This window comes from Phoca vitulina, unplaced genomic scaffold, assembly GCF_004348235.1.
Source record: "Phoca vitulina isolate PV1807 unplaced genomic scaffold, GSC_HSeal_1.0 scaffold82, whole genome shotgun sequence".
NCBI classification, from domain to species: domain Eukaryota; kingdom Metazoa; phylum Chordata; class Mammalia; order Carnivora; family Phocidae; genus Phoca; species Phoca vitulina.
The window spans coordinates 1323299-1393637 of NW_022589785.1; the positions used below are offsets into that span (position 1 = coordinate 1323299).

At 50.7% G+C, this 70339-nt stretch overlaps 2 protein-coding genes and 1 long non-coding RNA gene across 7 annotated transcripts in view; 2 read left to right on the plus strand and 1 right to left on the minus strand.

The window, feature by feature from the left end:
• Positions 1–2069, minus strand: part of CRYBB1 (crystallin beta B1) — a 13431-nt gene extending 11362 nt beyond the window's left edge. The window contains exons 1-2 of the mRNA XM_032395104.1: positions 2009–2069; positions 463–649 (exon numbers count right to left, since the gene is read on the minus strand). Coding sequence (XP_032250995.1) covers positions 463–630 — 168 coding nt within the window. The 5' untranslated portion in view covers positions 631–649; positions 2009–2069. The remainder of the gene's footprint in view (positions 1–462; positions 650–2008) is intronic.
• A 4329-nt stretch (positions 2070–6398) lies between these two features.
• CRYBA4 (crystallin beta A4) lies at positions 6399–13444 on the plus strand. Its single transcript, XM_032395027.1, has 6 exons — positions 6399–6439; positions 7028–7078; positions 7739–7857; positions 9306–9447; positions 11105–11247; positions 13110–13444. The coding sequence occupies exons 2-6, from the start codon at positions 7040–7042 to the stop codon at positions 13255–13257; spliced, it is 591 nt and encodes a 196-aa protein (XP_032250918.1). The 5' UTR covers positions 6399–6439; positions 7028–7039; the 3' UTR covers positions 13258–13444.
• Positions 13445–32516: 19072 nt separating this feature from the next.
• LOC116625994 lies at positions 32517–49212 on the plus strand. 5 transcript variants are annotated; one of them, XR_004298150.1, is made up of 7 exons: positions 32518–32703; positions 37190–37368; positions 38164–38273; positions 38407–38542; positions 38757–40024; positions 40224–40371; positions 40770–49212. It is a non-coding gene; the product is annotated as an uncharacterized LOC116625994 (long non-coding RNA). The 5 variants fall into 5 exon arrangements; XR_004298151.1 differs by having other exon boundaries at positions 37190–37282; positions 38757–40034; XR_004298152.1 differs by having other exon boundaries at positions 37190–37282; positions 40224–40350.
• Positions 49213–70339: the final 21127 nt, after the last annotated feature.

Below are 70339 nucleotides of genomic sequence, written 5' to 3' on the forward strand. Positions count from 1 at the left end.
GGCAGGGGGTAACTTCAGAGTTAGAGGGTTTTTACCCGGTTCTGGCTTTCAATGGGGGGGGGGGTGTTTGCAGGCGTAGTTGTATTATTCAAAGCTAAATACAAATGAACGATTAACGAAGTAACGGAACGACAAAAGCCGGCCAGGCGTGGACCCCATGAGAGCTTGTCGTGAACCCAGCGTTGAGAAATGACCCCAGCTCTGCGCACCGGAGTTTGAAACCAGACCAACCCTAACCCCAGGGGACTGGGGAAGCACTTTCAGTCCTCACTGCTTCGAAGAATTTTCAGGAAGGTCTGAGGTCACCTGCTGCTCCTAGAGTACCTCTGGGGGGGCTGGTGGTTTCTGGCTTTTCAGAAACTCTGAACCCAGGCTGGTGCAGGCTGGCGGGACTGGTAAAGGGAGGAGAAGAGCCGGGGAGGGGAGAGGGGACGAGGGGAGAGGATGTGCAGGGGTGCGTACCTTGAAGCTGCCTGGAGGCAGTTCCCCCGCTTTGGTCGTTGGCACGGATGCTGGGGCCAGGGCGGGGCCAGGGCCAGGGGCCGGTCCTGTGGCCGGGGTCCCTTTCCCCTTCCCATCAGGCCCTGGGTTCACGGCAGCCGTAGAGGAGGCCTTCACAGCCTGAGACATGGTCCCCACCTACAAACCTCTGTAAAGAAGACTTTGGCCTAGGTCACTCAGGGATGGCACCCTCAAGCTGTCCCCCCAGCCTCACATCCCGCCACCAGACGTTTGAAGCCTTCTTTGAACTCATTTGCTCGCGCTCGCTCTCTCTCTCATTCTAAATTCCTTGTCTGAGGACCACGCGTCCCTGAAATGCGTTCCTCCGGGCCTTCTAACAGCCACACCCTCCCTTCCAGCCCCACTCCCCAACTATCTCCTTCCTTCGTGCCCCGTAGAGCTGTGCACTCCGCTCACCGCACTTCTCTGCTGGTGTGATATCCATTAGCCCCACCAGATTAACAACAACATGACCCCTTTGGGAGTATTTGGGGTACTCCAGGCTTGTTATGCCCATGAATGAACGCTGACCCCGTGCAGTGGGTGCTGTGTATCCCCGCTGAGCTCGGAGAGGGGAGGAGACCCGCCCAAGTGCACCCTGCCACTCAGAGGTAGGACTCCAGTTTCAATTCAAGCAGATGGACCCAGCAACAGGGTTATTAATCGCTCTGCTGTTTCCTTATTCGGATGAATCCACCCTTTGGTCCCCAGCACTTGGCCCAGCAGCGTCTCCCATAGGAGATTCTCCACTGACACCTGTTCAGGGAATGAAGGCATGCTGGTTCCTGACTCCGTTCCGTCTGGCATTGTCCAGGACTGGGTGTGTGGGTGCAGACACAGGTCTGGGACTGGGGCATAAAGGGGAGCCAAGAGGATGGATTCAGTGTGTGTGGGGGCGGGGGTTCTGAAATGGGGACTATGCGTGGGTGACTGGCTGGAGAGGGCTCTGGTCAATGCGTCTAGTTCCTCATTGCTTTGGGGTCACGGATGCCTTTGAGTATTTGAAGAACGCCTTGTCCCGGGCCCCCTTTAATTTTGGAGACAATTTCCAGGGATTTGAGGACCCCCTGATAGCACAGATTGAAACCCTCTGGTCCAGCTGATGCCTGAACACTTTGTGTAAGAAGGAGTTCGTTGGGGCAAGCAGATCCCTCCCCCACCTCCCCTGAGGCCTGTCCTTCCTCCACTGTGCTCTGCCCACTCTGGGTAGGCCAGACATCTGGGCCACATCTGTGACTTGCTTACCCCCCCACAACCCCCACGTCACTCTGTGAATCAACATTCCCCTGAGCTAGCAGTTGGGCTCCTTCCTTCCTGGGGATGTTGATGTTCTATCTCTCTCCCTCTCTCACTCTCTCTGTTTTTGTCTGCTTACTTTGATCTTCTCTCTCTCTCTCTCTGCCTTTCTGTCTCTTCTGTTATGGCTCTCTCGAGCTCCCCCTCTCTCTGCCTCCCCTCTCTCTGCCCTCCCCTCGGGCTCTCAGCAGCTGCTGGGTGGCCCTCTTACCTGGGGACCTGCTATTTCCCGCTGAAGGACAGGCAGGCGGGCAGGCGGGCGGGCTGGTGCAGTGGGTGACTGGGGGCCGACCCCCCATTTTATAGTCTGGCAGACACCAGGGCCCATGGTCTGTGGCACAAAGCGGGAGCTGGCTCAGCAGGCTCCAGGGAGGAAGCGGCCCCCGGGGGCCCTGACCTAGCCTGTTACTGTGGAGGGCAGCACTTTCCATTGTGAGCCCGGCTCGCGCAGCAGAAACCCTGGCCCGCTGCCGCTCCATCTCGCCCTGGGCCTGGCCCCAAGCCCTAGGCCTTTCTCCGAAACCCCAGCTGGGCTGGGCCCACGGGGTCCCCGCTGGCTGCCAATCCTGGGGCCGAGGCAAGGGGAGCCCCAGGGGGGCAGGCTACTTGGGTGACAAGGAGCACAGCAGATGGGAAGATGTTTCGTGAAGGCAGATGTGGGTGTGTGGTCAACAGCCCCACCTGCTGAGTGCTCACCGTGCGCCGCGGTAGACGCCCTACCCGCCGTCGTGGTCAAGCCCCAGGACGAGCCACCTTATTTGGGACTTTCAGTACCCATTTCACAGATGAGCCAAGCGAGCTCTCTGAAAGAGGTGTCAGAGCCAGGAACCGCCCCCAACAGGCTGGCTGGGGAGCCTGTCTGCTTCATTCTCACGCTATCTGACCTTGGCTCCGGCCTGACTTTCTGCTCTCCCCCCGCCATAGAGATCAGGATAGAGGCGGGGGGTGGGGGAGCTGTGCTCGGGTGAGTTGAATGTTCAAAGCCTGAGACTTGTTCCTCTGCCCACACTGGGCCTAGATTCTTCCCCTACTCCTCCCTGACCTGCCTGTACAACCTCGCCTCCATACTCTGACCCCAGGGACAGAGCTGGTGGCCCTGAACATGCCTGGCCATCTCGGAGCTTCCCTGGGGAAGCCCCAAGCCCCACCATTTCTTGTGCTCTGTTGGACCCCAGCACTGAGCACAAGGGTCTGGCACAGAGTGCACCCTCAATCAATTTGGGAGGACTAAGTGGTCCTGCCAATGGCTCATAATGGAAGCTGGGGTACAGAGGGAGATAGGGGAACCAGGATGGGGGGAGAGAAATAGGGTGACTGGCTGGGAGAAGTGGAGAGTCACAGAGAAAGAAAGAAAACGGAACTGCAGAGGAACAGAGGGGGAGACGGACAGCGAAGGGGAGGAGACAGAGAGACAGAAGTCAAATAGAGCAATAAAAACTCGGAACAATGGAATAGACGCCAGGAGTCTTCTCATCCAATTCCTTCCTTTCACAAATGGGGAAACTGAGGCCGAGCTGGAACAGGTGACTTCTCCAAGGTCCCACGGTGTGAACTCACAGTAGAGCTGGGGAACTGTTGGGCCAGATCAGCTTGAGGTCTGGCTCCCTGGCCCTAGGTGCTGGTGGTGGCCCCGGTTCCTGCCTCTTTCGTGGCAGGCGGGACCCAGCCCTCCACAGAGCCCAGCTCCGTCCTTGAGATCACCATGGCCTGGGGCCAGCTCTGCCGGCTCTTCCTCCACCCCCAGCCCACATCCCCTCGCTTCCCAGCCTCCCCCTTGGCCTTTCATCCTGCGCCAAGGCCTGGGAGGGGGGCAGGAACCACAGGATGGGGCAGCCGCTGGAACGGGGGCCAAGATGCCTGTGGTTGGTGGCGGGGGAACCCACAGGTCTGGGCTTCAAGGCCAGGCTGTCTGGGGCAGTTCCATGGGCCACCTGCCAAAGGGTGGGGGCAGAGGTAGGGGCTGGCCCCCCAGGCTGGGTGGCTACACCCTGAGCATTTTACTGACTTGGGTCCTGTAATCCTTACTATGGGCAAGTCCCTTCCTCTGCTCTCAGCCTGTTAGCTCATCGATGAAATGGAATCAGGAGTCACATTCTAACTCCTGAACCTAAGCTCTTTTTTTTTTTTTTTTTAAGATATTATTGATATATTTATTTGACAGAGAGAGACACAGCGAGACAGGGAACACAAGCACGGGGAGTGGGAGAGGGAGAAGCAGGCTCCCCGCTGAACAGGGAGCCCGATGCGGGGCTCGATCCTAGGACCCTGGGATCATGACCTGCGCCGAAGGCAGTCGCTTAACGACTGAGCCACCCACACGCCCCTGAACCTAAGTTCTTGAAAACGATGCACTCCTGCTTTTATATGAAGAATTATTTAGTAGTATTTTTTCAGCTTTATGGAGACACAGTTGACACATAACACTGTGTAAGTATAGGGTATATGATGCATTGATTTGATACATGCATAAATCGCAAAATGATTACCACCATCGTATTAGCTACCGCCTCCCATCAGATCACACAATTACTGTTTCGTCTTTGCGGTTGAGAACACTGAAGATCTCCTCTCTTAACAACATTCAAGTACGTGATGCAGTATTATTAGGGATAATCACCATGCTGTACACTACATCCCCAAACTTCCTAATTTTATAACTGGGAGTTTGTCCCCATTTCCTCCACGCCCCAACCCCTGAAACATCATTTTACTCTCTGTTTCTGAGTCTGTCTTTCGTAATCTCGTATATAAGCGATATGATACAGTATTTGTCTTTCTCTGTCTGACATAGTTCAATGAGCATAATGAAGTCCATCCATGTTACTGCAAACGGAAGAATTTTCTTCTTTCTCATGGCTAAGTAATATACATACATACATATATATATTTATATATGCACATATACATATCACATCTTCTTTATCCCTTCATCCATTGGTGGACACTTAGGTTCTCCCCATATCTTAGCTATTATGAATAACACTGCAATCAACACGGTGGCACAGATACCTTAACAGTAATCATTTTTTTATTAGCAACGATGATGACAATGAGGAGGCACATAATGCTTTCTGTGTTTCAGGAGCAGTTCCGAACAGAAAGTGCTTTTTGTGTGTAATTCACATTTACCCTCATAATACCCCGATCTCTTACGCTAAGCCCAATTTATTTATTTATTTTTATAGCCATTTTGTACACGAGGAAACTGAAGCTCAGAGAGATTAAGTCACACGCTCGAGGTGGGATGCAGACCCAGGCTGCCTGGCCCCTAGCCTTTTATCTTTCATGGTAGCCTTTCATCAGAGTCATGCATTTAATAAGGCTGCATGTAACCAGCCCAGGAGGGAGCTAATGTAGCCATTTTACAGGCCAGGAGCCGAGATCGGACATCCTCCAGGTCACCCAGATGTTAGGAGGCAGGGCTGGATTCCACCCACAAAAGTGGTCTTGTTTCCAGCCACGCTCTTTCCTACGCCATGAGAGGCCCCTCTTGGGTCAACCCAGAGGGTAGGAGCGGAGGGAGAGGGTATTCAAAGTGAGTTTTACAAACCCTGGATACCTGACAGGTGTGCTACTGTTTGCACAGCACGTTCACACCCACCAGCTCCTTTATTCTGCCTACAGAGCCATCTGGACTCCTTTTTGAACTCTGTGGGTTCTGGAGACCCTGGCTCAGCCTGCCTTTCTTGCCTGGATCCCTCTTGCAGGGTCCCTGAACTCCAGCCCAATTGGGCTACCTGCTCTTTCTCATACATATACCCCAACTTCCCACCTCCACACTTATGCTTAGAAGAAGCATTCCTTGCATCTCACTTTGTACAAATCCTCCTCGCCCTTTGGAGTCTAGGTTAAATGCCACTTCCAGGGGCACCTGGTGGTTCAGTCAGTTAGGCATCTGACTCTTGATTTTGGCTGGGGTCATGATCTCAGGGTCATGGGATGGAGCCCTGTGACTGGCATGGGATGGAGCCCTGTGACTGGCTCTGTGCTCAGTGCGGAGTCTGCTTGTTCCTCTCCTTCTGCTCCTCCCCCCACTCATGCTCATTTGCTCTCTCTCTCTCTTTCTCTCTCTCAAATAAATAAATAAAATCTTTAAAAAAAAAATAAATGCTACCTCCAACATGAAGCCTACCCCAATTGCCCCTGATGGAAGAGGAAGGGGTGTGGGAGGAGGAAACGTACAGGCATTTGTTGAATGTATTCTCTGTGCCAGGCATGTTACATAACCTCACAACAACCCCGTGATGTGGTTTATCCTTGTCCTGTTTTATAGGCAGAAATTGAGGAGAAAAGACCTGCCCTGGGTCATGCAGCTAGGAAGGGTGAAGTTTTTAGATTCCCTGGCCAGTGCTCATTCTCTTGCTCCAGTCAGGAGTCCCATGGAGCTGATTAAGATAGAACTTCCCCTTCTCTTCTTCATGGCTGATCCCTGAGGGGGGCCACCTGACCCTTTCCCTTCCAGCTGTAGCCAGCGCTGCTGACACCTCTCCACTGGGACTTCAGCCAGGACTGGCTTTTGTTTTGGCTGCTCGCATGCTGAGTCGGAGCTTTGTCTCCCAGGGGCCCTCTCTCCTCTCTGCCTATAAGAGCCTGACCTCGGCTCGTCCCAGCACGTTCTGGCATATTCTCTGGGTCCATCTTGGTAAGTCCCAGGCTGGGAGAAGGGGTGGGATCCACGCTCTGAGCAAGCATCTTGGGAGGCGGGGAGACCAGGTCTCCAGTCCTGGGGATGTCACTGTGCCACCCTGAATGTCATCCTCACCCTAACCAAGGTCAGGCCCCCAATGTCAAGACCAATACCCGTCACCCTCATTTAAAAACAAAATTATCCTAGAGTCCTGTTAGCCTCGATTGCCACCATTAGAGACTTCTTTGTGTCAGGTGCCGTCTTAGGGAGGCTCTCTTTAAACTTAGCACCGCGGCACTGGCTAGCATGATCCGTCCCACTGGGAGCCACAGAAATTGTCCCATAGTGAGCAGATAAATTAATACAGAGTGGGGCTCAGAGGCAAGGGGACCCAGAATGGATAAGTTTTGAGATGGTGTATAGGATGCAAGTAAGGGAGATGACATTCAACACGGATGGAAAGTCACACATTGGGAAGGAGAGGACTAGCCCAGTCATACCTGGATCCCATCTGGATCCTGACCTTGCCCAAACTAGACTTTATCATCCAGAAGGACAGCAGACGGTCAGAGCGACAGGTTATCACGTTCTTCTCTTGTGTAGGAAGCTGGCAACATGACCCTGCAGTGCACCAAGTCCGCAGGACACTGGAAGGTAGGAAGAGGCACGGGGCAGGGGGGGTGGTGTCTGAGGAGTGAGGAGGGTTCAGAAGTCAAACCCAGGTCCAGGGGACCCCCTCGATCCTCCTCCATTGAATCCCCACCTCATTCTGCGGGGCATGTTATGAGGCCCCATTTTGCAGAGGATGCAGTCAAAGCTCAAAGAGGGGAAGGGACTTGCCCAAGGTTGCACACAGGGTCTCGATTTGAACTGGGGTCTTCTGGTCCCCAGATTTAACCAGTGACACTCTGGCAGAGGTGACAAACTGGTGATTGTACACAGTCTTTGGAAATGGTTTCTTTGGTCCCCTCTGTGTTAAAAAAAATTTTTTTTTTGAATTTGTCATCAGCCTTTAAAAACCTGGAGGGTCCACAGAAAAGTCCAGATATAGCGATTGTCTTGAGAAATTGGAAAATCCGGCCAGCATTCCCAGGGGGCAAAAATCGGTAGTGCTGAGCAGAGATCACCCATTTATGGGTTCTGTGCTTTCCAGTTTGTGGCCCTCCCCCGTCAACTATCTGGCCCCTGGAGGCATCTGAGTTTGCAGTCCTTACTTTACCTGCCCTGCTCCACCCTTAATCCTGGGGTGAGGTCCTAATCCCTCATCCTCCACAGGACTCTGATGCTGGTCTCCACCTTTTCTCTCTGTCACAGATTGTGGTGTGGGATGAGGAGGGCTTCCAGGGCCGGAGGCATGAGTTTACCACCGAGTGCCCCAGTGTGCTGGAGCTTGGCTTTGAGACTGTGCGATCTTTGAAAGTGCTGAGTGGAGCGTGAGTCTGGGGGGGACCCGGTGCATCTAAAGAACTGACTTTTTAATTAAATTAAATTAAATTTTATATGTTTAAATTTAATTAGCTACATGTGGCCAGTGGCTACCGTATGACTTAGACCGATGACTAAGGTCATCTTGGGTGGGGGGGGGGACAGGAAAGGATCTAGAAAGGGGTGTTCTAGGCCCTACCTTCCCAGGCTCTAACTGTACCAGCATGCCTTCCTTGGGTCCGAAGTGCTGGGGAGTGTGCAAGACAGTAGTGTAAGGTTAAGCAGGTTGTGCACTGCCCAAATGTACAAATCATCATTCACACAGATCCTGCCTATTGGATGAGGCAGCCTTGTAGGGGCAGACTTTTAGAATCAAGTGTTGGGTGTGAAATGTCCCTCTTAAGCATAAATTGAAAGAAAAAAAATCACTTGCCAAAAATAGAAGGTAACTATAAAAATATATATAGTAAAAAATAATGCTATTAATCTTTAGTTGACATTGTTGCCGGAGGCTCTGAGCACAAGATATGTTGTGTTAAAAGCAAAAGAGAGAGATTAATGAAATGTGGAAGTATTAATGACATACTAATATCACACTGAGGCTTCTATCTATATCAGCACCTTTTTCTGTAGCACTTTCTGCAATGATGAAAATGTTCCACGTCTGCAGTATTTGAAACACTGCATTATTTGAAACACAAGACCACTGAGGACTTGAAATGTAGCTGGTGCATATAAAGAACTGAATTTTTAATTAAATTAAATTAAATTCTTTATGTTTAAATTTAATTAGCTACATGTGGCCAGTGGCTACCATACTGGATACAAGTTTCTAGAAGTTTGGGAAGTAGATGGAAAGGAGAGCCATGTTCTCTCTATGTGATTTGGAGTCACTTTATATTATGCCTGTGAGTGCCACTAAGGTAATCTTGGGTGGTATTTATGCACCTCACAGCTGGGGGAACAAACTCTTTTAGCTTCTGCTTTGTACAGGTGGGGAATTGGGGATCAGATGGGAGCAGCAACCTGTCCAGGGATATGTCCAGCAAACTGATAGATTTTGCCTGGAAGGAGAAAATAAGCTCAGGTTTATTACTTACATAAGACAGTCTGTTACTTAAGTAGACAGCAAATGCAAGGTCATCATGGTGGCAGCCTCCTGTGTGTGTCCCTCGTCCCACGGGATGACACCAAAAGGGACCAGATGACAGCAGGAGTGGTGGGCACCCTGCTGGTGAGGACCCAATCCATGCTTCAGCTGTGGCTTGAAGCTGTACCCTCCAGGGTAGGGGTACAGGGGTACAGGCTCCTCCCTCCTCCCAGTGTGACAACTAAAAAATGTCTCTAGGCTTTGGCTAAATGCCTCCCAAAGGGTAACTCCCAAATGATAACCATTGGTCTCGAACTCGGGATGAGGGGTCTCTTACCTCTTGCACTCTCTACCCTCTATCCACAGGTGGGTAGGCTTTGAGCATGCTGGCTTCCAAGGGCAGCAGTACGTGCTGGAGCGGGGCGAGTACCCGTGCTGGGACGCCTGGAGTGGTAACACCGCCTATCCCGCCGATAGGCTCACCTCCTTCCGACCGGTGGCCTGCGCTGTGAGTCCTGCCACCATGTTGTCCCAGTGGGGTTTAGGAACTGACCATCCCAGAGTTCAAATTCTCATGTCACTTCTTCAAGCTCTGTGATGGGGCACCCTTCCCTCCCCTCTCTGAGCCTTGGTCTCTTCATCTTGAAATGGGGCTATGTCAGGGAAGAATAGGTAGCATCTGGACCAGACCACCGCACACATTGTGACCCTCACGACTTTGGTTATGATATGAGCTCCTGCGTGTTTTATGTCCCTCTGTTCATGACTCAGGGGATACTGGAGAAGCTGAGTGCCAGAGGTGGCAGGACAAGATGGGGAGGAAGGTTCTATTTCTTCTTCCTGATTCATTATCAGTGTTCCCGATTTTATACTCTAGTTACTGTTTATGGAGTATGGGTGGAGGCGGGCATGATTATCTTTATCTTACAGATGAAAGAGCTGAGGCTCAAAAAGATGTATTTTTTTTCTTCAAAAGCAACTTTCATTAATTTAAAAATCATACAAGGCGCATAGATTTATCACCCAACGTTCGGAAAGAAACCTGATGCGGCAGAGTAAGAAAAGTCACTCATACCCACACATCTGAGACAGAAGCCCAGTCTTAACAGTGCTGGAGACTTCCTTTGGTCTTGTATGTTACTCACAGATCCTGCCTACACCAGCTGATACTGACATCTGTGTCTAAATCTGTCCACCTATATCACCTGTACCTATGTATCTAGGCACACTTGCAACTTTGTTACAAAAATGGAATTGAAATGGAACAAGCTTGGACACCAGCTTGTCTCAACGGGCAATAGATCACAATCATCCTCCCGGGTGATTAAATCTCATTGACAGCATCATTGTTCATAGCTCCCCAGTATTTCAAGTTGTGAGTAAGTTCATTTGCTCCTGTATTCCACAATGGTCCAGGCATTGCGCCGATACAGGGACCCACGGTGGACCGTGATAGATGCTATCCCTGATTTCACGCAGTTTACAGCTTCTGATTTCGTTTTGTCCTCCAAACCATCCTGACAAGTGGAGGCGGTTAGTTTCATTTTATGAGTACGGAAACAGCTGAGAAACGCTATGTGACATGTCTAGCTGGTACATGGAGAGTCAAGATTTGAACCCAGATCACAATAATCCTCTTCTTACCTCAGTTAACCACTTGATCCCCCAGTTGGGGACATTCAGGTTGAGTCCCTTCCTCCCTCCCTTCCTTATCTTTTTATTTATTTTTAAAGATTTTATTTATTTATTTGACAGAGAGAGACACAGCGAGAGAGGGAACACAAGCAGGGGGAGTGGGAGAGGGAGAAGCAAGCTTCCTACTGAGCAGGGAGCCCGACAACGTGGGGCTCGGGATCATGACCTGAGCCTAAGACAGACGCTTAATGACTGAACCACCCAGGCATGCCCTTCCTTATCTTTTTAATTGTTATCTCCAAGGCTGGGATAAACATCCTTGCAGCTTATTGGTTTCATAGTTGTTTTCTCTGTGTACATTTCTGGAAGGACAAATGGTATATACCTTTGGTAAGGTTTTGTTGCCTTATTACCCTCCCAAAGGGTTTGTAAGAAAGGCTGATTTGGGGGGACAGGAGCAGGGGTGTCAGCAGAGGCTCCTGGGTTCTCATCTGGGTGCTTGGTGGTCCGACCGTTTCCTCTGCCTACAGAACCACCGTGACTCGAGGCTGACCATCTTCGAGCAAGAGAACTTTCTGGGCAGGAAAGGCGAGCTGAGTGATGACTACTCTTCCCTCCAGGCCATGGGCTGGGATGGCAATGAAGTGGGCTCCTTCCATGTCCACTCGGGGGCGTAAGTGAATCCAAGGCTCTGCCTGGCAGGGAAAGAGAGGCTGTTGGGAGGGGTAGGGATAACTCCTGTGAAAACTCTGTGCTGGGGACTTTGGGGCCCTGATGCCCACATTCCAGAGGAGGACACTGAGGCACAGGGAGGGATCAGGCAGAATTTGTGGGACCATGAGTGGCAGAGTCCCATATCAAACTGATACCATGCCCAAAGGATATTTACTGACCCTTGTCACTAGCTTCAGGCACAGCTGGATCCAGGTGCTACGGCAGGGGTCTGTCTTTCTCCCTCTCTTGCTCTGTCTGCCTCACCGTGGCTATATTCTCAGGCAAGCTCTTGTCAAGCAAAGGCAATGGGGCAGCTTCATCCTTACTCCAGCCAGCCCCAGGGAAAGAGAGGGCCTCTTTCTTAGCGATTCCACCAAAGGTTCTAGGAAAGGCTCTCATTGGCCCAACTTGGGTCATGTGCTCAATTTTGACTCAATTGTCCTGTGCAGGAAGGGGGTGGTCTGATTGGCTAGGACTGGTCACATGCTCGTTGCCAATTTTCCCACATTGCCTGAGAGGTGGAGGGGTGGCGGGGTCTCTCCCCCGGAAGAGGAGAGAACCGATGCCCAGCCATGAAGAAATAGGTGTGGCTCAAGCAACCTGCTCCAAGTCCACCAGGAGCTAGGTGACTGAATCCAGCTTCAAGCCCAGAACTGACTGACCCTTCCCACCCTTTCCCCCAGGGGCTGGCAGGTGAATGCGAGATGTGAGGTCTTCACTTAGGGAGGACATTACAGTCACCTTCTAGGTGCCGTTTGGCTCCCGGCGGGGGTGAAGATGGGAGGTCGTTTTTGTTGTTGTTGTTGTTTTTTTTGTTTTGTTTTTTTTTTTTTAAGATTTTATTTATTTATATGACAGAGAGAGACACAGCGAGAGAGGGAACACAAGCAGGCGGAGCGGGAGAGGGAGAAGCAGGCTTCCCGCCGAGCAGGGAGCCCGATGCGGGGCTCGATCCCAGGACCCGGGATCATGACCTGAGCTGAAGGCAGACGCTTAACGACTGAGCCACCCAGGCGCCCCTGTTGTTGTTTTTTTTAACCGTCAGAGAATCTTGTTGTTCCAGAGTAGGATGGACCTCTTGTGATTCTTGAGTCCACTTCTTCCTTATAGAGGGGAAATGGAAGCTCAGAAAATGAGACACCAATTCTTGTCCAATCCTGAACAATGTAAGGGTCAATGAATGGAAAGAACAATAACCTTTTCCTTGGAAGGGCTTCTGGCTAAGGGAGGAGGGGAAGGAATAAGATTCCTCCTTCCTCCCTCCTTCCCTCCCTCCCTCCTTTCCTTCTTTCCTTCCTTCCTTCCTTCCTTCCTTCCTTCCTTCCTTCCTTCCCTCCCTTCCTCCCTCCCTTCCTTCTTTCAGTATTTATTAGCCCCTCCGCTGTGCCGGGCATTGCACTCTGCACCAGAGATCCCAATGAACCAGACACACACACACCCCTACACTCAGGAGCTCACCTGCTGTCAGAGGAGGCTGACATGTTACAAATAATCTGATAATTGTCTAATTATATGAGAGCTACAGAGGACCAGTAAGAGTGTGGCCTGACTTGGAGAACCAGTCCTCAGAACAAGCTGAGACCCGAAGGATAAATACAACTTGGCCAGTGGCTGGGCAAAGAATGGTGGAGTGGTGTTCTTGGCAGAGGGAACAGCATGATCACAGGCCCAGTGGTGGTGGGGGAGAAGCAGGGCACATTCCAGGCATCGAAGGAAGGCCAGGACGGCTGGAATGTGTATGCAGCACAGGTCCCTTGGTCCCCGTGTGCTCACCTTGCTGGTGCTTCTCTAGGGTAACGGTCTGCCTCTTCCCTTCCCCAGCTGGGTTTGCTCCCAGTTTCCCGGCTACCGAGGCTTTCAGTATGTGCTGGAGTGCGATCACCACTCAGGCGACTACAAGCATTTCCGAGAGTGGGGCTCTCACGCCCAGACCTTCCAGGTGCAGAGCGTCCGCAGGATCCAGCAGTGAGCAGGGGGACCGGCGCGGGGCTGAGGAACAAACGCGTGCCTGTCTGGATGGAGGAGCTGTGGAGGTTCTTCTGTGCCCCCTTCTCTGCCTTCCCCCGTGGCCCCTGTGAACCCAGCAGCCATGTGAGCCAGTTCATGCACCGTCAGCACGAAAAACAAAAAGTAATAAAAAAGAAGGTCTAGTGCTAGCTTGTGCTTTTCAATTTCATTGATCCTTCCAAGGAACCGATTTTTCCGCTTTGTTGATTTGTTCGACCATTTGTCTGTGTCCTGCTTCGCTGAGTCTTACTTTTCACTGTTTCTTTGCTTCTATTTACTTTGGGTTTACTTTATTCTTAATTTTTCTAGCTTGTAAGGGTAGACTCTTGGATCATTGATTGCAGGTGCTGCTTTTCTCCCCCCGTAGAGTCCTTTAGAGCTATCAATTTCCCTATGAACACAACTTTAGCTGCTTCCCCCAAATTTGAATCATTCAGTCTGATAGTTCCTAGTTTCCCTTGTGAGTTCTTCTTTGGCCCGTGGGTTCTTTCATGGTATCTTATCTTTTGGGATTTTCTAGATATTGTGTTGTTACCGATTTGTTCTCAAGTCCATTGTGGTCAGAGAACGCACTCTGAAGATTTCAACACTCGTACTTGCTTCGGCAGCACGTATACTAAAATTGGAATGATATATACGATTTCAACACTCTAAAATGAGCCCAGACTTATTTTAGGGCCAAGCAGATTTTTTATTTATTTATTTGACAGAGAGAGACACAGCGAGAGAGGGAACACAAGTAGGGGGAGCGGGAGAGGGAGAAGCAGGCTTCCCACTGAGCAGGGAGCCCGATGCGGGGCTCGATCCCAGGACCCTGGGATCATGACTTGAGCTGAAGGCAGATGCTCAACGACTGAGCCACCCAGGCGCCCCATCTATTCTTGATAGACTTGGATGTGCAGTTGAAAACTGATTAAATTTTGCAGTAATCGGGTATAGTGTTCTGTCAATGTCAATTAGGTCAAGTTGAGGTTGGTTAGTGTTTTTGGCAAGTGTGGGTTAGATTTTTCTACATTTTTTCCGATTGTTTTAAACTCAGATTTTTATCAATCACTGAAAGAGGGTTGTTAATATCTCCTATTACAACCTGGGTTTATCTGTTTCTCCCTTTAGTTTTATGCATTTTTGCTTCCTGATTTTTTTTTATTCCAGAATGTTGATACTTTGTTATTAGGTGCACTTACATATACATATATATACATTTATTTTTTAAAGATTTTATTATTTATTTATTTGAGAGAGAGCATGTGAGAGAGAGAGAGAGAGCATGAGCAGGGGGAGGGGCAGAGAGAGAGGGACAAGCAGGCTTCCCGCTGAGCGGGGAGCCCCATGTGGAGCTCAATCCCAGGACCCTGAGATCATGGCCTGAGCCAAAGGCAGCGGCTTAACCGACTGAGCCACCAGGCACTCCAATACATACATATTTTTTAAGTAATCTCTACACCCAACTTGGGCTTGAACTCATGACCCTGAGATCAAGAGTCTCACGCTCTACGGACTGAGCCAGCCAGGTGCTCCGAGGTGCACTTATATTGAGGATTGCTATCTTCCTGCAAAATTGTCCCTAGTTTGTGTTTGTTATTTTACTTTTTAATTAAATTCTTTTTTTAAAAAATACTTTATTTGTTTATTTGACAGGGACAGAGCACAAGCAGGGCGAGCAGCAGGCAGAGGGAGAGGGAGAAGCAGGCTTCCAGCTGAGCAGGGAGCCCGATGCAGAACTCGATCCCAGGACCCAGAGATCATGACCTGAGCTGAAGGCAGACACTTAACCGACTGAGCCCCCCAGGCACCCTAGTTGGTGTTTTTTAAAGCCACGTGCAAAGGGAGCCAGTTCTCTCCCCTCGCAAAATTTCTCGTATTCCTTTTGTCTTTACCCACCATTTGCTCTCACGCACTACCTTGGATTCTCTCAATTAACATCTTCTACCTTCTACAGGAGGTCTTTAAAACAAAGAAATAAACTCCCATGCCACTTGCAGCCTGAGTGGGGAGAGGGGGCCCTAGCTCGGGCTCTCTCCCCACCCCCTGGTTCTTTATCATGTTGACTGCCTTAACTTCATAAGCCTTCTGGCTCTTTTTCAAGACTGTCTTCCTCTGCCGTCTGTAAGTGGGATGGAGACCGGACAAGGTGGGGTCTGAGCAGGCTGCTGGAAATGATAACATTATCTGGCTCAGGAAGGGAGGGATGTGTTTGGGAACATTTGCTCTTGAGTAATTAACCCCTCATTGGTTATCGTCCCATCCATTCAGACGATCATTTGCCTGGGACCCTCTGTACGCCAGGCCCTGGAAAGTGGTACACAAGACACTTGAAGTCCTTTCTATGGGGAAGTAGGATGAATCTCCGGTGGGTCGCAATATCCTGTGATACCGGGGGAAGCATGCGGGCTGTCAGGCTGGGAGGGTAGGGGCAGAGGACAGGAGAGGAGTGGGGGAGAGACAGACTCTCCTTGGTGCTTATCTCTACCACCACGTCTTCTCTGAACTTGATCCCTGAACGTCTAGCAGCCTCCGGGACACCTCCATGTGGATGTCTAATGCATGTCTCAAACCGAACCCCTCAACACAGAAGCTACACTTTTCCAGCTATTCAGGCCAAAGCCAAGGAAGAACCCATAACATTTCTCTTTCTCTCTCACTCCGTAATCCCGATCCATCGGCAAAGCCCGCGGGGCTGTACTTTCAAAAGGTACCAGAATCCAGTCGCTTATCACCATCCGCATAGCTCTCACCTTTGCCCACAAGCAACCTGTTCTCTTCCCCGGGTAGCCAGAGTGGTTGGTCCTGTAAAAATGGAAGGCGGATCTTGTCACCCCCTCGCTCAAAACCCTCCCACGCTTACCCATCCCACTCCCAAGAAAAATACAATACAAAACACAGCAACACTTTTGTAGTTTTCTTCAAGGCTGGCCATCACCTGACTCTTCCGTGTCCTCTCTGACCTCAGGTCCCTCTGGTGAGTCTTCTCTGAACGTGCCAAGGACATTTGCCTGCTCTTTGCCGAAACAAAACACCACAGACTGGGGGGCTTAAGCAACAGATAGGGATGTCTTCTGGAGGCTGAAGTCCAAGATCAAGGTGCCATCAGAGTTGGTTTCTGGTGGGGCCTCTCTCCTTGGCTTGCAGATGGCTGCCTCCTCTCTGTCCTCACGTGACCAGTCCTCTGCACACCCGCGCACCCCTGGTGGCCCTTTCTTTTCCCGGAAGGACCCAGTCCTACTGGGTTAGGGCCCCACCACGATGGCCTAACCTAATCACCTCTGTAAAGACCTTTTCCCCCAATTTGGTTACTTCTGAGGTACTGGGGGTTGGGACTTCAACATGTGAATTTGGGGTGGGGGAAGCATGTCAGTCCACAATACCAGGTTTATTCCCCCCATGCTGAGGTTTTTGGTTCTTGCTGTTCCCTCAGACATTTTCCACCAAGCCCCCCTCACCTAGAGTCAAAGGTTCATAGGCTGTCAGACTTGGAAGGAACCTTCTAGATCAAATCTAGTGTTTCACAGCCTTTTCTTAATTATTGTCCTCCCTGCTCCAGAAGTCTTTTTAGACATTCTTTTCCTGATGGTCACCCCCCCATGAAATTTTAATACAATTTTATATTATGATTTAATACAAAATTATATTACAATTTTTAAAAAATATTTTATTTATTTATTTAACAGAGAGATAGTGAGAGCAGGAACACAAGCAGAAGGGAGTGGGAGAGGGAGAAGCAGGCTTCCTGTTGAGCAGGGAGCCCAATGTGGGGCTCCATCTCAGGACCCTGGGATCATGACCTGAGCCGAAGGCAGACGCTTAACGACTGAGCCACCCAGGCGCCCCTAAAATTATATTACAATTTTAATACAATGTGTATCTGTGTATGGCCTCTATGTGTATCTGTGCTTTACAGAAAAAGAATTAAGGTTTATTTTTTTCCTCCCCGAGAACCAATTTTCACCTCCTGGGGGCGCTGTTGCCCCCAGTAAGAATGTATAATGGAGTCTCATCCTTTCTTTAGCTTTGCAGGGAAATGGAAACCCCAGGAGGGATAAGGACTTGCCTAAGGACATCCAGTGTGTTAGGCAAAGCCTGGATTAGAACACAGACTTGCTGATATTCTCCAACTAAACCCAATTCATTCATTCATTCACTCAACAAACATGTACCAAATGTCTACAATATACCAAACTCTGTTATAAGTTTTGAGGATCTAACAGGGAATGAAACAGACAAAAATCCCTTCTTTTGAAGAATTTTAATTCTAGTTAGGGGACACAAATGTTACCGCCCATAGCTCCATGGTTCTTCAGTTAAGATTTATCAAAGACTGTTTTGCAGATGTTGTTACATTGTTCCTTGAAAAAAAAATTACGTCCAAAAGGTTTGGGCATTGTTGGTGTTGACTCTGCAGGTCTTCTAGAAACCTGCCATAGTTTATTGTGTATTGTGATTCCCTGGATGGGAGAATGGAGTATTCAGAGTTTCTCAAACTAATTTGACCACAGAACTCTTACTATTATTATTATTATTATTTTTTGTGGTGGACCCATCTTGCATGACAGGTGACCTGAGGAACACAGGTGGGACATGCTAAAGTTAGCCGTGATAGCCAATCACAACCTAGTATGAATTAGTTTCCATGTTTGGGTCCTGCTGTTCAGCAGGGCTTTAGGAAATGGACTATGGAAGAAGTGAGCGCTGTCTGACTCTGACCTCTGTCTGTCTGACCTCTGGGCAGGCACCACCCTCTGGGGAAGCAGCCATCACAGCCCCAGTATTTCATCCTGGGCTTACCAGGTTGTGATCTCAGTTTCCTCCTCTGCTAACTGGGGACACACAAGACCCGCTTCTTTCCTTTTGAAAAGTTAAATGGCGTATTATATATGCCTATCCCCAGAACACGTACGACGTAAGCTCTCAGTAACGGTTGGTGGAAATTGTTGGCATTATTCTACCTCTCTGTCCTTTTGCTTTGACACCCCCAGTCTCTATCTCCAGTCCCTTTACCTTGGGTATACCTTCCTTATGATAATGATGATAATATTGATGGTACATGTGATGTTGGTTCCTTTCTCATGTCATGTAATTTAAATGTCACAGTAACTCCTTGACATCATTCTTATTCCTTTAAAACTCATCAGAATCTTGAGAGTCCTAGGCTCAAAGAGGTCAAGCAACTTGCCTGAAGTCATCCAGCCTGTAAGAGGACTGAGCTCGCTGTGGACTGTGTAAGGTTTGGGGGAAGATTAAAGAGTTAATGGGCACTAATAGCTTTAGGTAAAGAGTAAGTTCCTAGGCTCCTGTCCTCTCTTAATAGAGTTGAGAAAGTAGCCCCTCACATTTTAGTATGAATAACTGGGGAGCTTCTAATCTAATCTATCTAATCTATCATAGTCTTGGATTCCTGGGGGACAGAGCAGGCAATATTTGCTGAATGAGTGAACGAATGGGGGAGGCTCATTAGAATTTGATGGCAGTCCTGTTAAGAACCAGAGTCAAAGCCAAGGGGGAGGCTGGTAACCATAAAAAATGGTACCCCAGATGTGCGATGGCAGCTGGAGTGACAGGCAATAATGAGACAATTTGTCAGGGGTGATCTTAGGAGGGGAGGAAAGAGAGCATGAAATTATTTTTCCTATCTTGCCAGGAGACCAATTTTCCCAGGTTATGAAGGCAAGGGAACTTGAATTATTGATGCGATTTGGCCAGAAGCAGCGGTAGGCACAGAACGCCCATCATCCAGAACACTGCACCCAGCCAGCAGGACTGACCCCAGGATCCAGAACTGCGGATCCCAAACCCATGTCCTGTGGGCCCCGAGAGGGGAGGGGACTGGTCCAGGACCACACAGCAAGCACTATCCACGTTACTGCTCCCGGGAGCGGGCGTGGCACCGAGGGCGACCACGCATTTGGAGTTGCAAACATTTGGGTCTGATTCCTGGATTCCAAGTTTGTCAGCCAAAGTGACCTTCCGGGGGGGGGGGGTGCTCTTGCAGGGGAGGCTCTTTTTATCCTTCACTCATGCCCTCTCTGTCTCCACGGCCCCATCTGTCTAGTTCCTTCTCTTGTCCACAGGCTCCTTTCCCTATGGTCTCACCGAGTCACTCCCCCGGGAGTGAAGACGCTGTGACCACACAACAGTGGAAACTGTCGACTGGAGAGGAAAGAAACGACCTAGAATGCAAGAGGGTGACAAGCTGAAGATTTCACTCATGTTGGGTGAGTTTGAGGGAGGAGGGCGTGAAGGAGGGAAGAAGGGAGAGGAGGGGGGAGAGATGGACATGCTTTTCCCTGCACACCTATTCATCCCCAACAAGGACCAGAGCAGTGCCATGACAGTGACCCAGCCCCTGCCCCAGCCCTTTGTGGAAAGGAAAAAGAAAAGCATCTACTGAGCTTGCTGGGCACAGAGCCAGGCCCTCACACATCTATCAGGGCAGAGCTCCAGCCACTGGTGCGGGCCGACCCCCCACCCGACCTCCCCCACCTGGCCTGGGGTGGAGTCCTGAGCCCGCTCCTGCTCCCTGGGATGGTGTACCCGCCTGTCCCTACTTCCTGGGGCCTCTGTTTACAGGGGCCTTAATTACAGGATTAATGGAGGGGAAATATCACGAGGTGGGGGGGGCCCTTCTTTTCCTTGGGAGGCCCTTCCTTTCCCTATTGCGAGCGCCTGAATCTTCTGACTACAGAGCTAAGGGAGGCCGGCCTGTGGGTCACGACAGCTTCCTCCCAGAGATGGCAGTCTGCCTTTTTCACCCTCTGGGGACTTTCAGCAGCTTCTAGGAGGAGCTTTGAGTTTAGAGAATCATTCTGTCTCCTTTCGGCACTGAATGGGGTTGGTCCCCTTGGATCCTGGAGGCCAGAACACGACCCTGGCCTGGCCAATAATAGTCACTGTGACTGGGGGAGGGGCACATGACCCAATTTGAGTCAATGAGAGCCAGCTCTGGAACTTTGGTGGGAACCGTCTGGAAAGAGAAGCTCCCTTGGTGCTGGGCTTGTTAAGTTCTGGGATGGAGACTTGGAACTTGCCGCCAAAGCCAGACTAAGAACAAAAGCAGCATAGAGGAAAGCAGGGCTCAGAAAGGGCGAGAATGAGTCTCACCATCCTATGACACAGACGTCCCCTGTGCCTTTTTTCACAGGGACTAAATTACACTCTCCCCCTGCCTTTTCTTTTTCTTTTTGGCTTAAGTCATTCTAGGGTGGCTTTCTGTCATTTACACTTACTTGGAAAGGTCCTGAACTCTTTTACTTCTCCAAACCCACCTGAGGAAACAGAGGACCTCACCACATCCCCTGCTCACCCCAGCCTTGGTGGGTTTTCTCTCCGGGAAGGTGGTTCCTTTTTTTTCTCCCTTGTTGTAGCTCACAAGTTCAGGGCCCCTCAACCCTCTGGCCCTATTGCAGGCTTTAGTGACCACCTTCTTTCTTGATCCCGGTCTCAAGCTCCTCTCCCCCTAGCATGATCCACCCCCTTGCTCAGATGAGAAGACGGAGGCCAGGAAAGGCAAGTTGATGTGCTCAAACTGGTGCAGAGAATCACAAGCAGAGCTGGGATTCCACCTCGGGACTCCTGACTCAATGTCCAGGGCCCTTCCTTATGTCCCCCTGTGGAGAAGCAGTGCAGCCTGGTTCTGTCTTGCATGACACTGATTTCTTCGTCGAGATTCAACCAAAAGCTCAGCCCCCACCGGCTGGGGTCTCAGGCCCCACCCGCGGGCCAGGCTGCTGGGGCGCACACCCGGTCTTCCATCTGGAGGACTCTCCTCCGGAGACCTGCGCCGCACTGCCACCTGGTGGTAGTGTGTGAGAAGCACACCCTCCCAGTCTCCGGCCGAAGACTGTTGCTAGGCGGGGGACAGTGGAAATAGAGGGAAATTAAGGATCTGATATTAGATTAGGGGTCCTGATATTCCTTTTCTGTTTTCAATATCAGCCACGGCCATGTCGCTATGCCTCTAGTTTCTTTTCTCCTTGTAGACCTTGGACACTCACAAAACTAATTGCATTCTCTTTTTGCCTAGGCTGCCAGGGTGCTCGGAACCAACCGACAGTCCACTGGATTATTAGCAACTAGATAGAACCGTGTGACAGGCATTTGGAAGAGGAACTTAACCCTCGATTTCCATATTCCTTTCTCTGGGTCTCATTTTTCTATCTTATTTTACATTTAGTTTTCTGGCTATGCTGAGTTTTTTTTTTTTTTTTTTAAAGATTTCATTTATTTATTTGACAGAAAGAGACACAGCGAGAGAGGGAACACAAGCAGGGGGAGTGGGAGAGGGAGAAGCAGGCTCCCCGCAGAGCAGGGAGCCCGATGCGGGACTCGATCCCAGGACCCTGGGATCATGACCTGAGCCGAAGGCAGTCGCTTAACTGACTGAACCACCCAGGCGCCCTGGCTATGCTGAGTTTTATAAACCACCTTAACTCCCTCTTTTTGGGAGGAAGGGGCACAAAGCAAAGTTATACTTTCAGAAAGAGCTTGCTTACTTTTTTCAAGCCTCAGTTTCGTCCCCTGTAAAGTGGACACAGGTATCCCTGTCTTGGAGGGTTTTGTGTGGGTTTGAGGAGATCAGTTAATATAAGAACCTACCTTATTCCCACCTCTCCATCCCGCAGGGCTCTCTGCTGCTTGCCTGTGGCAGACCAGGATGCATAAGGGATCCCAAGTACAGATCACTTTGTCCCCAGTCCCACTGTGCTCTGTAGGCCACCTGGGTTCCCTGGCTAGAGCCTGGTGCCTAGGGGTCCAGGTCCTGCCTGCCTTCTGGAGGACTTTTGGCCTCCAGAATCTCCCACCTCCTGTCTGCAGGCACCGCGACATTCCCAGTTGATTTGCAGAGAGCCCAGATGCATCTCATAAATAAAGAATGTACTGTTCTGCAGACTGGCTGCGGCATGGCCACGCGGGGGTGGGAGAGTCTGGAATAGACAGGAGCCACGGGAGGCAGGGAGGATCGTATTGGCGCTGCTGGTCAGAGGGGGGAGGGACCGTGAGAACCTGGGAAGGTGTAATGGGACCAGGGTGGGGAGGGGGCTTTATGAAGCCAGGATCTGGATGTCGATTGTTGGGACTGACTCTTGGTTCAGATACCCTCTAGCTGTGCTTCTTTAGCCTCAGTTTTCCTTTCTGTAAAATGGCAATGATATCAATATGTGGCACCATCGGGCTATTATAACTATTGCTTTTATTTTATTGTTAATTTTTTTCTTAAAAATTCTATCTATTTATATAAGAGAGAGGGAATGGGGGGAGGAGCAGAGGTAGAGGGAGGGAGAGAATCCTTAAGGAGACTCCCCGTTGAGTGAGGAGCCTGATGTGGGGCTCCATCCCAGGACCCCGAGATCACAACCTGAGTCAAAAACAAGAGTTGGACTCAGCCACCCAGGCGTCCCCTAACTTTTGCTTTTATAACATTAGGCCAGAACGGGCAACACAGTAAAGGCGCTGTAAGTGTTAGTATTTGCTCTGAACTTCCTTAGTGTCTTTCTTCCCCAATACTTTTGTGTGGCTTCTGTCACGGGAAGCAAGCAGGGTGGGGTTAGGACTGCATCCGTGTCTGGGGAGAGGACCACAAGTTACAGGAATGGGGAGGAAATATAGAGGCGCTCAAGGTGACAGGTGCAGGTGTTTGGAGCAAGAGGTAGACACCATTACTGCTCACAAAAGGTGGACGAGTCCCTGAAAGGGTGGGGGTGCATTTCTGCAAGCGCTTCAGGGTGTGCGCTCGAAGTGTTTGATTGGCTTATGAAGGAGAAGGTGACCTTTGGAAGGCAGAAGGAGCTGGGGACCGTGGGGACACCATGATTACACCATCAGCTTGGCCACACTGGAATAGAGCCCTCGGGTAAGTCACTTTTCCTGCCTGGGTCTCTGTTTGCCCATCTGTGAAATGGTTAGTCAGAACTGCAGGGTTTTGGGGCCCTTGGGCGGCTCAGTCGTTGGGCGTCCGCCTTCGGCTCAGGTCATGATCCCAGGGTCCCGGGATCGAGCCCCACATCGGGCTCCCTGCTCCACTGGAAGCCTGCTTCTCCCTCTCCCACTCCCCCTGCTTGCGTCCCTGCTCTTACTATCTCTCTCTGTCAAATAAATAAATAAAATCTTAAAAAAAAAAAAAAAAAGAACTGCAGGGTTTTAAGGTTTAGTTCTTTTTTTTTTTTTTTAAGATTTTATTTATTTATTTGACACAGAGAGAGAGACAGCGAGAGCAGGAACACAAGCAGGGGGAGTGGGAGAGGGAGAAGCAGGCTTCCCGCGGAGCAGGGAACCCGATGTGGGGCTCGATCCCGGGACCCTGGGATCATGACCTGAGCCGAAGGCGGACGCCCAACGACTGAGCCACCCCGGCGCCCCCATAAGGTTTAGTTCTTTTTCGGACACACATACACTGAGGGTGTCCCGTGGGTCAGACCCTATGCCAAGCCCCTGGTGATACCATGGTGACAACACGGAGCAATTTTCTCCCGAGAGGAATCGCACAGACCGGTTATGGAATGTGCGTGTGTACAACAGACAAGCAAACGAATCGATATAATCCCAAACTGAAATCAGCCCCGAAGGAGAGGGGCATGTGTCGGTTAGGGAGTGTGTGTAACTAATGGCCTTGACTTTCACCGGGAGGTCGGAGAAAGTTTCGCAGAGACGACGAGGCCAGGCAGGGCTGGGCTGGGAGGTGTGCCGGCAAGCAGGAGCTTGGTGAGGGGTGAACTCGGAGCGTCAGCGGGGGACCAGCCCAGGAAGGGCCTTGCAGGTAAAGGTAGAGATCTTGCTTTGCCTCCTGCGACCTGTGGGGTGTCACCGGCTGTGGACGGGGGAGTGATGAGGCCAGCTCTGCAGTTCAAGAGGCTGCTGGCTGGGGTGAGGGGAGTAGATGGGAGGGGGCTGCAGTGGAGGCTGGACATCCCAGGAGGGATGATGAAGGCAGAGACGGTCGTGGCATTGGGTGGAGGAGGATGACTTGGCGGAATGTTCAAGAGGACACACTGATGGGGCCGGGGGTGCCTCAGATCTGGGGGTCAGAGGGTATGGCTCCTCTCAGGTGTCGGGGGTCCGTGTAAAGTCTTCCGCAGGGCTTGTCTGGCTCTGCCGGGATCTGCCCATAAAGGGAAAGAAATGAGGTGGGAGGGTGGGGAGGGCGGGGAGGATGGGGGAGGTGGCCGTGGTGCTGGATGAGGTCTGTGCCTTTCTCTGGCAGCAGCCGGGAGGGGCTGGCTGGCTGCAGCACCTGCTGGGTGGAGGGAGGGGGAGCACCTGCTGGGTGGAGGGAGGGGGAGCACCTGCTGGCTGGGAGGGCTGGGGAGCAGGTGCGGGGCGTCTGGAGGGGGTCTGTTTGCAGATGGATAACGAGACGGGATGGATGACAGCAACACACACTCTGCCCCCCTTCTCTGTTGTCTGGACACAAAAGCCAAGACAAAGAAGCAGTGGGGACGCAGGACCAGGATGCAGCGCACACGGGGCATGCCCACAGGGCACACACTTGCTGGAGACAAAGGAGAGGCCCCCAGGCAGAGGCAGAGGCAGCCAGACACAGAACAAGGGGTGCAGAAGCAGGGAAGTCTCCCTTGACCTTGGGCAAGGCCTCCTTGTTTCCTTGCTCTGGGCACTGTGTATGAAGAGGTTGGGGGAGACCCATGGGCCCCAAACTTTGCCAGTCCCATCAGACTCCTTCTGAAAGGAAAATAGCTCGTGGACTCCACAAAGTCAAGGATACACTCAGGTCCTGAGGATGATAAAGGAAGCAACCATGAATGTGGGGTGGGATCGATGCTGGCCTGTGTTTAGTCAATTCAACAGCATGTTCGCACACGGGGAAAAGGCCAAGGACATCTGCGGACAGGACTTACTAGCTATCTGCTCTGCAGACAGTGTTGGGGTCTGTGGAGTTCTGAAGGCCCCCTTCGAATGACCTCCCAGGAGTTGGAAGCTCCAGGCGATGGAGAGTCTCTAGCAGCCCTTCCAACAGAGAGAGAAAGAGAGAGCCAGGATTTACTGAGCCATGTGTTTTCCACACTCAGGTCACTGAATTCTCCCAAAAGCCCTCCGAAAGAGGTGATGTGATTCCCATTTTACGGAATTTACTGAGGCCCAGAGGGGTGAAGTTCCTTGCTCAAAGTCACATGGTGAGTAAGAGGCGGAAGTGAGATTCAAACTCAGGTCTGCCGGATGGGTGTCCATGTCTTGGCTGACAGGAAGGCAGAGAAAGCAAACAAGGCAAAGAGTGAGTTGACAAGGGGGTCTGGCAGTCCCTGGTGGGCTCTTCGTTGCTTCTGTAGACAGCTGGGGAAAGACAGATGCCTGGTGGTATTGTTTGGACACCTGGATCCAGCTGTGCCTGAAACCAGTATAGCTGTGGACTCGATTCTGCTACTCGAAACTGAAAAGATCCTGAAAATAATAGTGATTGATAGAGTTATTCTTGTGATGCACTTACTCTGTGATTTTTCAGTTATCAGTACCTGGTACAGCGTCTGGCACTTGCTTAACCTTTTCTTGATCTCAAAGGGTAGGTGGGTCACTCCCATTTATTCCCATTAGCTCCTCAACCTTCTTTCATTATGGGATTGGTCGTACTGACTTCTACTTGCAAAGTGGCTTATCTCTGCCCCAGACTAGGCCAGGTTGGCACATAGTGGGTGGAAGCTTCTCAGACCGGGGAGGTTTGTTGGGCCCAGTGTGGGCTCTGCTAGGTGGGATTGTGCCGTGGGTTGGTGATGGGGGAATGGTGGATGTCCCCTCGATACCTACCATGCCCAGGCATGCTGGCGGCTTTGTACTTCAGGCCCTGGTGACTCCCTGATGATTTCTCTGGCCAAGGGCACATGGTTGGTCTACTTCGAGGGCAGCTTGGAGGTAGAGAGGGGTTGATGCACAAGGAGCGTCCTTTAACCATGACAGGTAAGAGTTGGTAGTTAGCTACCCCGGCGTCCTTAACCTCAAGTGGGATGGCTCAGGTGTGTCCCACTCAGTCTCCCAGAGGACCTCAGCAGGATGGAGTCCTAGTTGCCCACAACAGCTAGCTCATTGTTATGGACTGACTTGTGTCCCTCCCCCCACCCAAATTCATATATTGAAGCCCTAATCCCCAAGGTGACTGTATTTGGAGATGGGTCTTTTATGGGGGTTGTTAAGATTGAATGTGGTCACGGGCGCCTGGGTGGCTCAGTTGGTTAAGCGACTGCCTTCGGCTCAGGTCATGATCCTGGAGTCCCTGGATCGAGTCCCGCATCGGGCTTCCTGCTCGGCAGGGAGTCTGCTTCGTCCTCTGACCCTATCCCCTCTCAGGTGTTCTCTCTCTCTCATTCTCTCTCTCTCAAATAAATAAATAAAATCTTTAAAAAAAAAAAAAGATTGAATGTGGTCATAAGAGTGGGGTCTTAATCCGATAAGACTGAAGTCCTTATAAGAAGAGGAAGAGATGGGGTTCACGTGCACAGGGGAAAGACCATGTGAGGATGCAGCAGGAAGACAGCCATGGAGAGAGGCCAAAGAGAGAGGCCTCAGGAGAAAGCAACCCTGACTGCACCTTGACGTTGGACTTCCAGCCTCCAGAACAGTGAGAGGAGGAAATCTCGTTTGCAAACCACCTAATCTATGGTATTTCTTTATGGCAGTCACAACAGACTAAGACACTCTGTAATGCACCTATTCTGGCTTTCTTCTCTTCACTGTCCCTAACTAATGCTTCTTGGATCATCTCCCAGATAAGCTACTTGCACTTGAATCCCTGTCTCAGGGTCTGGGATAGTCCAGGCTAATACATATGTCTACGCCTTATCCATGGGGGATATATTAAGGCAGCCAATGGAGCTAGGACAGAGGTAAGACCCCGAAGAACACTGAACTCTAGTCTTCCATGGCAATGATCCTGAACCAGTGATGTCCCTCTGGGACTGAGCCAGAGATTAACCACTGCTGTGCATGCCAGGGCAGGTGAACGGACTCCAGAGGGACCCCAGCAAGGTGGCAGGGTCATTGTTCAGCTGGCTGTGGGGAAGGCACATCCTTCCCAGGGGAAAGATGGGGTGAGCGTGAATGCAGATGGGTTTTTAAAGATTCTGAGTGCAGATTTTGGAATCAGACTGTGCTGGGTGTCAATCTCAGCTTCACCACCTTCTAGCTGGCTGACCTTGGGTAAGTCACTTCCCCTCTCTGAGCCTCACTTTCTTTATCAGATGATATCAACACTCCTTCAGAGGGTGTTAGGCGGGAATGTGGATAAAGCACTTGGAACAGTGTCAAGAAAGTGGGCAAGGGGTCCAGTTCATTGCATCTGAAGGTGATTCCAGGGGGCAGGAGAATGTGGTGGCTGTGGGGAATTGTTGAAAGGCACATTCTTTCTGGGACCTACCAAATGCAACTCTCCTCTGCTGTGAAATGCCTCCCCCTGAATTCAGGGAGCCATACCCTCGCCCTGGGTGGGGATGGCTGCTTTGATGAGTCGAAATGGAATTTTCTATCTGGGTGGGACAGGGAGCTGCTTGCTCAGGGAACAACTGTCAGAGAGGAGCTCCCCTAATGTCGTGATGGATGCACACAGTCTTGGTCAATAACATGGTTTGAGGGCAGACTGAATCTTTTCCCACAGCCCTTCCTCAGCAGGCGTGACAGGTGTGGCCAAGCAGAGAGGTGACGCCAGTGTTGGTGCTGGTGGTGGTGGGGTCTGTGTGACTAGTTTAGGTAACAAGGTAAAGAAGCCCACCTTGTCACTAACTCTAGAATCCCCTGACCACATGCTTTGGGACAGTATAAAAAGGAATGAGGTACAGAGAGGTGTATTTCCCAAAAAATTGGCAAGAGAGTCTCCAACAAATCCTTGTACACTCATGGTCACAGCGGCACGATTCACAGCCCCCAAAAGATGGAAACCACGCAAATCCAGATGAATGGGTAAGCAAATTGTATTACAGTCATGTGATGGAATAGTATTCAGCCACAAAAAGGAATGGAATACACTAGCACATACTACAGCATGGATAAACAACAAAAGCATTATGCTGGGTGGAATAGCCTGGAACCCAAAGATAAATACTGTATGACTCCATTTATAGAAAGTTACCAGAATAGGTAAATCCATAAAGACAGAAAGCAGATTAGTGGTTGCCAGCAGCTGGGGGAAGGGGATGACGGGGAGTAACTGCTTAATGGGTGGGGGATATTTTAGGGTGATGAATGTGTTTTGGAACTAGACAGCGGTGGTGGGTGCACACTGTGAATGTTGTAAGCTTCTGCACAGTGAAGGAAACAATCAATACAACTAAAAGGCAACTTACTGAGTGGGAGAAGATACTTATAAATGATGTATGCAATAAAGGGTTAGTCTCCAAAATACATAAAGAACTGATACAGCTCAATACCCAAAAAACAAATAATCCAATTAAAATGGGCAGAAGGCATGAACAGACATTTCTCCAAAGAAGACATCCAGATAGCCAACAGACGCATGAAAACGTGCTCACCATCCCTCATGATCAGGGAAGCGCAAATCAAAACCACAATAAGATATATCACTTCACACCTGTCAGGATGGCTGAAACCAGAAACACAGGATACAACAGATGTTGGCCAGGATGTGGAGAAAAAGGAACACTGGTGCACTGTTGGTGGGAATGCAAACTGGGGCAGCGTCTATGGAAAACAACATGGAGGTTCCTCAAAAAATTAAAACTAGAACTACCCTATGATCCAGGAATCACACTACTGGGTATTTACCCCCCAAATACAAAAACTCTAATTCAAGGGGATACATGCACTCCTTTGTTACTACCAGCATTATTTACAATAGCCCAACTATGGAAAAAGCCCATGTCCATCTACTGATGAATGGATAAAGAAGATCTGGTATATAAATACAATGGAATATTATTCAGCCATCCAAAAGAATGAGATCTTGCCATTTGCAACAACAGGGATAGAGCTAGAGTATATAACGCTAAGTGAAATAAGTCAGAGAAAGACAAATACCATATGATCTCACTCATAAGTGGAATTTAAGAAACAAAACAAGCAAGGGAAAAAAGTGTGTGTGTGTGTGTGTGAGAGAGAGAGAGAGAGAGAAGCCAAGAAACAGACTCTTAGCTATAGAAGACAAACTGCTGGTTACCAGAGGGGTGGGGTGCAAGGATGAGGAAAATAGGGGGTGGGAACTAAAGCGTACACTTATCATGGTGAAAAAAAATGAAAAAAATATTTACAAGACAAGAAAATAAAGTGGTTAGTTTTTTTTTTTAAGATTTTATTTATTATTTATTTGACACAGAGAGAGATATCGAGAGCAGGAACACAAGCAGGGGGAGTGGGAGAGGGAGAAGCAGGCTTCCCGCAGAGCAGGGAGCCCGATGTAGGGTTCGATCCCAGGACCCTGGGATCATGACCTGAGCTGAAGGCAGACGCTCAACGACTGAGCCACCCACGCGCCTAAAGTGGTTAGTTTTATATTATGTGTGTTTCAACTAAAAAATCCAACAAGCATGGTAGGGTACATGAGTGCTCAGCAGTACCCAATGTACCGATCACAGAGTCACAACTGGAACCGTGACCTCTGGGGCCACCCCGGTTTCTCCAGGGGCTGCTTTAGGGATAAAGAGAAAACTGCGTCCCCCACCGTCCCCTTCTGGACATGTTACCAGTGACAGAATTCCGCTGGAACTCGGGCTGAGTGGCAGGCAGTGTCATGAGCCAAAGACAATCTTGTTTGCACATCCTGGTGGGAATGGGTGAGCTGCCTGGTCCAGTTTAAAAGAGCAAAGTTTATTCTCAAGTGGATCTTCTGAGATGTATGATGGCGCCTCCTCCTGTTGCCGTGGCAACCAACGCTCCATCGTAAGAGGCTCAGGCCATTTTCAAGAGAGGCAGAAGAGAGAACGTTGACACTTCTCTTTGGGGTTCCATCTGGTGTTCTTATCTGCTTGTGGGCTCTCGGGGCCCGAGTTAGCTCTGTAAATGTCACCTGGAAGACGAGTTCCTGGCAAGACAGGGTGAGGATGACATTTACCATCTTGGGGTGTGCTCTGCAATGTCCGGGGCCTCCCCACAGGATAAGGTGAGAGTCAGAGTTACTTTGATGGGGAGACAAGAAGGGTGTTACATGTAGCTATCAAACTAGCGGTACTAAGTGCCCTGAGCCTGCAGGATGAGGAAGGCATTGTGGGTTTCTAAACCTCCCCAGGAAAATGGAGGAGTTTTGCCCACCACAAAGGCACTCAACAGGTGGACCAAAAGAGGAGAGCTAGTTTGGGCTCCCCACGATCAAGAAATGTGCTGTGTTATAGGACTGGGGCAGAGGACAGCCAGGTGGGTTCAGGCTGGTTTTGGTGTCTGCTGGATATGGGGTCTGGCCCCTCCTTCTGGTACTCAGTTTATGGCTCACCCTGAGTCCACCTGAGTTAGACATGGTCCCCTCACAGTGAGCCCCCACTAGCTTCTCATGATCATTTCTTTTGCCTGCCCCCCTCACCCCCAACCCTTTCTCTCAATGCTCTCCTTGAAAGGTTATCCCTAGAACAAAAGATACTTGGAAATAGGACCATGGGCTCATTATTGTTCATCTTTAAGAAGCCCCAGGGAAAAGGAGAAGTGTTGAAAATCTGGGAGCAGACAAGTGTCTTGATTTTTTTATCCAAATGGATATTGGAAATGATAGGCTGATACTCAGGAGAATTTGAGGACAGATTACAAAACAGGGTGGCTTGGGAATACTTTAAATAAGTCTTCCTTTTTGTTTGTGGTCTGGTGATCCAGGGGAAAGTGGTAGAGCTGGTAATTGCAATATTTTGGCTGTGTCTTCTGGGCAATGCTGTGACCACACCCCATCTTGCCTTTTCTCTAGCTGTTTCACGTGAGTCCTACTTCCTGGGCAGGACTGCTAGCTCTGCTAGGGCGGGGGCAGTATCTGGGACCTCCCCTGGGATCTTTAGGGTTCCTGCAATGTCCTTGGGCTGGGCACATTGGAGAAGTGCTGTAGGTTTGTTGAATGGGATTTGGATTTCCTGAAGACCAAATCGGGGGTGAGGTGGTGTCCCAGGAAGAGATGGACAATATGGAAGACAACCAGTAAACTTGGAACCTGGAGTGGTCAGTTCAGATCCCGCCGGGGTCCCCTATTGTGGTTGTGGGCAGCTCTCAGAGCTTCTCTGAGTCTCAGTGTCCTTATCTGAGCAATGAAGATTATAAATGATATACACAGAAGTGTAAAAATTAAATGAATGTCATAGCATTATAATAATAAAAATTGTGTTTTGAGCCTTTGTTAAGTGCCGGGCACTGTGCTAAGCACGCCTCTCCCACGCATTTCCACATTTAATCCACATAACCCTATGAGGTGGATTCCATCATTACCTCTACTTTATGGGCTAGGAAACCGAGTCTCAGAAACTGTGTCCAAGGTCATCTGCTAAGGGACGTGGACAAAGCTGAAATTGAACCCCAGGACAGGCTGGTTAGAGAGGCCAGTGGAACGGTCTAGCACAATGGTGCGCAAGCTTGAATGTGCATCAGAATCCCCTAGAGGGTTTGCTCAAATACAGGTCTCCGGACCCCACCCCAAAGTTTTCCACCCAGTAGCGCTGGGGTGAGACCTGAGAATTTGCACTTCTCCCAAGTTCCCAAGTGATGTTGACGCTCCGGGTCTAGGACCGTTTTCTAGCATCGCTACTCTACGGAGGAGTAGGTACTAAGCAGAGGGCTGTTCAAAAAATAAAAGCCCAAACCTATAAAAGCGGTTAGGCCGAGGGGTGGTGGAGCACACACAAGGGCATGAAGCCATGGGCAGGGGTTGGAGTCTTGACTCTACCATAAGCGCGGACACATCTAGCAGGATTAACTGAGAAGCATACTCGGAGACCACGCGGGTGAAGCACCTGGTGCTCCAGGACCGGTGTCCTGGGTCCTCCCATCACGCGGGGCTCCGGGCTTGGGTTCCCGGGCCCGCGGTCGCGCGCACCTCTCCGTCCGCGCGCCCCGGGCGGAGTCCAGCCGCGCAAGCGTTGCCATGGCAGCGCCGCGGGCGGGGATGCGGAAGGCCCGGCTCGCCCCTTTGTGCCGCGGGGGTGGCGGCGCGCTCTCCCCCCTGCCCCGCTCGCGGGCCCGGACCCCCCGGGGGGGAGGGGGCGGGGGTGGCCGCGGGGTTTGCAGCCGGGGGGGGGGCGGCGGAGGCGCGAGGGGGGCCGACGAGCGGGCCGGGGGTGGGGCGCCTCCGCCCGCCAGCAGCTCCCGCATTAAAATTTCATGGGCGCTGCAGCAGCTTACAAAGACTACGCCGGCTGTGCTCGGGGGACCGGAGGGAGGGAGGCTGCGGACGAGTGCGGGGAGGAGTTTGCGAGGGGAGGCGCTTGCAGGGGCTCCCCCAGTTCTGCGCCGTGAGCCCGGGCACAAAGAGCCCTCTGCACTCGCGCCGCAGAACGGCGGACCCGAGGTAAGCCGCCGCCCCGTGCTCACAGCCCTCCCTCCCTAAGCGTCCTGGTCCTCGCGCCGCGAACAGCCTCGGTTCTCCGAGGTCGGGGTCGAGGGTGGGTCCCGGGGTCCCATGCAGTGTGTTCAGGGGATGGCAAAGGCTGCCCGGAGTGCCCCTCATTTGCTGGATGGAGAGCTTCTGCCGCCCGCACTTGTCGGGTGCGGCCAAGACTTGGGCCTGGGTGGGGCTTGGGGGACCGAGGGGAGGCTGCGCTGGGAGTCCAGTGCGGGTGGGGGTCTTCAGTCGTGATCCGAGGGCGAACAAAGACCCTCCACACACACCCCCCCTCCCCCCGCTGCCAGCCAGACGGGAGGGGACCCCGGACCTTCTCAGCCCACCGGGTTGGCAGCTCACTGGCCAAGCCTGGGACAGAGCCCGTATGGTCTCGAAACTGGGGGTGGGGGTGGGGTGCTTGAGCCCCTCTTCCCTCATCCCGAGCCCACCGCTCAGTACCTGCCCAGGTTCCATCGGTGGGATTCAGATTCTAGATGTGCGGCGTGCTGGGTGGGTCCAAAGGGATGGGGAAGACAGGAAAACCACCTTCCTTGAGAAGAGTAATGGCAATGATAACGATAAGAATAATACATCAGTTTATAGAGAGCTTACTTTATGCCAACATGTTTAGTGCTTCGCACGCATTACCACAACCGTCCCACGAGGCGGTAAGAACCCCATTTTAAAGATGAGGACACAGATCCGGAGACGGTTAGGTACACGTCCAAGGTCACACATCCAGTGATTTTTGTATCCAGATATGTACGAGTCTAAAGCCCAGTTTATATCCCCAGAAGCGTCTGGGGAGCCTTCAACCCACCAGCTCCCCTGCCACCTCTTCTCCGTCCTCTAGGAGAAGGATACTCTAGAGAGGCTGGAAATTGAAGAGGGAGATGCCAGATCTCCTGTCCCCTCCGCGGAGGGTCCTGGGCTAGAGAAATTGCTTCTGGGACTCTGTAGGGGGACGCCTGGGGGGCCTGGATTCCCTACCCTCACCCCAGGCCCCAGACCAGCGGCTGCCGCGCGCGCGGGGATTGCTGGCGCGCACACCCCACTGCAGTGCCGCGCTGGGGAAAACGCCCCCACCTGCTGCTGGGGGAAGGGGGTAGGGAGGGAGGCAGTAGTGCGGGGAGAGAAAGGCGACAAAACGTGCGGGAAGAGGCTTTGTTTTTCTCGGTGCCGACCCCAGACTGAGCGCCAACCCCGGGCAGAACGCTGGTTCTGGGCACAGGGCTTTACTTTCCAAAGCGCATTCCGCTTTGGGAGCACCTGGGAGCTTAGCGATCGCCTGGGTTTGGTGGGGGGTGGGGGGGTGGGGAGGCGGGGATGAGTAATTCCGCTTGACAGACAGGGAAACCTGAGGACAGCGGTTCTCAGACTTTAGGGGCGTTGCTTCAAATATGCAGATGTCCGTGTCACGTGGCCAGGGGATGAGTCAGCAGGACTGGGGTGGGGCTGGGCATCTGGATGTTTACTCAGACCCCTCCTCCCACTCCGCAAGCAGGTGGTCAGACCGTCGGTGGAGGGAACAGTACCCCGACCTCTACCCCCGCAGTGCCGTACCGTGTCGCAGTCCGGGCAGAATGGTTTCCTCCGGGACACTTTGCCAGTGCCTAGCTTTGGGTGGCATTGAACTCATCCCGCACTGACTCTTACTAATTTCACGTTGAGAGAATTTTCCAGATAACATGCCCCGCCACACCTGCATTTGATTATTTGATGACCCTTGCCGTTGAGAAGGGTTCTGAAATCTACCCTGCATCCTTCTTGTTGCTTTTTTGGGGCCTGTCTCTCCACTCCTCCCCGCGGGGGAGGGGGAGAGCTGGTCTTCAGAGCGCCCAAAAAGAACCGTAACTCCTTACGCGAGCTTTAGGAGACCCACTCTCTATGCCTGCATTAAAAATGAGAATTTTGTCATTTTGGGTGATTTTAAAAACGAATTTAATACGTTTAATAAAATGCATGATGATTGTTAAAGGTTGGAAAAGACGTACTCTACTCATTCCCTTTTGTTGGACCTGCCAGTTTTCCTTTTTTTTTTTTAAATCTTCACTTTTAAGGTCCCTTCTCTGGATCTGATCCATGCTTCCGCCCAGGTCACCTACTTTTTAGGTCAGCTTCCGTAAGGAAGTAATTTCCCTCCTCTGAGCCTCAGTCCGCTCATCTGCAGAGTGGGAATCATAATCCCTGCCTTAAAAGGCTGTGAAGCAGTATGTATAAAGTGCCTGCAGCCAGTAGGAGCCTAATAAAGATATTATTGCTTAGTATGCACACTGTGTCCTGGCTGAGTTCACTTGCATGGCCCCTGAGTCTTGTATTGATCCCTAGTTATTTGCTTTTATTTGTCTTAGGGCTGTTGGTTCCTCTCCTGGGTGACCCTCGGGCTGTTTGAGCAGAGGGCGGGGGGTGTTTCTGGGGCACTGGGTCCATTGTGTAAGTTCAGTGGGCTGGTGAATAACTTATAGGCTAGTCCTTTGTTCCTAGGGGATCCTTCCCCTAGTCTCTGAGGCCTGGCTTGTATGTCAGCTGGATCTCTGTAGAACAATAGCCAGAGATACACGGGGGCAGAGGCAAAGGCAGGCTGAGAGTGACATCTGTCTCTGGGTCCCTCTCCAGGCTGATCAGATCAGATGAGGCAGGTGTCCCCTTCTCCCACCCCCCGCCCTTGGGGTCCAGGTGGGCCCCTATGGAAGCTGGATGAGTCATGGAAGGGAAGGACAGACTGAACCATTGTGTCCTCAAGGGTATGGAGTAGATAATGAATGATAACCATCGCCTCTACAGTTTCGTGACTCCTTACCAGGCTTCTGCTGGGTGCTGCCTCATGGAGACCCCCATGGAAAGGCTGGGAACTGGGCATTCCAGCTGAGAAACGGAGGCTCAGCGAGGTGGCGTGATTAGCTCGGGATCACACAGCCAGTTGGAAGGAGAGTCAGGACTTGACCCTGGGTCCCTCTGACTCTGAAACGTGTGTTTAACTCTACTACACTCCACCACCTCCTCTCCTAAATGTCAACTTAATCAGTTGTCTCGAGACTGTGGAAGCAGCTGGAATCAAAGGACCTGGCGTGGTTTAGCGATCGTGGGCCAGTTTCCCCACAGTAGTACTAAGGCTGCTGAATGCAGTGTTTGCAGTACGCACGTACCTTCCCGGGGTCTTCTCCCGTGTCACCCCCACCCCATATTTGAACACAAGTCTTCCGCCCGTTTGGGGATTGACAAGCCTGTTTAGAATCCAGTTGCACCACTTTCTGGCTGGGTGATGTTGGAGCGAGACACCTCGAAACCGTGTCCTCATCTGTAAAATGGGGACAAGAAAACCCCGTTTATTATTTTGACAGGTAGGTGAAAGTGCCCCCAGTTAGCATCTGTTCTCAATACACATTGGTTTCCCGTCGTTCTCCTCCTTTGGCTCTCTTCCTTCCCCCTGCAGCTCGGGGGTGGGGGGGTGGGGGGCCCTTGTGTGAGGGCGACTTGAATTTCAAAGCTCCTCTTTTGTGTGTGGCCCGTTTGGGTTTTTCCAGAAACGGGGCTTTCCACAGCTCTGCAGATGCGTCTGTTTCCCTCAGCTCGGCTCTTGCGCCTCTCCCTCGCCTTATCCCCAGGAGGTTCCCGTTATTTCTCGGCACTCACTCATCCAGAGCAATTTAGGCCAACATCTCCCGTATGCCGGCTCTCTGAGCAGCAATTTATTCCAGAGTCAGGGAAATAAAAACAAAAACCCAAGAACCCAGAGGGGCCCTAAAATGCAACCAAATGCATATTTCCCGGGGCAGCCGTCTTCCCCCCCTTACCAGGAACGGCACAGAGTTTGGGGGGAACAGGGATATCCCACGATGGTGTTAATGAGGCGTGTGTGCAATGGTAGTACTAACAGTGTAAGAAAACAATAGCATGCGCGCTAATAGGTAGTATTTATCATCCCATGTGATCCTCACGGCAGCTCCGTGACGTGGGCACCGTTATTAGCCCATTTCGTGGGTAAGAACACAGGCCCAGGGCCGTGGTGCACTTGGCTCGGTGTGGCGCAGCAGGACGCAGCCCGTGCCTTCCAAACCACGTCCTGTCCAATGCGTTAGGATGTTTAGGTTGGCGCCGGCCTGTTTTCTTTCCTTTTTTTTTTTTTTTGAAGATTTTATTTTTTTATTTATTTTGAGAGAAAGAGAGAATGAGTGGGGGGAGGGGCAGAGGGAGAGGGAGAAGGGGAGGAGCAGACTCCCCGCTGAGCGCGGAGCCCCACTCAACTCAGGGCTGGATTCCAGGACCCCGAGATCATGACCTGAGCCGAAACCAAGAGTTCGACGCTTCACCGACTGAGCCACCCAGGTGCCTCTCCTGTTTTGCTTCTGATCTGCATCTGAGGATATCCGTTTTGGCTTGACCCTGGCATCTCCTCTCCCGTGTACCCATGGGTACATACTTATTCCCCTACTCTTCTTTATTTCTCTCTTAGTGACAGCTGGACGTATCTCCCTGCCCACCCATGGGGTTCCAGACATGTCAACGTGACCACCATGACCCTAAGGGCATCAAAGGAGGAACCAAGGTGACCCTTCTGTGCACCCCTGGGGTAACAGACACCAGCGTCATGTTATGCCATCCATTTGGGTGGAAACCCCCTGAATTTCAGAGGTAGGAGGGACCTCTAGAATCCTCTGGGGTCCAATCCCTCAAGCAGAGCTTCCCTGCTGGGGCCCCTGACCTTGGCTTGCAGTGGGGGGTCCGTGGGGGTTAAGTGGGAGCTTAGACGCCAAGGTCCTGGGGCCACACGGAGGTCTCTGTCTGACCTTTGATCTGGATCTTCTCGATTTTTATCCTCTGTCATTACCTCTAAAGGAGTTTTGAAAAATAACATTATCGAGTTATGATTTATATAACAACAAAATGCACCCATTCAAAGCATACATTTCAATCAATGTGTTTTTGCCAGATGTGGACATCTGCGTAACCATCACCACAATCCACATCTAGAACATTTTCAGCACCCCAAAATATTCCCCTATGTCCCTTCACTGTCAATCCCTTCCTGGCCCCAGCCCCAGGCCCAGGGTACCAGTGATCTGCTTTCTATGCCTAGAAACTAGACTTGGGTTTTCTAAAGTTCCATTAATATGAAATCTTTTGTGTTTGGCTTCTTTTGCTAAGGATAATGTTTTGAGGTTCATACTTGTTATGGCATGGATCAGTAGTTCAATCCTTTTTTGGGTCTGACTTTATGGAAGCTTGGTGTAAATGTCATAACCTTCATTTCAAGTGCACAGTTTGATGATTTTTAGCAAATGTACCAAGTTGTGCACCCGCTGTTATAAATCCATTTTAGGATATTTCCACTTCCCCAGTAAGGTCTCCCCACACCCACTTACTGCTCATCTCCACCACCCCACTCTTGATTCCAGATGACCACTAATCTTCTTTCTGTCTCTGTAGGTTTGCCTTTTCTGGACATTTCACGTACATGGAGTCAGACAGCATGTGGTCTCTTGTACATGGCTTCTTTCACTCCGTATTATATCTTCGAGGTTCCTCCAAGTCGTAATGTAACAATCGTTTGTTCCTTTATACTGAGGCGTAGCTTTCATTATACGAACGTACGACTGTTTGCTTATCTATCCACGAGGACAGGATTTTAATTTGATCTGTGTTACTGGGGTAAATGTACCCCCATTCCAGGAGGCATATCCTGTTTCTGGGACATCGGTGTTACACAGAGTTTTTCTCAACGGGTGAAGACAATTTTGGGAGCACTCACCCTGTGCCAGGCCCTGGCTAAACCTTGGAGAACAATGAACATTGAGTTGCACATCGGGTACGTGGGGCTGGGGAGCCATAGTCTCACCTGTTTGTCTGTGCATAACACCCCTGCCTTCCTGTCTACCCTCCTAGACAGCTGCTGCTTGACCCAGGGGTTGACGTTTCCCTCGAAACCTTCATTGCCTTATCGATATCGGGGTCCACAGAGCCAGGGGAAGGGCCATTGTGGCAAGCCATGCTCCTCTGAGCAGTCCAGGGTCTATTTACAGAGGACAGCAAGGCCCTGGGACAGAGGAGAGAGAAGGGGATTTCCGAATTCTTCCTGAACATTCCTGACCACCCTCCCATGGAAGCAGTCTTGCAGATAAGTATTCCAACTTACCAGCCTGCAGCCTACCCGCCTGCCCTCTGTCGGTCTGGCAAGAAAGTGTAGAACCTCAGAATCCCCACGTGGGAGGGGAAGTGGGTGATCAGCTTTTCTAGCCCGGTAGGTCACAAAGACCTTGTCCCCATTTCATGGGGCCCCAGAGAGGGTGATCGTCACACCCCTCTTTTGGCATGGAGGTTAGAATGTTGTCACCTCCACCATCAGGAACTTGACTTGAGTTTAATGACCTCATCTCGAGAACCTGTAGATCTGGTGTCAGAAGGAGTCAGGAGGGGACTGGGGACTCCTGGTGGCTCTTGTCAGTGCTGGCCCTTTGTCATCGTATTCATAAAACTTGGCCCAGGGCTCCTTTACCTGGCAGTGGAACGGGGACGCCGGCACCGTGACTCTAGGGCCACATTCTTTCCTCCAGATCTGGACCAGTGCCCTGCGTCCCAGGTACCCAGAGCAAGCTCTGAACACACACTGACAGGCGCCCTGACTTTCCTGGCCCAGCTCTGCCAGCCGATGAAGATAGCTTAGCTGTTACCAGAAGCAAAACCGAGAGAGGATTCTGGGTCAGGATTCGCAGGCATTTGATGGGGTTAGAAAAGTATCCAAGGCTGAGCTGTAGGGCGCCCCTATTTCCTCTCCACTGCCTCACACGTGGGTTAGTATTGTGCACTCTGGGTGAATGCAGGGCTGGAAGGATCCCAGGGCACAGAGAGAGAGAAAGAGAGAGAGGGACAGACTTCCCAGGGCTACACAGGATGGCAAAGCTGGATCAGAACTCTGGATTCCTGACTCTGTTCACTGCTTCCACTCAGCTGTTGCCGAGCTGAATTTGTCTTCCTTTGTCCTGGGGCCCTTTCTGCTGTTGTTGGGGAACAAGGAGGTGGGTGAGGGAGCCCCCCTTATCCCGAGGACCTTCTGGGATGGGAGGAAGGGGAGCAGAGGGGAGTATGCCTGGGCCCAGCCTCTCTGGCCCCGGGGGTGGGGGGGCTTCTTGTTAGCAGAGACTTCTGGCCAGGCCAGGGCCTGGGGAGGGGGTCTCGGTACAGTTTTCTCCTGCGGTGTGGTTCGCTCTTTTGTCTTCCAGGATGGGTTCTGCATGGGAAAGGAGCTGGGAGCTGGGCCTTGACTGCCCACGTGTTGGCTGGGCGCTGCCAGGTACGCCTGGGTAAGCACGGGGGAAGGAAGCGGTACTGAGCTTAGTTTTATGGGGGATGATCGTTCCCCCCCGCTAGGAAGTTTGGGGAGCCCAGTGGCTGGAAGGCTTGCTCGCGTGGTCTTGTGGGGGTGTGCGGGACCGAATCAAGGCCACCGTGGGTGGGTTACGGCAGACCTTTCGGTACGTTCCTTCATTCAGCACAAACACGGACCAAGCACCTTCTCCGAGCTAGACCCTGGGGATCCAGAGGTGAACACCAGAGACACGGTTCCACCCTCTCAGATCTTCACACGAGAATATGCTTTATCGCAGTCTCAGCGAAGAAGTGAGCTCCCCGTCCTGGGAGGTGTGCATGTGTGTGTGTGTGTGTGTGTACTGAGGGAGGGTGGTGCAGAAGTCCCCTCCGTGGGAATGTTGTAAAGGGAATCCAAGCCTCCTGGGGACTCTGAAGGCTCTTTTTGCCCACCTGAACCCTGCCCCCTTTCTGCCCATGATGCCCTTGGCCTTGCTCCCGGCTCCTCTTAATTGCTTTTCTGTCCCCTGAGCTAGCCCCGCCAGGGTGGAGAAACTATTCCTGAGTTTCTTCTAAAAGTCATTAGTGTCTAAAGCCCTTATCCCCACCCTGTCTAGGGAGACTGAGGGTCTCTGACGGTGTCCCCCCTCAGATGTAGGTTTAGGTTGGGGGGTGTGGGATGCTGGGGATGGAAGCTGTGCCCTCATCCTAACCTGCTGCATTTCCCCCAGGTGGCTCTGCCTGGCCGCATCCCCAGGACTCCTGGCCCGGTCTTCTCTTTGGAGCCCTGGTGACTCTGGTCTCTGGCCACAGGGGCACAGGGAGCAGCCTTTGGTGGTTTTCTGGAACTCTGGACCATTCCCCCAAAGACCTCATCTTTCCCAACTGCTAAGATGGAGCCTCCTGTGGATAAAGGACCCTCCTGGTTGGCACTCAGCTGAGGACAGGCCCTGGCTCTGGAGGGCAGCTTGAGGGAGGGGTGTGAGGGAGGCCGGCAGCCCACCGCCCCTCTGTGTCCAGCTGGACCCCGCCTGTTGGACCTTACTGTCTGTGCCTGGAGGCTACTTCTTGACCCTGTGCCGACCTGATTGCTCTCTGCAGCCCTGCTCGGGCCAGCCAGAGCTCCACCTGGGCCAAGGCCCCGCTGACGGCACCCTTACCAAGGCTGGGTCCCGAAGGACCCTCCAGGACGGGGCGGGACCACAGGGATGGGAGTCAGGGTGGAGCTGCCTAGGGGGAGGGAGGGCAGACACAGCATCGTGGTCTCCGTCGGCTGGAGTCTGTCTTGCGCCGTTTGCCTTGAGCGATTCTCATTTTTGTGGGTGCTTTTTGGATGAGGCTTTTCTGTGCTTCTCCTCTGCCTGATGGTCACACGGAGGAGGCAGTCAGGGTCTGGGAGGAGCCCGGGCTTTCCCCCAGTGTGGTCAAGTTCTGGGGGACAGCTGGAGGGGCAGAAGGTGTGCTATCCTGAAAGGGGAGGGTTTGCGAGAGATGAGGAGGCCCAGGCCAGGGGAGCTTGCCAGAGGGAGACAGAAACTGGGCCCTGTTCCCACTGTCCAAAGGGAAGAGCCTGGATCCAGCCTATTCCCAGGCTCGAGGGGTCAGGTCACCCCAGCTGGACCTCAGATCTCTGCTCCCTGTTGCATGGATCCTTGATTCTGTCCTTGGGGGGCTAGGCAGGCAGGACAGGCCCCAGGCACAGGCAGCCCTCCCCTGTCACACGGCTGCACATTCACCTCCCTGTGCCCATCTCCATTCTCCATTCAGTCCAGCCCTGCTGGGGGGCAGGGGTTTCCAGTGCTTGCCCAGGAGCAGCCCGTGGGCTTCCGTAGGCAAGTTTAAAAGCTGGGTGTTCTCTTCCTGGGCCGGGGGAGGGAGCCTGAATTAGCTTGAGCTGCCCTAACAGCAGACCACAGCCCTGGAGGGGGGCTTAAATAGCAGAAATGTGTTTTTTCATAGTTCTTGTAGCTGGAAGTTCAAGATCCAGGTTCGAGTGAGGGGTGATTTCTCCTGAGCCTCTCTCGTCGGCTTGTAGATGGTCACCTTCTCGCTGTGTCCTCACCCGGCCTTTTCTCTGTGCGCACTTAGTGGGGGAGGGAGGAGGAGGGACCGATCTGGTGTCTCTTCCTCTTTTTCTAAGGATGCCAGTCCTATCGGAGAAGGGTCCCACTCTTAGGGCCTCGTTGAGCCTTAATTTCCTCTGTAAAAAGTCCCGTCCCCAAATACGGTCGCATTGGGGTGATGGCTGCAACCTATGAATTTGGGGGGATGCGATCTAGTCCACACAGATGGTCACCACAAATGTGGAAAGCAGGAGTCATCTTTCCCTCACCAGCCCCACAGCCATGGGGAGAGCAAGGGAGAGCAGAGGTTCGGGAAGTAGGGACTCAGAGTGGGAGGCACCGCGCTAGGATGGTCCCGGTGCTTTAGGGACACATGGAACTGGCTGGACCAGGGCAGCACCCCAGGAGAAGGATGTCCTGGGAAGGGCCTGGACTTCGGAGCCTGAGGGTGTGTCCCCCGCTGCACAACATTGGGCAAGTCACCTCACCTCTGTGAGTCCGATGTCTGATCTGGAATAGGAGCCATCTGCTCGCCTGGGGGGCGCAGGGAGGAGTCCGTGAAGGCGCATGCCTGCACACTGCCAGGCTCCTGGCAGGCTGCTCACGAAACGCTCCCATCCCTTTGGGGGTTGAGATTTAGGGCTTATCTATTTTCGGTGCTCTGGAACCAACTCAGCATCTTCTGATCCAGAGGCACTTCCCCTGCCTGTTTTCTTAATATCCATCTCGAATCAGCTTGGGGAGGTGGCTGCACTTATTGCCTCCCGTGTAGCTCCAAATGCCTCCTGGGGTACCCTCTCATCAGGAGTGAGCACTTACTGTGGGCCCCTTCCTGTGCTGGTTGCCTGCAGAGGGGATATAGGGGAAACTCTGGCCATGACTGAAACCTTCAGGATGGCACGGCCAAGCATTTGGAACTGGAGCATTGGAGAAGGGAGCAGAGAAGAGTCCACTGAGGCACAGGTTCTGAGTGCTTGGGGGTGGGAGTAAGGTCCCAGAATGACCTGGACAGGCTTCCCAGCAAGGCTGAACCAACCAGGGCCTTGAAGGATGAAAAAGATGTGGCTTAGCTGACAGCTTCCAGGTCCCTGGAAGAGAGTCCCCAAGTAAGTCCTAGGAGGTGTCATTGCTCTTAAAAAAAAAAAAAAGTGAGTTCGAATTTAACCAGTTTCTAAAATGCAGGACTTATCAGAGCCTTTAAAGTGCCAATGGGAATTGTGAGTACTCAAGGACAGACAGGATTAAGTGTTCTCCACTTTTATGGCAACAGAGCCCTTTTCTTATGGGGCATCATTTAGAACTGAGGGGGCCATCGGGTGGGGCTTCTGTGGAGAAACCACAGCGGGGATAGGAGATGACACAGCCCTACACACTCAGGGGCTTTGTAGCAGGGGCTGGAAAGGCAGCAGACCAGGAGGGGCCGGGGAGTTGGAACTCGGTTCCAGGAGTCAGGTGAGCTCTATGCAGTTTTGGTGTGGCGGGAGGCGAGGGAGGGAGGCAGGCCAGTGGTCGGAGTGGCCGGAAGCCTGGCACGTGGTGGAGGAGATGTCCACGGGACATGGCACCTCTGGACTTGAGGCCACTGGGGCATCAACCCTTTTGTGGGAAGATGCTGGCGTGTGTGCGTGTGTGTGCGTGCGTGCCTGAGTGTGACAGGATCCAGCCTTCTGGGAAGGGGCTGACCAGAACCAGGCGGGGGTTTCCGGCCAGGACCAGCAGGGTCTATTTTTAGGGGAACTGAAGAAGTGTTTAGGGGGAGGGCCCTTGAAGCCCACTGCCGAGAAATCAGGAAGCAAAAACGCTCTGAGGCGGGGTCCACGGGATAGGCTTGATTCTGGTGGGGCTGAGGAGCGTAGAGGCGGACCCCCTGCCCTGGTCAGGCCCCGCCCCCTGGCTGGTGGGGACGCGAGGCCTCCGGAGCTGCCGCTGAGGGGCCCGGGCAGTGTTGCATGGTGTGATTAACCTACTAACTCAGGGCTCGGCCGGGACGCTGTGGCGTGTGACGAGGTGCCTGGCCTTCCGCCAACCAACTAACCCACTAACCAGGCCCGAGCATGCCCTACTAACCCCCTGCAGCTAGACCCTACTAACCTTGCAGCTCGTGGGCCTTTCAAGGGGCTGGGACGTGGGGGCAGACGGTGCTCCAGAAGGCCCTGCCCGTGGCCTGGGGTCTCTGTGCAGACCCACATTCCAGGACAGGGCACGCAAGCAGGGCTCGCCAACTCTGCCACTTCCTGCTAAGCGTTTTGAGCAAGTCCCCTAACCTCTCTGAACCCGTTTCCTCAGCAGCAGAGCGGGACTATGATCCTCACCTCACAGGCTGCAGTGAGGATTCTCATGAATATAAAGTTCTTGACACATGGCAGATACTTAAAAAAAAAAAAAAAAGGGCGAGGGTAGGGGTGGGAAGCCCAGAAAACCTGGTTGATCACGTCCCCTGCCTCGGCCCTAGTCCCTCTGGGTGTTCTGCACACAGACCCTTCTGCCTGGGGCCAGACACTCGCTTTGAACCCTGTCTTCCCCCACATTCTTCCTCGTTCCGAGCTTTCTTTTCCGTAGGCAGCTATTTTGTTCGATTACTAACCTGTCTAACCTGGGGGTGCCTCAACTGCACCCCGCCCATCCCTTAACCAACTAATGGACCCGTGTGTGTTCTTCCTTTTCTCCTAGTGACTCCTGTGTGTGTCCGCTGAGGTGCCCCCGTCCGCTGGTGCTGTGCTCTGACTTACTAACCCAGCCCCTACTAACCTCGTTTTCTCTTCTTACTAACCCCAGCCCTGCCGAGCTCTGGGCACCCCTCCTTTTGGCAAGCAGAGTTCCTGGGGGCTGGTCCTGCAGACAGGTGCCCCACTTTGCTGCCCCGATTGGCTGTGAGTTCAGAGTCCACTGGGGGCCAGGTCTAAGGCAGGGGACGGCCCTATGAACCACACCAGTGGCCCAGAGGAGGAGGCGGTCATGCGGATGTAGGAGGCCGGCCTCCGAGCGCGAGCATCTCCCCTCTGTGCCAGAGTCTGGCGGCCACTGGGAGTGGGCGGGACCAGGGAGACCTCTGGGGTGTGAGTGTGGAGGCCTGTGGGTCTAGAGCATGGAACACTGGGCTCTTCCCAGCCAAGGGGCAGAGAGAAGGGGCCTGTGTGTCCTTCTTTGGAGGGAAACGAGGCCGGAATTGACTCCATCGGAGAGCGGCCGGTAGAGGAATGTCCTACACAAGAAGTCAGAGGGGGCGTGTCCCGCCCCGGAAGTCAGCGGAGGGGGGCATGGCCCACGCCAGAAGTCAGTAAGAGGGTTCCCTGCATAGGAAGTCAACGAAAGGGATCTTTGCCACACTGGGAATCACTGAGTGGAGCATTTAGTACAGGAAGTCGGCCAGAGGGGCATTTCTTACACCGGAAGTCAGAAGTCAGTAAGAGAGGGGCTTCTCACCCTATCACTAGGCATGAGAAGGAAAGGCCAAGAGATCAGTGAGAAGGGCCCTTCCTACAACAGCAGTTGGCTAGAGGGGCCCTTCCCCTCCCTGAAGATGGTACAGCTGAGTTCCCCATACCGGAAGGAAATATGAGCCCTTTTTTCACACCGGAAATCATCGAGAAGTGCTGTCCACATCAAGAAGCTTGGGAAAGCAGGGAAGAAAACAGACCTACCCTGTGTTCAGTGGTTCGCAGGGGGAGGAAGTAGGAAGCAAGACATGAACCCCAGGGCCCCACCGGGTCCTGCAGTCCCTCAGGCCAGCCAGAAATTCATCCCCGGCTCCCTGTCCTGTTTCCACCCATGGCCCTGCCCCAGCTTGCCTTCCCCAGAGCCCGCCAGCCGCTAAGCCAGGGCCACACCTGGGGGTGATTTTATGCCTCACCTCCAGTAGGCACCTTGGTCTGTCTCTGTGGGCTAATCTCTGGCTCCTTGGCACTAACTCTTGCTCTCACCCAGCTAATCCCTGCCTCGCCCTGGCTGCCCCTTGGGGGCTGCCCACTAACAGCCAACCCTGCCCATCTGGGGGCGCCAGGCTCCCGGCCTGGCTCTGACCGGCTCTTAATTAACCTCTCCTTCACCTTGACTAACTCCTGCCCTCTTGGTCTGTTCCTTTCAGCGGAAACTAACGGCTTGTGGATTTCTTTCTGACTAACAACAGGTCTAACACTCCTTGTTACTGTTACTATTAAGAGCTTGGATGTCGGCATGGCTGGGATGGGGCTAACGCAGGTCTGGAAACTGACTAACCCAGGCAGGGGTGTAGCTGGTAGTGCGGGACTTGGTGTCTGCTCTGGTCAGAGCTATCTGTAGTCAGTAAAGATCGAAGGATTCTAAAGGAGGTGCTAGGGCAGGGGTGTGGCCCAGGCGTGCGCAGAGTGGTACCCACCGAGGCTGGGGTCAGAAGCCTAGTCAGCCGTCCGGGGTTTTAGCCACTGGACATATCCCATCAACCTCTAATAATCTGCATTTGGGTTTTGGTTCTTTTTAATAACCTTATAGCTGCCATAGTCCAAACAGGTGGATGAAACTCTTGTGGACAACAAAACACCTGTCTGGTGTGTACAGAGGATATGCCATTATGCATGGAATCGTCGGTCACCAGGCCAGGACCTAGACTCCTTGATTTGGGGACTTTAGGGTTTTGGAAGTCCCAGGACATGAAGCTTTAGATCTGAATATTTAGAAGGGTTCAGATTCCATCACCCATTTACACCTTAGTGTAAATTAGCTCAGCTTCCTCTTCCGTGTTTTACGCAGTGTATGCACTGAGATGTGAGTTTGGCTGGAAGGGAGTTTGGATTGCTTCAGGGCTGGGGGAGGGTCCTTTGGGAGCAGAGGAGAGCCTCAGGGCCAGGGGATCCTGGATGGGGGTAAAAGGTAGCATCAGGTTGAGACAGGGATGGGAAGAGGGACCATTTTGCTGGCCCAGCCTGGTAGTCCGGTTCTGTGGGAGAGGGTAGTTCATGGCAGGGCTTGGAGGATTGGATCAGCTCAAAGACAGGGTCAGAGGCTGGCCTGGAGATTTGCAGGCAGGTTGCTTGGGTCATTGAGCACTGGTCTGGGGCCAAGAGCTTCTCTGACAGCCATGGGCTCGGAGCAAATCTAGTGGAGCTGGCAGTGGGGCCTGAAGGGAGGCCTGAGCTGCAAAGGGAACAAGAGAGGAGAATGCATCAGGAAGGGCTTGGGGAAGCCGCCAGGGTCCTCACAGGGACCCGGGTCTGGGTGGATGGAGCGGCAGTGGGGGAGCACCTCTCTGCTGCCCTCTAGTGGCCGCCTCACCCATTTCACGCGAAGCGCGAAGCTCAGGCACTTGGCATTCCCAGAAATTCTCTTTATTCAACTACAAAGATCTGATGTTGCTGAGGACCTACCGTGTGCCCAGCACTGCTCTGGGTGCTGGGACCCACCTACGGGCCCTTCCATCTGATGCTTGTATAACTCAGTGGGGGAGATGGAGAAGTTAACGGGTAATGCAGTGAGACGGATGTTGGGCTAGGGCTGGGCGGGGCTGTGGAAGCACCCAGAAGGCGGGCAAGGTTGCTACGCACCTAGTTCATGCCAGGCGTGGTGCTCGGCGTTGGGGAGGAGTGCTGATTGAACCTTCTGCTCTTCAGGACATTTCATGCTGGTGTATCCGGTGGGTGCGGGGTAGAGTGGAGTGTAGGCAGGCAGGCAGGCTTTCTGAATGGGAGACACCTAAGCCGGTTGGTTGTGGCGGGGCTGAGTTCCAGGTAGTGGGAATGGCAGACACAGAGTTCTGGGCATCAGAGAGGGTCGAAGAGGTTCTGGAAGGTTCATGGGGGAATGTAGCTGGAGACAGATGGGAAATGGACAAGCACCAGGCCATGTTGCCAGGGAGTTTGGGGTTTGTCCTAAGGGCAATGGGGAGCTATGGATGTGACCTGAGGAGGGGAAGGGTTGGATTTAAGTTTCAGGCTGACAGTTTGGCCATTTCAGCCCAGATGGAATTCTGAGGAGCTTATAATGAGTTCTGGTCAATTTTAGACAAGTGATAAGAACCTAAAGCTAAGGGACTCTAAAATCTATCGTGAGATAAACAGGATCCCTAACCAGCCCTGAAAGGGGGTAACCGCAGCCCCTGGGGGGTATGCGGCTGCCGGAGAAGCTCTGAGGGGATGTGCTCACGGGCTGCAAGTCTGCAGGAAAATCTCACCTGTCCTGCGTGGCTGCCAGGGGGACACACACATGTGGAATAAGCTTCTGAGAGGCAGAGCCTGGTCCCAGGAAGGGAAAAATGTGTCATGGCAGGGAACAACTCTTCTGGAGGCAGAAGAAGAGGGACTAGGCCACCTTTAAGACAGATGATGGTGGTGAGAGTCCAGGATTCTGCGTGCGAGTGTGTGTGTGAGTGTGTGTCCATGTGTGCACATATGTGTGTCCTTGACTTAATACCAAAGGAAGCCGACCCCAAGTAGGCGCAGTCTGTTTACCCCTCCTCGACTCAGGCCTTTGATGTTCACTCTGGGGTCAAGTCCACTGAACATCAAACTCGTTGAGAGGGGGACCGTATGAGCTGGGGGATTGGTGGCATACTGCGCTCAGGGGATGCCTGGGGTGGGGAACTGGTCCCATCCCAACAAAGGATCCCAAAGATCCTTCTTGAGAGTCTGTCCAGGGACCCACTGTTTTACTTTAACCAGAGAAGACACTTTCTGTGTGGGGATGCTGCATGTGGGGATAGATCCTCTGCTACAGATTAAAGACCAGATTTTTACATGGATCCAGCAATGGAGTGTGAACTTGGCTCTTTGTTTTTACTGATGAATGTAGCTTCCGTGTAAATGCCACTTTGATATTAAAAACTGACTTACACCCAGAGGATGACTGTTGCTTAAGAGGCAGGAGGGATGCCTATGTAGTTGGGGGGGGGGCGGAGCCCGTGGCATTTTCGAGGAGCTTGAGTGGGTTCTCAGCCTTTTCTCAAGACTCTGACCTTAGAAGTCAACATGATGGGGGCATTTCTCTTTATTTTCCATTGTGGGGAAAATACACACAAGATAAAATTTATCATCTTAACCATTTTGAGTGTTACAAGTCAGTGACATTAAATACTTTCACATTGTTGCGTAACCATCACCACTAACGATATTTTAAAGAATAGCCTGGGGTGCCTGGGTGGCTCAGTTGTTAAGCGTCTGCCTTCGGCTCAGGTCATGATCCCAGGGTCCTGGGATCGAGCCCCGCATCGGGCTCCCTGCTTGGCGGGAAGCCTGCTTCTCCCTCTCCCACTCCCCCTGCTTGTGTTCCCTCTCTCTCTATGTCTCTCTCTGTCAAATAAATAAAAAATCTTAAAAAAAAAAAAAAAAAGAATAGCCTAATTTTTGCCTCAGACAGTGCTCCAGAGAAAATCTGGGTTCTTATTGTTGGGAGCAAAGAATTCCTTGGAGACAGAAAAAAAGGAGAAAGAGTTTAGGGTATGGGTAAAAGGCTGGCAAATACATGGCACACACATTACTGCTCTCCATTGCAGCTACCGTGGCAGACATTGCTAGTCGATCACCTATCTCTCTTTGGGAACCTGGACGCATCTTCAGGATCTCTCTCAAAACAGTCTTCTAGGCAGCTGGGAGCAGTCTCTCAGAGTATCTTTAAAAACTTGGAGTCAGCCCTAGGATTGAGATTCCCAACAAACCTCCTTCTGAATCCCAGCTTTGTACTTACCCGCTGTGAGACCTTGGAGATGAACTCGTCTTCTCTGAGTCTCCACCTGTTCTGTAGAATGGGGACAGCACTCTCACCTGATGGGATGTCCCAAGGGAGTGTTCTCGCAGAGCTGAGACAGAGCCCAATGCCTCACAAGTGTTCCCCTGACATCTCATTCTAAGTTAGCACCAGATGGTGGGACAGACACCAAGGGACCTGTCACAGAAGAGGTCAGGGGGTGTGAGGTGAGGGTGGGCAGTAGAGGGAGGCTTCCTGGAAGAGGTGACATATGAGGGAAGCCTTGAAAGATGGGAAAAATCAATCAATTGAGATAAAATAGCCATGGCAGTGCAGAATATTTCAGAATGGCTCCTCCAAGATTCATCAGACTGGTTCTAGTGGAGATGGGGATATGGATGGTGGGCAGGGCAGGGTGGGCACTCCAGAAGAGGTTACAGCCTGAGCCACAAGGTAGAGGCTGGCTTGCACTGCTCATGGTGTACTAAGAAGAATCAGGAACTCCCAGGCTTGGAAGAACTTGAGACCCAGGAGAGGCAAGTCCCTCCTTTTGGTCAAGGATGGAGGAGGGGTAGAGCTCAGGGGTCTTGCAGAAGCTCTGGACACGGGGCTGGGGATGAGAGGAGCCTGAAGTGGGAGGAGGCAGAAGCAGGGGGACCGTGGCCAGAACAGCACTCCAGGGCTGAACTTGCACACACGCCACCCCCACCCCCAGCCCCACACAGAGTTCTTGATATGTCCTGCACCTTATATAACCCAAAAGGACACTTGCCCAAGACAAGCAGTCTTGGCTTCCGGTTTTAATTCCATGGCTGTCCTATCTCGGTGATCTTGAGGAGTTGTTTCTCTCCCTGGCCTTCAGTGTCTTCTATAAAAGAAACAAGTCCACTGAGGGGACCTGTAAGGCCCTCCTGTCCTCGAAGGATTAGAAGATGCCTAACCAGAAGACAACTTCCTCCTACCCTCCTGGAGGCTTCCAGACACTGGCTGGTGTCTTCCCAGCTCCTTTTTTCCTTTCTCCTTCCCCCACTCTTCACCCAGAAACCATTCACTGGGTCCTTCCTATACACTGGGCACTGTCCTAGACTCTGGGAAGCCAGGCCACCACCTTTCTGTCCCTCTAGCCCACCTACCTTGTTCTCCCAAGGATTTCTGCACTTCCCGTTCCCTTTGCCTGGGACGTATGTCTCTCTGCTTTTCACACTGTTGACTTCTCTGTGGCCCTTGGGGCTCGGGTCTCAGCAGAATGTCACCTCCGCAGAGAAGTCTCCCCCTTGACTACTCCATCTGTAGTTACTCTATCACTTCTCAAACATTCTGGTCTCGGGACCCTTTTATACTCTTACCATATAGTAAATGGTTGCTCCCCAGGTGGGGTGGGCACTGACCATTCGAAAGGCTCAACTAGCTCCCTGTTTCATTCATTCCAAAAAATGTTCTTGACCCCCGACTCAGTGCCAAGCACGATGCTGGGTGCCCAGGGTATAGCCACGAAGCAGGCAGGCATCATCCTCACCCCTGTGGAGCTCCCAGAACAGGGGAGACAGTACATGAGTCCATATATAGGGAATCACAAACTGTGCCCAGCTCTCTGGGGACAGGGAACACCTCGCAGCGAGCAGGAGGAACAGGAGAGAAGAATCGGTGTAAAGAAAGTCTACCGTTAGAACAGAAGCTGAGGTGTATCACCAGTCAGAATGGCTAAAATTAACAAGTCAGGAAATGACAGATGTTGGTGAGGATGCGGAGAAAGGGGAACTCTCCTACACTGTTGGTGGGAATGCAAGCTGGTGCAGCCACTCTGGAAAACAGTATGGAGGTTCCTCAAAAAGTTGAAAATAGAGCTACCGTATGATCCAGCAATTGCACTACTGGGTATTTACCCCAAAGATACAAATGTAGGGATCCGAAGGGGTACATGCACCCCGATGTTTATAGCAGCAATGTCCACAATAGCCAAACTGTGGAAAGAGCCAAGATGTCCATCGACAGATGAATGGATAAAGAAGATGTGGTATATATACACAATGGAATATTATGCAGCCATCAAAAGGAATGAGATCTTGCCATTTGCAACGACGTGGATGGAACTGGAGGGTATTATGCTGAGAGAAATAAGTCAATCAGAGAAAGACATGTATCATATGACCTCACTGATATGAGGAATTCTTAATTTCAGGAAACAAACTGAGGGTTGCTGGAGTGGTGGGGGGTGGGAGGGATGGGGTGGCTGGGTGATAGACATTGGGGAGGGTATGTGCTATGGTGAGCGCTGTGAATTGTACAAGACAATTGAATCACAGATCTGTACCTCTGAAGCAAATAATACATTATATGTTAAAAGAAGAAGAAGAAGATAGCAGGAGGGGAAGAATGAAGGGGGGGGAATCAGAGGGAGAGATGAACCATGAGAGACAATGGACTCTGAAAAACAAACTGAGGGTTCTAGAGGGGAAGGGGGTGGGAGGATGGGTTAGCCTGGTGATGGGTATTAAAGAGGGCACATTCTGCATTTAGCACTGGGTGTTATATGCAAACAATGAATCATGGAACACTACATCAAAAACTAATGATGTAATGTATGGTGATTAACATAACATAATAATAAAAAATCAGTTAAAAAAAACTAATGATGTAACGTATGGTGATTAACATAACATAATAATAAAAAAAGAAAAAAAAAAGAAGCTGAGGTGTTTTAAAAAGAATTGTTTAGGGGTGCCTGGCTGGCTGAGTCAGTGGAACGTGTGACTCTTGATCTCTGGGTTACGAGTTTGAACCCCACGTTGGGTGTAGAGATTACTTAAAAATAAAATCTTAAAAAAAAGACTTGTTTATTCATTCATTGAAAAAATAACAGTAAGCTCATTGCATGCTAATGTAAATAACACATTCTTTTTTTTTTTTTTTTTAAAGTAGGCTTTAACTTATAACCCTGAGATCAAGACCTGAGTTGAGATCAAGAGTCAGTCACTTAACCCACCTACCCACCCGGGTGCCCCTAATACATTATTTATAAAAATAACTTTATTTTCAAAACAAAATAAATTTAGTGAGAAGCATTATTTCACTTTTTTTTTTTTTTTTTTTGGTAAATCTCTGTTGGATTCTAGTATTTGCTTCTTTATTTTTTATTTTTTATTTTTTAATTAATTTTTTTTTTTTAAGATTTTATTTATTTGCGAGAGAGAGAATGAGAGACAGAGAGCATGAGAGGGAGGAGGGTCAGAGGGAGAAGCAGACTCCCTGCTGAGCAGGGAGCCCGATGCGGGACTCGATCCTGGGACTCCAGGATCATGACCTGAGCTGAAGGCAGTTGCTTAACCAACTGAGCCACCCAGGCACCCTCTAGTATTTGCTTCTGCATTCAATCTGTTGCAATGTCACATGTCATGTAGCTTCTGGAAAACTCCATCATACACTCATGAGGGAAGGAGTCGAAAAAGAAATTAATGTCTCACTGGGTCCCTGGATCTCCTGACCATAGCTTGAGAACCACTGCTTTATCACGAGACCTGTTTAACTCTTGCTTTTCTTTCTTAAGATGCATGCCCATCTGAAATGACCTTGCTTACTTGTCTGATTCCTTGTTTGCTGTCTATCTCCTGTCTTGTTTTTCTGCACGTTTCTGGAAGGCGGTGGGGGTGGGGGGGGTGGATCTCAGATGTAGCCCTTTGTAGGTGCTCAAAGTGGCCAAGCCAGAGATGCAGTTCTTAACTACGACCAGCAGATGGTGGTGTTGCACCAAGACCACTTCTTAGTCTCTGTTCTTGGAAACCTGGTTATTCTCTGGTGCATTTGGGGATGCTTTGAGGGGGTTACTCTTCGGATCCCAGAATTTCAGGTACTGGATAGGGCCTGGCATGGGTAGGGGAAGAGAAGAGGCTGGAGAGAATGCAGCTGAGGACAGCAGCTTGGAAAAAGCTCTGCTAATTTCTGTTCTGTTGAGGGCTTCTGTTCTTAACAGAAGCCAAGCCAAATGACTTCCCCTCTTCAAACCTGTTTTCTTCTCTGAAAAATAGGCAAACTACGACTTTGGCTTCATTTCACCATGCTTCTCTTGGCAAGGGCCACTTTATTCTGATCACGCTGGTAGCGCAGTGTCCCCTAACGCTCTCCCCCTGAGGTCTCGAATATTCCAGGAGCCAGTGGTGGGCTCTGCCTGCAAAGAGCATGGCTCCACATTCTACCTCCAAAACACTTGACTTAGCCCACCCGGTTGACGAGATGGCGGTGGCTGTTTTCTGAGTGCTTACTGTAGGCCAGGTTCTATGCTAAACGGTTCATCCTTGTTGAATTATGAAATGCTCACGACATTTGAGAGTTTGGTTTCACTATCCCCATTTTTGTAGGAGGACGCTGAAGCTCCGAGAGGTGGAGAGACGTGCCCAGAGACATGCAGTTGGAGGAGGGGGTAGCTCGCTGCAAGCATAACCGAAAGGCTCCCTCCATCCCCTCGGTAAGACGGGCCTGTCACTCCCTCTACGCTGGCTTCTCTCTCTCGTTACTCCTTCTTCTTGTGAGGCGTTCCTGTCCTCGGACAGCTGAGCACAGCTTGTGAGTTCACATCTATGGGCTCATGTACTACCTCTTCTGGTCTGGGAGCTCCACAGGTGTAGGGATGATGCCTGCCTGCTTCGTGGCTATACCCTGGGCACCCAGCATCATGCTTGGCACTGAGTCGGGGGGTCGAGGCTCAACCCAGAGGCAGTTGAGCCTTGCGAGTGGGCTACACCCAGGCTGACTCAGGAGCAGTCAGATCCATGCTTCCCTGGCCATGTGACTTAGGGCTTTCCCCTTGGGCCTCAGTTTCTTCGTCTGTAAAATGGGGATAACACTGTCCCCCTCTCAGAGAGGTTGTAATGATTCAATAAGAGGGTGGATGCAAAATGTCAGCCTGTGATGGGCCCCCACCCCTCCCCTGTGGGTTGTCCTGTCGCGGGTAGGTGCGGCTTGCCCGCAGAATCCAGCAGCAAGGTAGCGCAGTCTAAGGATCAGGTGGTGGAACAGCTGGACCAAGTCACGGAGCAAGTTGGCAGGCAGCCTAGCTGGGTCTTGGGCCTCCTTGTGTCCCCAGCTCCTGAGCCAGAGTGAATGTGGGCGCCCCAGGAGCTCAGGCAGGGCAGCCAGCTCCCTGTGGGCATTTCTCACCCGGCCCGCGGCAGATCAACAGATTCTCCTATGCAAAGTGCCCACAACAAGGCCAAAGCCACATGGCGGGAGGGGGCCCAGAGCCCCCTCTGGGGAGCTGGTGTGGTTCAGCTGAAACACAGCTGGCTTCCCGATCCCAGCGCAAGGGGCCTCTCCTGTGGGAAGGAGGCCTCCTCCCAGAGAAAAGCCGTGGAATGTGAGGAATGCACGGGAGCCTCCAGCTGGGCCCAGGATGGAGAAGGCCTTGGAAGCACAGGGCAGTGGGGCATTTTCCCAGCCATCTCAGGGCCACCGGGGAGCTCATACCAGACATCACCTTTTGGCACTGGGCTCAGGCCTCAGCCTCCTCGAAGCTTTCCCAGGTTCTCAGGCTGGGAGTGCTGGAGCCCCTACTGGGCTTGCGTGGCCTCCGACGTCAGCCTGTCAGCAGCACCAGCACCCCGGGGGGTCTGGGCTGGGCCCTGTGCGGGGGCACGAGGTGGAGAGAAAAATCAGGCTGAGCTCTGCTCTGAGCCACCTGGAGGTGGGAAAGATCCAGTTTCAAATCCTGACTCGGATGCTATATCACCTTGGACAAGTCACTTCCCCTGTCCGAGCCTCTGTGTCCCCGTGTGTAAAATAATGGAACCTCCTTCTTGGGAGATTCTCGAGGGGACTCCATGCGTGTGACATTCCTGGCGCAGAGTAAGTTTGCAGGAGACATTGGTTATTACTGTCGCGGTCGTAGGGTGTATGTTACAGGAACGGCTGCCGCCGTATCGCCCACGCTCGCTGTTGGGAGCCAACCACTCTGCTGCACGGGAGCCTGGGGGTGACCCGGGGCCATCCACAGCCCCCCGACAGCCGGGCCCCATTGAGCCACCACTTGGAGGTCGAACATTTAGCTTTGGTTGGCTGCCCCAGCTGAGGCTGCACGGAGCAGAGACAAATGGTCCCTGCCAAGTCCTGCCCAAATTGCAGGTTCGGGAGCCCACAAAATGGTCCTGGTTTTAAGCCACTAGGTCTTGGAGAGGTTCCTTGGGCAGCAACAGGGAACCGATACAGTTCCTTTTAAGAAACGTCTCTGCTTCTCTTCTCTTCTCCGCTGAACTCAGGATGCCCCCCAATCCCTTGCCCCCCATCCCCTGCCCCCCACCCCCAAGCCTGGTCCCCAGCCACTATCTCCCATCTCAGTGATGCTGAGTGGTTGCCCACAGGAGAAATCTAGGAGGCATCCTTCCCCCTTCTTTCCCGTTCCGCTACCACCTTTGCCCGACTCCCGTCATGTTACCTCCTAAATATCTGTTGGTTCTGCCCACCTTTCTCCCCTCGTCTGCCAAGGCCCCGGCACTTCTGTCTTGGATGACTATGGCAGCTGCTTCGCTGGCCTCCCAGTTCCTTCTGCAGAACGGGAATCTGCATACGTAAATGATGCACAGACCAGGTAAACCATAGGGGTGAGATTGCCTGTACCTCGCGAGTGCTGGGTCTCAGCTGGCCACTTTCATTGGTCTCTTCCAGGCCTGTCCTCTCTCCTCCTCAAAGCCCAGGGGGGATAAGGCGCCCCCTGGCCACCACATCCCATCTGGGCCTAAGAGCCCCCTAGGTGGGGCGGGGGACAGATACTAAACACGGAGACGAGCGTGTTAGCTGCTTCCTGTGCACTGCTATGAAAGTAGTCAAGGAAGGCAGTGGGCCGTGTGACCTGGGCGTGGACAAGGGCAGGAGGTGGGATTTGAGCTTCTGGGAAAGAATCAGCCACATGGCATTAGGAGGGAGTGTCAGGCAGGCGGACCAGCAAGGGCAGAAGCCCTGAGGTGGGAAGGAGCTGGGGTGTTGGCGGCGGGACAGAGATGAGGCAGGGGGGGAACCCAAGAGGCTGGGGGGAACATCAGGATGGGGGGGCCAAGATGGGGAGCCCGGCAGGAGGCCGTGGGGGGGTCCCGGCGAGAATCTGCACGGGCATAGCTGGGCAGAGACCCCTCTTTCCTCTCCTCCAGCTCAGCTGCCCTGTGCCCATGACTTTCAGTGGTCTCTGACCGGGTTCCTTGAAAAGGCACTCCCTCCCCACCTCGGAGGCGAGGGTCTCTCTTAATAGACTGCCTTTCTTCTGGAAACCCAGCTTAGCTGCCTGAGTGAGGTCTTCCCAGCACTGTCTTAAAAGCTGTGATTGAGCCATTTGTCACTGTCACACCCTTTGATCCAAGCCACGTCCCTGCCCCTGCCCCACCCTGTCTGTCCTCTTTGGAGGGGCCGCTTCCCCGACAAGGTGGCCGAAGCAGCACAGCGCATGTACCCTGGACTTGTAGTCCTGTCTGGAAGGACCGGCCGTGTGACCCCCCACAGGTCACTTCACCCCACCGAGCCTCAGTTTCCCATCCGTGCCAGCACCACAGCGTCACCAGGTTGGTTTAACAGGAGGACAGCAGGTAGAGGGTTTGTGCATTGTGAGATGCCGTTTAGAGTCAGGGAAGCAATTCAAGCGGTTTATGCATTGGTTTTCCCAACCAGGTTGTTAGTCTCTTGAAGGGCAAAGACAATGCCCAGGGTCTCCATGGTGGAGGGTGCTGTGTACACCACTGTGCCCATTAAAAGGGACCCTTTATGGAGACAAAGTGTTCTTCAGGCTCCCCTGGGAAACCCTTACTCCGTGCCAACACCACCTGCTCCAAGATGACATTACCAGTGGACCTGGCTTTCCTTGGGTCCCACTGGACCGAGGACCAGCTCTCAGCCAGGCCACTCAGGGCCCTGACTTTGGTTTGCTTGTGTGGATCTTTCTATCCAGTCAGGCCGGTGTGTCTCCAAAGGAGGTCCTCCAACTGCATCAGAATTCCTGAGGAGGGGGTGCTTTTTACAAATGCAGACCCCTCTGAACCAGAATCTCAGAGCGCGGGCCCAAGAGTCTGACTTTTTCACAAGCCGCCGGTCAACTGATTGTTCTGTTCACCGATGTTCTAAAACCACTGCATCGCAGGGGGGCTGTATCTCATAGAGCCCCGCGTCCCCAGGTTCCCCACACCAAACTCATGCCCAGGAATTGTGTGTTGAGTGAGGGAATGAGGTGTTAGCGGGGATGTGTGTGTGTGTGTGTGTGTGTGTGTGTGACTTTATTCCTCCTAGGACCCCCCCCCCCCTTACCGATAGTCCCCAAGATGGGCATGAGATCTCACCCCATTTTCTGCCATGGAAAAACTTCACCACTAAGAATTCCCCCAACCCCGGCTATATAATCTGCTCATTAATACACAGTATTGTAAAAGTGATCTATAATTAGATGCTAACCGAGTTTGCCGGAAAATTGGGTGGGCGAGGTCAGCAAGGTAAACCGGGAGCCAGCTGATTGTTATGATCAATCAATAACCTATTTATTCCCCAACATTTCTATTAACCTCTGCCAGCCAATCACAGTTTCAATTTGAAAGGCTGGGGTCCGCTTTGCTGACTGGACAAGTCTGATTGAAAGCGGGCCCCTGACACGACCCCAAGGGCGAAATCCAATTAAAATCATTTTCACTTGTAGATTAATATTTTTAGCATGTTCTACATCCTGGGATTCATCATTCCTGGCAATAACTAATGTCTTGTGACACGAGCAGGTGGATTGGCACTGCCATAAATAATAATTGTGATTAATTAGCTCGTCACATCCTAGGATGGCTTTGGGGTGGCGGTCAGTGCAGCTTCTGGGAACTTCTCCCACCAAACCCTGGTTGTCTGGACCCCTCTGAGTCAAACCACTGGAATGGCCTTTTCTCGGTAGGGATGGAATTTATCCGTCTCTGGGTCTGTCTTCCTCTTAGAACTGGAAACTCCTGAGGCCAGGTAGTACGTGTCATCCATCTCAGCAAGGCACTTACTGTCTGGCATATCTGGTTTCCCTTCTTTGGAGACTGGGTCTTAGTCTGTCCATTCACATTTTTACAGCAGGAATTGCCACGTTTCTGCAATATGGCCCCACCTCTGGACACTGTTGATTGGATTAGGGGTTGGGGGGTGTCAACCTACTCTAAACTGAGCCAATGGAAACCTCACGGCCCTGCCCATGGATGCTGTTGATTGGACCAAGGGTCGGGCCCCACCCAAGCTGAGCCAATGAAAACTTCATGGCTCCACCCCTGGATGCTGTTGATTGGGCCAAGGGTCAGGTCCCACCCAAACTGGCCAATGAAAATCTTTTTTTTGGGATTTTGGAATTACGTTTAAGGAAAGAGGCCCTATTAGCCCAGCTTGGGTATTTAGAGCATCTGTTGACTGCCATTTTTTGTCCTGTTTACTGGGAAGCAGTTGCAAACAAAAGCAACGCTGAGAGAGGAGAAGGCACGAGGGCAGAAGACGGGATGTGTTAGGTTTCCTAGCACATCTTAGTCCCTATTGCCAGCTATTTCCTGAGACCTGGATGCATTCCACCTCGGGTTCTCTCGGATCCCATTTGCGTAGTAACTATTCTTTCTCCCTACCTTCTTTGTTGAGTTAAACTTGAGTGAGTCTGTTACCTTTGACTGAAAGTGTTCCAACAAATTCAGAGCCCAAGATGTGCCCAGTGGCACCCTGCAGGCTGGTGGCAGAACCATCCTATTTCTCCCGACTCCTTAATGCAAAACCCTGTGGGGGAAAGAAGAGAGCAAGGAGGAAGAAACAACTCACATTTATTGAAGATCTACTAAGTGCTAGGGGCTTTCGAACCTCATCTGCTTAATCTTTCCCATCCTGGGAGCTAGATTTTATTCTCTTATATTTGTTTGCAGGCGATGAACCTGGGGTTCAGAAATGTTGAAGAACTTGTGATAATTGTGCTTTAGCCAATGTGGACCCTGGCAGGCAGTCAACCAACAGATCGGAGGTCAGCCCCTTGAAATCCTGCAGAGTCTGAGATCAAGGTAATAGTGTGGTGGGGTTCTGGTGAGTTCTGGGATGCAGGCTGCCAGCTTCTCTTCATAGGTCTACACGGTGGAAAGAGCTAGCCAGGCACTAATTTCATGCACAAGGGCTCCAACCTCTGACCTAATTATACCCCAAAGCCCCCATCTCCAAATATCGTCACGGTGGGATTAGATTTCAACATAGGAATTTTGGGCATGGGGAACAAACATTCAGTCCATGACAGTCCCAAATTTCAGTGTCTAAGTCATTTTAGCTGAGCACCAAAAACCAACCTAGAGCTTTTCTATCATTGTAGTTTCCTGAGCCTCCCTTCTGGGGATTCTGATTCCATTGGTCATTGGTCTGTGGTGCATTTTCCTTTTGAGATGCTTCCCAGAACTTTCGGACACTCAGCCAGATTTGGAGATTCACAAGCGTGTTGTCACATTAAAGACACTGAAAAGTCCTGCAAACAAGACACTCATGAAATTTTATTAAACCCAGCTTACCAAAGTAAACTGAACACAGATACCTCTCTGTCTTTTTTTTTTTTTTTTTACAACACCTGTTTTTTATAAGGTCCAATACTCAGAGACAGTCTACCAACGTTTTCCCCTTAATAATTCCATGCTCATATTATAAATCCAGTGATTCTTTCATGCCTGTCCTACCATTTTACAGAATCCACCGGGCGGTTTTCTTCCTGAGAGCAGGGATAGTGTCTGTCTTAATTGCAATATCACCCGAACAGAGTCTGATTAATTGAATGTGTCTCAAAATTATTTCTGAACAAGGGACATGACTACCTATCCACTGATGGCCATGTTGATATTGGGGGAGGAGAGATTTAAACTTAAAGATGTTGATTTTCCCTTAGACTTTCTAGATTTGAATCTCCTGATATTCACCCCATACCTGGTCATAGCTGAGAAGCTCAGAGAACCACGTTTGGTTGAGAATTGTGGATGTTGGATGCTGTCAGTCCACCTCTTTTGCTGAGCTGTTTTTCTGTTGCTCTGGGATTTGCTCTTAACAAACTTAGTTCCCAGGTACGAGCTCTCCTGAGAGATTTGGTTAAGAGGAGGTTCTCATCTCTCCACTTCCTCTGCTTTCAGTCAGGAGGGGATTGAAGAGAGCAGTGTTAAAGCTATTTAAATGGACTTCTCTGTGGAGGAGAGAGCCCTTGTGTTGGAAATTGGGTTAAATTCAGCATGCATAAACCATTCACAATGGCTCTTTACACCCCAGGAGCACTAAGATCTCACTAATCTTCAGTCAAAACAATTAGAGCATGAAGGGTGGCATATTCATCCCAAAGGCACTTGGGCATCTGGAAGTTAGGAAGAGACTGGACCACCCACATTCATTCAGAGCTTTGACTTTGGAGTGGTGCAATGACAGAGCAGGAGCCCCGAGACCCAGAAGGTTCTGCTGGGTGTGGTGGAAAGATGGCCTGGGTTAAGATGGCTCAGTCTATCCATCTCTCCTTCCATGAAGTGAACACTTAGCCTGTGCAAGGCACTTGAAATGCAACATCTCATCTCCAGTATTTAACTCCCCTGTGCCTCAGTTTCTTCTGTTGTAGCAGATAATGATCACAAAGCTCTTGCAAAGATGCAGTGAGGTGGTGCATTTCACGTGCCTTGCACAGGCTAAGTGTTCACTTTGTGGAAGGAGAGATGGATAGACTGAGCCAACTTGACCCAGGAAAGGGATGGCACGTTCAAATTAGTCTAGTTTGAGAGAAGCTTAATCGAGGCACTGTTTACAGATTAGAGTCAGTGTATACGTTTTCTATTGCTGGGTGACGAATGGCCACGACCCAGGGGCTTTACACAGCTCCCATCTATTAGCTCACAGTTCTGTAGGTCCGTAGTCCAGGCACGGCATATTTTGGTTTATCTGCTCAGGATCTCACAAGGTCGAAATCAGCATCTTGCTGAGGCTGTGATCTCATCTGGGACTGAGGCTTCTCTTTCATTCAGGTTGTTGGCAGTACTCAGTTCCTTGTGGCTGTGGGACTAAAGTCCCTATTTTCAAGCTGGTTGTTCTCCAGTGGGTGTCCTCAGCAGCTAGTGAACACCCTCAGGTCCTTGACACATATTCCCCTCCATAGGCAGCTCACTGCATGGATGTTCGCTCCTTTGAGGCCAGTGGGAGAAATTCCCTCACACTTCAAATCTCTAACTTCTCTTAAGGATCACCTGATTATGTCAGGCCCATGCAGGGTAATCTTTCTTTTGATGAACTCCAAGTCAGCTGATGAGTAACTGAATCAGAGTGTGACATCTTATCCTGGTCACAAGTCCAGCCCACACTCAAGGGGAGGGGATCTTACAGGTTGTGTTTACCAGGAAACGAGGATCTTGGGGGCCATCTTGGTATTCAGCCCCCCAAGGACAGGAAGTCAGTGACTTCCAGGCATAGTGCAACTCCCTGGAGACTAGAATCACCATTGACTTGATTACCATTGCTGGTCATGAATCGATGAGGAAAGGGGGTAGTCATTGGAGATAGGGGACAGTGAGGGCTGTGTGGAATGGACACCTAGCATAAACTGGGACATTTGGTTGAGGGACACAGCTAGTTTATGGCAAATGTAGCAGGGAGGGAACTAGGGACCAGATACCCCATACCCTGCTATCCTTCTCCACTGGCTGATCTCGACAAGAAGGGGGCAAGGAGCCAACCCTTCATGCAGTTAATAGATGTCGAAGAGGGGATTGGGAGAGATAGTCACCACAAATGACATCTTGGGGTCATATATCTAGTGATGATAGAAATGAGATTCAGGGTATTGGCTGGGCTGAAGTCTCATCTGAAGCTCTGCTGGGGAATGGTGTAGTTCCAAGCTCACATGTTGTTGGCAGAATTCAGCGTGGGCTCTAGGACTAAGGACCTCAGGTTTCTTGTTGTTGGTGTCTTTGTTGTTTTTTACAGACTATCATTTGGAAGCTGCTCTCAGTGCCTTAGCTGGTTGTTGACTGAGGGCCACTTTCAGTTTTTTGCCACATGGGCCACCCCAACATGGCTCTGGCTTCATCAAAGCCAACAAGGAGGGTCCCCTAGCAAGATGGGCATTCCAGTGTCACACAATGTAACCATCACCCTCACTGTGTTCTATTGGTTAGGAACGAGTCACATGCCTTGACCACAGGTAAGGGGAGGTCATTATGCAAGGGGGTGAGTACTGGGAGGTGGGGATAATTGGGAGGCTGCCTTCATGTCTGTCCACCACAACCTGTGTGAAATAGATGGAGTCAGCCAAGTGGAGATCTGACTTGCCAGGTAGAGAGACACAGCAAGAGCAAAGGCCCTGAGGTGGGAGCCTGCTGGGTGTGTTTTACAGAACAGCAAGGAACCAAGAGTAGGGGTGAGAGCAGGGGTTGAAGAGGTGGTCAGGAGGGGAAAAGTCCTGTGGACTTTGTGGGTCAGAACAGATCTTTCAGATTCTATTCTGGGAGTTATAAGGAGCCGCTGGAGGGTTTTGGGCAGTGGTGTGCCAAGGCCCAATTTATTTATTTGTTTATTTCCCCAGATTAAAAAAAATGTGGTAGAAATACACATGACATAAGATTTTCATTGTAACCAGCTTAAAGGGTACCATTCTGCAGTGTTTAGCTCATATTCGCAGTGTTGTGTGACCACCACCACTGTCTATTTTCAGGACATTTTTATCACCCCAAAAGGAAACCCGGTATCCATTGGCAGTCACTACCTATTCCCTCCTCCCCCCAGCCCCTAGGCAGCTCATTAATCAGCTTTCTGTCTTCATAAATTTGCTTATTCTGGGTATTTCATATAAACGGAATTATGCAGTATGTGTCTGGCTTCTTTCATCCAGCGTAATGTTTTGGGGTTCATCCATGTTGGAGCACACATCCATACTCTGTTCCTTTTTGTGGCCAAGTAATATTCCATTATATGGACATACTGCATTTTCTTTATCCATTCAGCCATGGATGGATATTTGGATTGTTTCCATCTTTTGGCCATTACAAATAATGCTGCTATGAACGTTGGCTTACAAATAACTGTTTGAACACCTGTTTTTTTGTTCTTTTGGGTGTATATACATACACAAGATGAATTGCTTGGTCACAAGGTAACTCTAGGTTGACCTTCTTGAGGAGTGCCAGAATGTTCTCCACAGTGGCTGCACCATTTCACATTCCCGGTAGCAGCATGTGAGGACTCCAGTTTCTCACATCTTTGCCAACACTTATTATTGTCTGTGTTTTTGATCCTAGCCACCATATGGGTGTAAGGTGGTAGCTCACTGGGGTTTTGATTTGCATTTCCTTGATGACTAATGACACTGAACATCTTTTCATGTGCTCATTGGTCATCTGCATAACTTTTTTTGGGAGAAATCTCTGTTCAGGTTCTTTGATATTTAAAAATTTTGGGTTATCTGTCTTTTAGTTGTTGAGTTGTAAGACTTCTTCATATCGATTTATTTTTATTGAGCTATTATTACCACTCCCAGGAGGGCTCTGCCTACACCCCCAGGGATCAGAAGCATTCTCTGCTTAGCAGGAATATCCCTTCTCTTGAGAAGCCTCCTTGCTGACTTGTCTCCATCAACTTTGCTCCAGAGAGCAGAGCCAGTAATCCTTTCTTCCATTGGCCCCAGCCTTCTTGAAAATGACTCTGAAGGCTCCCTGGGGAACTTTTACCTAAATGCCTTGCTGGGGGCTATTCAGCTGGCTTTGTGGGAGGCTTTCCAGCTGGGAGAAGGAACTTCTCTGAGGAGGAATGATGGTGTCCAGCTCCTGTCTCACCTCCTACCCCAGGTTAGTTAGAGACTCAGAGACCCTGGGGTTAGCCTGGAATTCTGGCTGCATTGGACATCTTTGCCCTCATGCCTCTTGATGAGGCTTAGGGAAAAATTAGGAAGTCAATCCAAGTAGGGGAGACTGGGAACGCTGATGAGGAGTCAGAGAGCCCCTGGTGTTCGGTCTGCCATCATTAGGCTGTGTGGCTTTGCCAAAATCACCTGGAGTCCCTGGGCCTCATGTCTGAAGCCTGCACCCCTCTTGGAAGGAGATGGTTTGAACCTTTCAGATCCAGGACTCTGTGATGGGTTTAAAAAATGTTCCATTCAAGACATCACCTCCTCCAGGAAGCACCTTAAATCCTCAGATTGCATTAGGCAAATGCCCAGCTACCTGAGTATACCTTGCCAATGGTGCCTCTGTTTGGTTGTGATTGCCTGTTTGTATGTCTCTCGTTGTCATTGGATTGGTGGTACCTTCAGGGTACAAAGAGATCATGTCAATTCCTGTTCACAACTCTTTGAAGACTTCTCATTGCTTTAAGGTAAAGACCAAATCTTTACTCTGGCCTCAGCTCCCTGGAAGGATGGGTTTGCATTGTCGCTCTTCAGTGTCATCTCACATAGCATTGCCCCTTGCTCTTTGTGTTCCAGACACAAGACCTTTGGGTCCTTTGTGCTTCCTACCACAGGGCCTTTGCACATGCTGTTCTGGCTTCCTGGATGCCTTTTTCTTTCCCTTCTCACCTTAATCACTCCTACTTATCCTTCAGATTTCAGCACAAGCTTCTCTTCTTCAGGGAAGCTTACTTGGATCCCCCCAGATTAGGTCAGATTCCAATAATCAGCTCTGCGGATCTCTCCTTGGTAGCACTGACTTCTTCTTTGCTTTCATTATTGGACAAGAAACTGTCTCCCATTGTAGAGCTCCCTGAGAGCAGGGACCATGCTTGTTTGTGCTCCATTGTAGCCCCAAGGCCTAGCCCAGTTCCTGGAGTAGGGTAGGTGTTAAATAAACCAACATCAAATGGCAAATGAATCTTTGTGCTCTTGGAGTCAGGGCCCAGCATGTTGCAGGTGCAAAATAACTGGTTCTACTTTTGCTGAATAAATGAACGGGTTCTCCGTGACATGTTGGATCCCATCCTTGCTTCGGTATGGTGTCAGCGGCATGGGCTTTGGGGTGGATGGACCTGTGTTTGAATGCAGGCTTCTCTACTATTCAGCTGTGGGCTTGGTGAGTCTTCTCCTTTTGAAGCTCATTTCTTCATCGGTCAACTTGGGGGGTCTTCATTAGGGGCTGCCACAAAGAATCTCACGGTTGATGGTTTCAAAGCCCTCTGTTGACCAAACCTCTTTGCAAACGCATGTGAAGAAATACTGTGTTCGGGGCGCCTGGGTGGCTCAGTCGTTAAGCGTCTGCCTTCAGCTCAGGTCATGATCCCAGGGTCCTGGGATCGAGCCCTGCATCAGGCTCTCTGCTCCACGGGAAGCCTGCTTCTCCCTCTCCCACTCCCCCTGCTTGTGTTCCCTCTCTCGCTGTGTCTTTCTCTGTCAAATAAATAAATAAAATCTTAAAAAAAAAAAAAGAAAGAAAGAAATACTACATTCTTCCGAAGAGATCAGTGGTTCAGACTGTGGTGGGTGAACCCAATTCTAGGTTGGTGCCAGAGGCCAGGGCCTCATGTCTCCTTCCTTCCCTGACCCCCCTGATAAACAGTGACACTGGGCCAAATTTTCTGGTGCTCTGAGTGAGTGGGGAGCATGGCCACAAATTTGACCATCCCAGATGTAATTTCTGAGTCTGGGCACCTGTGTCTCACAGGCGGGAGGAAGGTGGACAGATTTAGCTGTGGACGTGCAGCCTGGCTGCTTGGGTCCTGTCTTCTTGCTTTATGGGTGCAGGCTCTGAGGCATACTCAGGCCGTGTGCAGCCCCTCTCTCTCTCCCTACATGGCTCAAGTGGAGTTTCCCCACCCCCACTAATTTATTTTTTTATTGTTTCTTATCTCTTAATTATAACATAATACATGCTTGTTGTAAAACATCTTTGAACAATACAGAACTGCATACAATAGAAACTGATGGTTGTTCCTGCCTTACTTGAATCCGATATTCTAAGGTAACCACTGTAGAGTGTGGCGTGAGCACCGTGAGCCCCCATCTCTATGCTGCACTTAGTGTATGTGTTAGCAATAATTATTAATTACAAAGTGCTTACTATGGGATGGGCATGATGCTCTAAGTTGCTTGAAAAATCAAATGAGTTACTTCGGACTGGTAGAATAGTTGCACCCATTTTATAGATGAGAAGACTAAGTGGTTTTTAAGTAGCTTGTCCAACATCACACAGCTAAGTGAGAGTCAGGATTTCAATTTCCCATGTGCGGGTTTTGCATAATACAACACGCATGCATGTGTACCCTTAGGCACACAGATTTTTTTTCCACCCAAATTGGATTACACCATATTTTTGGTTCTGGAACCTTTCTTCACTTAATAATACACTGTGGGCATCTCTTTAGGTCAGTGTAAATAAATGCACACGTAGGTTTTCAAGTATTTTAACATCTGAAGAGTATGGATGGGCTGAAATTTATACAAACCAGCCCCAAAGGAGAAATGTTTATGTTATTTCTAATTTTGTGCTCAGAAAATCTTGCTATGGTGAACACCCTTTCATGGATGCTTTTTTTTTTTTAATTTATTTTAAAGATTTTTATTTATCCATTTGAAGAGAGAGACACAGCGAGAGAGGGAACACAAGCAGGGGGAGTGGCAGAGGGAGAAGCAGGCTTCCCGCCAAGCAGGGAGCCCGATGCGGGGCTCGATCCCAGGACGCTGGGATCATGACCTGAGCCGAAGGCAGATGCTTAACGACTGAGCCACCCAGGCACCCCTTTCATGGATGGCTTTTAAAGCATTTAAAAAATGTTTTACGCACATGCTAGACTTTCAAATGGTTGCCCAGGGTGGGTGATCCCTGTGTGTCTTCCAGGGGAAGCTAGTGTCAGTAGTTTCTTCTGGAATCTTCCAGAGAGATAGTATGTATTTTCACACACACATGCATATATACCCACACAGATATATACACATACATACATAGATATACCTACACTCACATATGTTCTACAAACTCGCCTCTTTTTCATTAACAATATATATGGAAATTGTTATATGTCAGTCCATATAGAGCTCCTGCATTCATATTTATTTATTTTTGAAGACATAATACGTTCACTGTTAAAATATATAATAAAATATATTCAATATATTTATGTATAATATATCTGAGTCTATTTTGCAGGAATAGGGTGAAAAGTCTCCCTCCCACTCCTAAGCCCCCTCTCTCCCCCACAAGTAACTATGATTCTCAGTTTTTTACATCCTTCCAGAATTTTTAAATTTATACGTATGTATATGTATATGCAAATATATCTGTATTCTTATTCTACCTCCCCTTTTTTAAAATTTGAATTTTACTTAGTTATCAGGGTGCAGTATTGGTTTCTGGAGTAAAATTCAGTGATTCATCACTTACATACAACACCCAGTGCTCATCACAACAGCACCCTCCTTCATCCCCATCCCCCATCTAGCCCATCCCCCCCACCGCCCCCCATCAATCCTCAGTTTGTTCTCTGTTGTTAAGAGTCTCTTATGGCTTGTTTCCCTCTCTCCTTTTTTTCCTTTTCCCTCTTCCCATATGTTCACCTGTCTTCTTTCTTAAATTCCACATATGAGTGAGATCATAAGGTATTTGTCTTTCTCTGACTGACTTAATTCACCCAGCATAACACCCTCTAGTTCCATCCACATCGTTACAAAGGGGAAGATTTCATTCTTTTTGATGGCTGAGTAATATTCCATACTATCTATCTATCTGCCACATGTTCTTTATCCATTCATCTGTTGATGGACATCTGGGCTCTTTCCATAGTTTGACTATTGTTGATAATGCTGCTATAAACACCAGGATGCATGTGTTCCTTCAAATCGGTATTTTTGTATCCTTTGGGTAAATACTTGGTAGTGTAAGTGCTGGATCGGAGGGTAGTTCTGTATTTTTTTAAAGATTTTTATTTATTTGAGAGAGCGTGTGAGAGAGAGAGCACAAGCAGGGGGCGGGGCAGAGGGAGAAGCAGACTCCCCCCTGAGCAGGGAGCCCCACCTGGGGCTAGATCCCGGGACTCCAGGATGATGACCTGATCTGAAGGCAAACGCTGAACGACTGAGCCACCCAGGCGCCCTGAAGGTAGTTCTAGTTTTAACTTTTTGAGGAACCTCCTAAGTGTTCTCCAGAGTGGCTGCACCAGTTTGCATTCCCACCAATAGTGCAAGAGGGTTTTCCTCTCTCCGTATCCTCACCAACACCTGTTGTTTCCTGAGTTTTAGCCATCAGGTGTGAGGTGGTATCTCATCCAGGTTTTGATTTGTATTTCTCTGATGTTGAGTGATGTTGAGCATCTTTTCATGTGTCTGTTAGCCATCTGGATGTCTTCTTTGGAAAAGTGTCTCTTCATGCCTTCTGCCCATTTCATTTCATTTTTTTTTTTTTTTAGCTTTTAAATGTAATTTTTTTATTCAAGTATAGTTAACATAACAATGTTATTGTATCAGTTTTAGGTGTACAATATAGTGATTCAACAATTCTATACATTACTCAGTGCTCATCCCAGTAAGTGTACTCTTAATCCCCTTCAGCTATTTCACCATCCCCCTACCCACCTTCCCTCTGGTAACCATCAGTTCTCATATAAAGACTTTTTTTTCTTTTTGTCTCTTCCTTTGTTTTGTTTCCTAAATTCCACATATGAGTGAAATAATAATGATATTTGGTTAGCTTTTTAAAAAAACAACAATACCATTTCTTTGATTATTGTTTCCTATTATCTTCTTCTTTACCTTCTGCTCTAGTTATATCACGTGTCTGGTAATCACCAAAGCAACATTTTTTTTTTTTTTCCCACATATAGGTATACTCTCCTTTCTCTTGTGAAGAGAATTTTTTTTATTTTAAAAAATTTTTTTATTATTATGTTAATCCCCATACATTACATCATTAGTTTTAGATATAGTGTTCCATGATTCATTGTTTGTGCATAACACCCAGTGCTCCATGCAGAACGTGCCCTCCTCAATACCCATCACCAGGCTAACCCATCCTCCCACCCCCCTCCCCTCTAGAACCCTCAGTTTGTTTTTCAGAGTCCATCGTCTCTCATGGTTCGTCTACCCCTCCGATTTCCCCCCCTTTCTTTTTTCACTTCTTTTACTTTTTTCTTGTTTTTTTTTCCTTCTGTACCTATATTGCATTATTTGTTTCAGAGGTACAGATCTGAGATTCAACAGTCTTGCACAATTCACAGCGCTTACCAGAACACATACCCTCCCCAGTGTCCATCACCCAGTCACCCCATTTTTTTTTTTTTTCCCCCCACTCCAGCAACCCTCAGTTTGTTTCCTGAGATTAAGAATTCCTCATATCAGTGAGGTCATATGATACATGTCTTTCTCTGTTTGACTTATTTCGCTCAGCATAATACCCTCCAGTTCCATCCACGTCGTTGCAAATGGCAAGATCTTATTCCTTTTGATGGCTGCATAATATTCCATTGTATATATATACCACATCTTCTTTATCCATTCATCTGTTGATGGACATCTTGGCTCTTTCCACAGTTTGGCTATTGTGGACATTGCTGCTATAAACATCGGGGTGCACGTAGCCTTTCGGGTCCCTACTTTTGTATCTTTGGGGTAAATACCCAGTAGTGCAATTGCTGGATCATATGGTAGCTTTATTTTCAACTTTTTG

What these genes read in the sequence shown, in the direction of transcription:
- CRYBA4 (XM_032395027.1), top strand. Translation starts at nt 7,040, where the DNA reads ATGACCCTGCAGTGCACCAAGTCCGCAGGACACTGGAAG. An exon ending in TCCGACCGGTGGCCTGCGCT is followed by an intron (nt 9,448 to 11,104) that starts GTGAGTCCTGCC and finishes CTCTGCCTACAG; the next exon opens with AACCACCGTGACTCGAGGCT. An exon ending in TTCCATGTCCACTCGGGGGC is followed by an intron (nt 11,248 to 13,109) that starts GTAAGTGAATCC and finishes TCCCTTCCCCAG; the next exon opens with CTGGGTTTGCTCCCAGTTTC.